The 70455-nt window shown below is 48.2% G+C and overlaps 3 protein-coding genes and 1 non-coding gene across 7 annotated transcripts in view; 2 read left to right on the top strand and 2 right to left on the bottom strand.

The window, feature by feature from the left end:
- Positions 1-15855: 15855 nt before the first annotated feature.
- Positions 15856-23854, bottom strand: scml4 (Scm polycomb group protein like 4). 2 transcript variants are annotated; one of them, XM_028967977.1, is made up of 8 exons: positions 23756-23854; positions 22421-22641; positions 19029-19158; positions 18451-18651; positions 18155-18364; positions 17866-18072; positions 17486-17631; positions 15856-17292 (listed from the first exon to the last, which is right to left on the bottom strand). In XM_028967977.1, exons 2-8 carry the CDS (start codon positions 22634-22636, stop codon positions 17167-17169), a joined length of 1236 nt encoding a protein of 411 aa, XP_028823810.1. In that variant the 5' UTR covers positions 22637-22641; positions 23756-23854; the 3' UTR covers positions 15856-17166. The 2 variants fall into 2 exon arrangements, with proteins under 2 accessions (XP_028823810.1, XP_028823811.1); XM_028967978.1 differs by having other exon boundaries at positions 17866-18069.
- Positions 23855-33384: 9530 nt separating this feature from the next.
- On the bottom strand, positions 33385-39713 carry LOC114781533 (translocation protein SEC63 homolog). 2 transcript variants are annotated; one of them, XM_028967967.1, is made up of 20 exons: positions 39501-39713; positions 38916-39015; positions 38028-38142; positions 37817-37929; positions 37671-37732; positions 37534-37592; positions 37397-37447; positions 37095-37203; positions 36880-36974; positions 36616-36751; positions 36424-36516; positions 36183-36328; positions 35941-36088; positions 35786-35868; positions 35578-35649; positions 35339-35506; positions 35103-35258; positions 34805-35005; positions 34621-34725; positions 33385-34523 (listed from the first exon to the last, which is right to left on the bottom strand). In XM_028967967.1, exons 1-20 carry the CDS (start codon positions 39622-39624, stop codon positions 34389-34391), a joined length of 2271 nt encoding a protein of 756 aa, XP_028823800.1. In that variant the 5' UTR covers positions 39625-39713; the 3' UTR covers positions 33385-34388. The 2 variants fall into 2 exon arrangements, with proteins under 2 accessions (XP_028823800.1, XP_028823801.1); XM_028967968.1 differs by having other exon boundaries at positions 35339-35503.
- A 4884-nt stretch (positions 39714-44597) lies between these two features.
- The window catches only part of LOC114781535 (uronyl 2-sulfotransferase-like), a 25965-nt gene continuing 107 nt past the window's right edge, over positions 44598-70455 (top strand). Inside the window, exons 1-8 of one of the 2 annotated variants that reach the window (XM_028967972.1) lie at positions 44598-44956; positions 63668-63711; positions 64718-64873; positions 65933-66012; positions 66107-66254; positions 68728-68825; positions 68903-69060; positions 69137-70455. The exon at positions 69137-70455 is cut by the window's right edge and continues 107 nt beyond it. In XM_028967972.1, the coding sequence (XP_028823805.1) occupies positions 44746-44956; positions 63668-63711; positions 64718-64873; positions 65933-66012; positions 66107-66254; positions 68728-68825; positions 68903-69060; positions 69137-69399 (1158 nt within the window). In that variant the 5' untranslated portion in view covers positions 44598-44745 and the 3' untranslated portion in view covers positions 69400-70455. Of the gene's footprint in view, positions 44957-63667; positions 63712-64717; positions 64874-65932; positions 66013-66100; positions 66255-68727; positions 68826-68902; positions 69061-69136 lie in introns of both variants that reach the window. The other variant, XM_028967971.1, reaches the window with a different exon arrangement.
- On the top strand, positions 57387-57550 carry LOC114781557 (U1 spliceosomal RNA). The gene has a single exon (XR_003747703.1). It is a non-coding gene; the product is annotated as a U1 spliceosomal RNA (small nuclear RNA).

Here is a 70455-nt window from a genome sequence, read left to right as displayed (position 1 = left end):
CTTGCAGTGTTCTGTGTTCTGCGCTTTACGGTGTTGTAAACAGTGAGTACCTGCAGTGTTCTGTGTTTTACGGCGTTGTAAACAGTGAATATCTGCAATGTTCTGTGTTCTGCGTTTAACAGTGTTGTAAACAGTGAGTTCTGTGTTTTACGGCGTTGTAAACAGTGAGTACTTGCAGTGTTCTGTGTTCTGCGCTTTATGGTGTTGTAAACAGTGAGTACCTGCAGCATTCTGCAGTTTTCGGCGTTGTAAGCAGTGAGTACCTGCAGCGTTCTACGTTCTGCGGTTTACGGCATTGTAAACAGTGAGTATCTGCAGTGTTCTGCAGTTTCCGGTGTTGTAAACAGTGAGTATCTGCAGTGTTGTGCGTCCTACAGCATTGTAAACGGTGAGTACATGCAGCGTTCTATGTTCTGCTTTTAACGGTGTTGTAAACAGTGAGTACCTGCAGGGTTCTGCGCTTTACGGTGTTGTAAATAGTGAGTACCTGCAGCGTTCTGTGTTCTGTGCTTTACAGCATTGTAAACAGTGAGTACCTGCAGCGTTCTGCAGTTTCTGGCGTTGTAAACAGTGAGTACCTGCAGCGTTCTGCGTTTTACAGCATTGTAAACAGTGAGTACCTGCAGTGTTCTACGTTCTGCATTTTACGGTGTTGTAAACAGTAAGTATCTGTAGAGTTCTACGTTCTGCATTTTCCAGTGTTGTAAACAGTGAGTACCTGCAGTGTTCTGTGTTCTGCGCTTTATGGTGTTGTAAACAGTGAGTTCCTGCAGCGTTCTATGTTCTGTATTTTACGGTGTTGTAAACAGTGAGTACCTGCAGTGTTCTACGTTCTGTGTTTTACGGTGATGTAAACAGTGAGTACCTGCAGCGTTCTGCGTTTTACGCCGTTGTAAAGGATGAGTACCTGCAGTGTTCTGCGTTTTACGGCATTGTAAACAGTGAGTACCTGCAGTGTTCTGTGTTCTGCGCTTTATGGTGTTGTAAACAGTGAGTTCCTGCAGCGTTCTATGTTCTGTATTTTACGGTGTTGTAAACAGTGAGTACCTGCAGTGTTCTACGTTCTGTGTTTTACGGTGTTGTAAACAGTGAGTACCTGCAGCGTTCTACGTTCTGTGTTTTACGGTGTTGTAAACAGTGAGTACCTGCAGCGTTCTGCGTTTTACGCCATTATAAAGGATGAGTACCTGCAGCGTTCTGCGTTTTACGGCATTGTAAACAGTGAGTACCTGCAGTGTTCTGTGTTCTGCATTTTACAGTGTTGTAAACAGTGAGTACCTGCAGTGTTCTGTGTTCTGCATTTTACGGTGTTGTAAACAGTGAGTATCTGCAGTGTTGTGCATTTTACAGCATTGTAAACGGTGAGTACCTGCAGCGTTCTGCAGTTTCCGGCCTTGTAAACAGTGAGTACCTGCAGCGTTCTACGTTCTGCGTTTTACGGTGTTGTAAACAGTGAGTTCCTGCAGTGTTCTACGTTCTGCGTTTTACGGCGTTGTAAACAGTGAGTTCCTGCAGTGTTCTACGTTCTGTATTTTACGGTGTTTAAACAGTAAGTATCTGTAGAGTTCTACGTTCTGCGTTTTCCAGTGTTGTAAACAGTGAGTTCCTGCAGCGTTCTGCAGTTTCCGGCGTTGTAAACAGTGAGTACCTGCAGCGTTCTGCGTTTTACGACATTGTAAACAGTGAGTTCCTGCAGCGTTCTGCGTTTTCCAGTGTTGTAAACAGTGAGTTCCTGCAGCGTTCTGCAGTTTCCGGCGTTGTAAACAGTGAGTACCTGTAGCGTTCTGTGTTCTACGCTTTATGGTGTTGTAAACAGTGAGTACCTGCAGCGTTCTGCGGCGTTGTAAACGGTGAGTACCTGCAGCGTTCTGCGTTTTCCAGTGTTGTAAACAGTGAGTTCCTGCAGCGTTCTGCAGTTTCCGGCGTTGTAAACAGTGAGTACCTGCAGCGTTCTGCGTTTTACGACATTGTAAACAGTGAGTTCCTGCAGCGTTCTGCGTTTTCCAGTGTTGTAAACAGTGAGTTCCTGCAGTGTTCTGCAGTTTCCGGCGTTGTAAACAGTGAGTACCTGTAGCGTTCTGTGTTCTATGCTTTATGGTGTTGTAAACAGTGAGTACCTGCAGCGTTCTGCGGCGTTGTAAACGGTGAGTACCTGCAGCGTTCTGTGTTTTCCAGTGTTGTAAACAGTGAGTTCCTGCAGCGTTCTGCAGTTTCCGGCGTTGTAAACAGTGAGTACCTGTAGCGTTCTGTGTTCTACGCTTTATGGTGTTGTAAACGGTGAGTACCTGCAGCGTTCTACGTTCTGCGTTTTACGGTGTTGTAAACAGTGAGTTCCTGCAGTGTTCTACGTTCTGTGTTTTACGGCGTTGTAAACAGTGAGTTCCTGCAGTGTTCTACGTTCTGTATTTTACGGTGTTGTAAACAGTAAGTATCTGTAGAGTTCTACGTTCTGCGTTTTCCAGTGTTGTAAACAGTGAGTTCCTGCAGCGTTCTGCAGTTTCCGGCGTTGTAAACAGTGAGTACCTGCAGCGTTCTGCGTTTTACGACATTGTAAACAGTGAGTTCCTGCAGCGTTCTGCGTTTTCCAGTGTTGTAAACAGTGAGTTCCTGCAGTGTTCTGCAGTTTCCGCCGTTGTAAACAGTGAGTACCTGTAGCGTTCTGTGTTCTACGCTTTATGGTGTTGTAAACAGTGAGTACCTGCAGCGTTCTGCGGCGTTGTAAACGGTGAGTACCTGCAGCGTTCTGCGTTTTCCAGTGTTGTAAACAGTGAGTTCCTGCAGCGTTCTGCAGTTTCTGGCGTTGTAAACAGTGAGTACCTGTAGCGTTCTGTGTTCTACCCTTTATGGTGTTGTAAACGGTGAGTACCTGCAGTGTTCTACGTTCTGCGTTTTACGGCGTTGTAAACAGTGAGTTCCTGCAGTGTTCTACGTTCTGTATTTTACGGTGTTGTAAACAGTAAGTATCTGTAGAGTTCTACGTTCTGCGTTTTCCAGTGTTGTAACCAGTGAGTTCCTGCAGCGTTCTGCAGTTTCCGGCGTTGTAAACAGTGAGTACCTGCAGCGTTCTGCGTTTTACGACATTGTAAACAGTGAGTTCCTGCAGCGTTCTGCATTTTCCAGTGTTGTAAACAGTGAGTTCCTGCAGCATTCTGCAGTTTCCGGCGTTGTAAACAGTGAGTACCTGTAGCGTTCTGTGTTCTACGCTTTATGATGTTGTAAACAGTGAGTACCTGCAGCGTTCTGCGGCGTTGTAAACGGTGAGTACCTGCAGCGTTCTGCGTTTTCCAGTGTTGTAAACAGTGAGTTCCTGCAGCGTTCTGCAGTTTCCGGCGTTGTAAACAGTGAGTACCTGCAGCGTTCTGCGTTTTACGACATTGTAAACAGTGAGTTCCTGCAGCGTTCTGCGTTTTCCAGTGTTGTAAACAGTGAGTTCCTGCAGCGTTCTGCAGTTTCCGGCGTTGTAAACAGTGAGTACATGTAGCGTTCTGTGTTCTACGACATTGTAAACAGTGAGTTCCTGCAGCGTTCTGCGTTTTCCAGTGTTGTAAACAGTGAGTTCCTGCAGCGTTCTGCAGTTTCCGGCGTTGTAAACAGTGAGTACCTGTAGCGTTCTGTGTTCTACGCTTTATGGTGTTGTAAACGGTGAGTACCTGCAGCGTTCTGCGGCGTTGTAAACGGTGAGTACCTGCAGCGTTCTGTGTTTTCCAGTGTTGTAAACAGTGAGTTCCTGCAGCGTTCTGCAGTTTCCGGCGTTGTAAACAGTGAGTACCTGTAGCGTTCTGTGTTCTACGCTTTATGGTGTTGTAAACGGTGAGTACCTGCAGCGTTCTACGTTCTGCGTTTTACGGTGTTGTAAACAATGAGTTCCTGCAGTGTTCTACGTTCTGCGTTTTACGGCGTTGTAAACAGTGAGTTCCTGCAGTGTTCTACGTTCTGTATTTTACGGTGTTGTAAACAGTAAGTATCTGTAGAGTTCTACGTTCTGCGTTTTCCAGTGTTGTAAACAGTGAGTTCCTGCAGCGTTCTGTGTTCTACGCTTTATGGTGTTGTAAACAGTGAGTACCTGCAGCGTTCTGCGGCGTTGTAAACGGTGAGTACCTGCAGCGTTCTGCGTTTTCCAGTGTTGTAAACAGTGAGTTCCTGCAGCGTTCTGCTGTTTCCGGCGTTGTAAACAGTGAGTACCTGTAGCGTTCTTTGTTCTACCTTTTATGGTGTTGTAAACGGTGAGTACCTGCAGCGTTCTACGTTCTGCGTTTTACGGTGTTGTAAACAATGAGTTCCTGCAGTGTTCTACGTTCTGCGTTTTACGGCGTTGTAAACAGTGAGTTCCTGCAGTGTTCTACGTTCTGTATTTTACGGTGTTGTAAACAGTAAGTATCTGTAGAGTTCTACGTTCTGCGTTTTCCAGTGTTGTAAACAGTGAGTTCCTGCAGCGTTCTGTGTTCTACGCTTTATGGTGTTGTAAACAGTGAGTACCTGCAGCGTTCTGCGGCGTTGTAAACGGTGAGTACCTGCAGCGTTCTGCGTTTTCCAGTGTTGTAAACAGTGAGTTCCTGCAGCGTTCTGCTGTTTCCGGCGTTGTAAACAGTGAGTACCTGTAGCGTTCTTTGTTCTACCTTTTATGGTGTTGTAAACGGTGAGTACCTGCAGCGTTCTACGTTCTGCGTTTTACGGTGTTGTAAACAATGAGTTCCTGCAGTGTTCTACGTTCTGCGTTTTACGGCGTTGTAAACAGTGAGTTCCTGCAGTGTTCTACGTTCTGTATTTTACGGTGTTGTAAACAGTAAGTATCTGTAGAGTTCTACGTTCTGCGTTTTCCAGTGTTGTAAACAGTGAGTTCCTGCAGCGTTCTGCAGTTTCCGGCGTTGTAAACAGTGAGTACCTGCAGCGTTCTGCGTTTTACGACATTGTAAACAGTGAGTTCCTGCAGCGTTCTGCGTTTTCCAGTGTTGTAAACAGTGAGTTCCTGCAGCGTTCTGCAGTTTCCGGCGTTGTAAACAGTGAGTTCCTGCAGCGTTCTGCAGTTTCCGGCGTTGTAAACAGTGAGTACCTGCAGCGTTCTGCGTTTTACGACATTGTAAACAGTGAGTTCCTGCAGCGTTCTGCGTTTTCCAGTGTTGTAAACAGTGAGTTCCTGCAGCGTTCTGCAGTTTCCGGCGTTGTAAACAGTGAGTACCTGTAGCGTTCTGTGTTCTACGCTTTATGATGTTGTAAACAGTGAGTACCTGCAGCGTTCTGCGTTTTACGACATTGTAAACAGTGAGTACCTGCAGCGTTCTGCGTTTTACGACATTGTAAACAGTGAGTTCCTGCAGCGTTCTGCGTTTTCCAGTGTTGTAAACAGTGAGTTCCTGCAGCGTTCTGCAGTTTCCGGCGTTGTAAACAGTGAGTACCTGTAGCGTTCTGTGTTCTACGCTTTATGGTGTTGTAAACGGTGAGTACCTGCAGCGTTCTACGTTTTACGACATTGTAAACAGTGAGTTCCTGCAGCGTTCTGCGTTTTCCAGTGTTGTAAACAGTGAGTTCCTGCAGCGTTCTGCAGTTTCCGGCGTTGTAAACAGTGAGTACCTGCAGCGTTCTGCGTTTTACGACATTGTAAACAGTGAGTTCCTGCAGCGTTCTGCGTTTTACGACATTGTAAACAGTGAGTTCCTGCAGCGTTCTGCGTTTTCCAGTGTTGTAAACGGTGAGTTCCTGCAGCGTTCTGCAGTTTCCAGCGTTGTAAACAGTGAGTTCCTGCAGCGTTCTACGTTTTCCAGTGTTGTAAACAGTGAGTTCCTGCAGCGTTCTGCAGTTTCCGGCGTTGTAAACAGTGAGTACCTGTAGCGTTCTGTGTTCTACGCTTTATGGTGTTGTAAACAGTGAGTACCTGCAGCGTTCTGCGTTTTCCAGTGTTGTAAACAGTGAGTTCCTGCAGCGTTCTGCAGTTTCCGGCGTTGTAAACAGTGAGTACCTGTAGCGTTCTGTGTTCTACGCTTTATGGTGTTGTAAACAGTGAGTACCTGCAGCGTTCTGCGTTTTGCGGCGTTGTAAACAGTGAGTTCCTGCAGCGTTCTACGTTTTGCGGCGTTGTAAACAGTGAGTACCTGTAGCGTTCTGTGTTCTACGCTTTATGGTGTTGTAAACAGTGAGTACCTGCAGCGTTCTGCGTTTTGCGGCGTTGTAAACAGTGAGTTCCTGCAGCGTTCTATGTTCTGCATTTTATGGTGTTGTAAACAGTGAGTTCCTGCAGCGTTCTGCGGCGTTGTAAACGGTGACTTCCTGCAGCGTTCTACGTTTTGCGGCGTTGTAAACGGTGAGTAAACATGTTCCTCGTGGAGAAGAGGAAGCCATCACTTCTCCTAACGTCTGTGCGGTGAGTTCGTGTCTCAGGGCTGTAAACACACTCGCACACCAACACACGTTAAAACCGCATTATGAAAAATACATGAGCAACAGGCGAGATGAGCGCGTATCTGCAGCTCGTCTCTCTCTCCAAGGCCACCTGCAGCGTGCTTCAGCGGTGAAGGCGGCCAATTCAGAACCTAGAACTCTATAAAAGATTCATTCTCGTATAAACACGCAGCAGCAGCAGCAGCAGCAGCATCAGTCTTTAAACGCCTGTATAAATGTTGGAGAAGTAAGACCATCACTGTAATGGCTCTGTGTGTGTGTGTGTGTGTGTGTCGTCTGTATGCTTGCATGCATTTGTGCATTGTGATTAAGTGTGTGTTGCTGCCCGGTGGTCTCTAAACATATGCACAGAGACGTGGAGCAGCACTGAAGTACACTTCTGCGCCTTCATTTAAGAAGATAACATCTCACTCTTCCCCTGCAGACGGGAGAAGAAAAGCCCTCCTGCTAAAAGCACATTAAGAAGCTCTGTTTGCGTGTTTGTGATTAGTGCTGTTAGAATTGACGAGACGCGTGTTAGATGTTAGACGCTCATTTCAATCCATCAAGTGTTCTGTCCTTCAGACCCAAACCAAACTTCAGCAGCAGCCCAAGAGCACAATTTCCTTCACCCGTTTCTTTATGTCACTTCTGCCCTAATTAATTAGCCGCTCATTTTCTGGCCGGGCGCTTTGAGGAACTGCAGGAACCCCCCTCCTGTTCTCTCACTAAGGCTTTTATTCTCCAGCAGTTGTGGAGATCAGAAAACCGCGTACTGCAATAAAACATGACACACACGGAGACAGATGAGGATCCTGAGATGACCAGGCAGCGTATAGATCCATCATGTTGCACTGGTACATTTACAGCATTTACCAGACGCCCCCTTATCCAGAGTGACTTACAATCAGTAGTTACAGGGACAGTCCCCCCCTGGAGACACTCAGGGTTAAGTGTCTTGCTCAGGGACCCGATGGTAGTAAGTGGGGTTTGAACCTGGGTCTTCTGGTTCATAGTCGAGTGTGTTACCCGCTATGCTACCACCACCCCACCCACTGTTTTGCTGAATGGTAGGTGGTTTGTAAGGAATAATGGAGGTGCGAGTAGAGTGACTGCATTTACATTTACATTTACATTTACGGCATTTGGCAGACGGCCGTATCCAGAGCGACTTACAACGTGCTTTCAAGTTACCATCGATGAAGAGATCAATTCCGGTTCACTAGGACCCCAACTATGAATACATCTATTTAATTCACTCTGTTGTAGATTCTGTACACAAAGTTTGACAAGAAAATTACAATTTAATCTAAATATTCTTTAAAGAGGAAGGTCTTGAGCTGTCGTTTGAAGGTGCTCAGTGACTGAGCTGTTCTGACCTCGAGGGGAAGTTCATTCCACCACCGAGGGGCCAAGACGGAGAAGAGTCTAGATGAATGTTTTCCTTTTACCTTCAGAGATGGAGGGACCAGGCGAGCAGTACTGGAGGCTCGGAGTATACCAGGTGCAGTGCGAGGTGTAATAAGGGCTGTGAGGTAGGATGGTGCTACTCCATGTTTGGCTTTGTAGGCCAGCATCAGTATTTTGAACCTGATGCGTGCAGCTACTGGGAGCCAGTGAAGGGAACGTAGCAGAGGGGTGGTATGGGAGAATTTGGGAAGGATACAAAGGAATGAAGACGAGAAGGTGCTTGGATTCGTTTGAAGTTGAGTATGAAATTGCTGGACGTGAACAGGAGGGTGAAGAGATGTAGAAGAAGGGAAGTAAGTGATGGGTGACTGAAACAGGGAATGAAGGTGGGTGAGTAGCGTGCCAGCTTTGTGTAGATGTTGGTCCAGTTTACACAGCATCTCACTGTCTGTAAAAGTTAATGGTTGGCGATGGGATGTAGGTGAGGGCAAACCATGTGACTTTGTCACGGCCTGGGTCCTGGTCCCACGTGCTCTACTGTGGTGTAGCTGAAGGAGGTGGCTGAAAAATCATTGTACGAAGGCTGTTGGCAATGGGAGGAGTATCAGACGCTCGGGCAGAAGAATGGTCAAGTGATTGGTCAGCAGCATCAGGGGCCACAACGGGAACAGGCAAGGTTAATAAACAGAAACTAGTCAGAGGCAGTCTGTTGGCATGAGGCATACGGGCGGCAAAAGCCTTGAATGTAAATGTAAATGTAATCCTGGTTTCAACGGCTTGTAACAAGGAAGATGTCCACTGAAACATGTTCAGGCATGGAGCATTGACTGCGCGTAGGACCTACTATAAGAGACCTGCATGAAAAGATTGGAGATGTGATTCAAATCCCCCCCGTTTGATGGTTTGCCCACAGAATTCAGGCCTTATTAACACCCTGGCCTTGGACTGCACCATTCTTCACAGCAGCGGCCATTATTATTATAAAGCACTTGAGGTGTTGCCATGTTCTTCTATGAGTAATTACTCTTCAGAGAAAGTGAAGTGATGGTCATTGTGAAACACTGCAGCACAGCACACGGTGCCACAGTGAAACGTGTCCTCTGTATTTAACCATCGCCGTTGGTGAGCAGTGGGCACCATGACAGGCGCCTGGGGAGCAGCGTGTGGGGACGGGACCTTCATCAAGGGGACACCTCAGTGGCACCTTGGGGGATCAGGATTCGAACCGGCAACCTTCAGATTATGGGGCCACTTCCTTAACCACTAGGCCACAACATTGACCCCCAAAAAAAGACCCTTGAGACTGGGTGTGGTGAATACACACAGGCCAACTAGATGTTTCCACAGGGATGTAATCAAAAGCTACACATCCTAGCAGGGGTTCACTGTTCCTGCTGCAACCTGTGAGCCGTCCCAATCACTGCTGTGTGTGTGTGTGTGTGTGTGTGTGTGTGTGTGTGAGGACCTTCTGTCTCTCTGAAGTAATCATAGCAAGTGTGTTTTTTTTTTCTTATCAGACAAAAAAATTGGTGTTTGCACCATTTCTCTCCAACTCTGACACAAAGCAATGGGAATGTGTGTGTGTGTGTGTGTGTGTGTGTGTGTGTGTAATCAAATGGACCAGTGTTGTCCCCATAAGCACAGTCTGTGTGTGTTATGAAAAAGCAGAAGTGGTATTTCTTTAGAGAAAAGCACTTGTCGTGATTAATAAAATAAAGTCCAATCTCAGGACCGCGGACCCGCCGAGCGGAGCGGTATTGACCGTCGGGAGTAATTATTGTACTGATGCTTACTAAATGTGGTCTGAATCATGAAATCGATGAAATACGAAAAGCCCTAAAAACGTGGAACATGGTGTACTTTGTTCTGCAGGTTCTGTTCTGGTTTCCACAGGTGAATTTTTCATGTTTTTTTTTGAAGGTTGTTCACTCTGCCGCATTCAGATATTGTCTCTTCAGCTCCGGTTCTTCCATCAGTGTTGCCTTGGTCCATGATGAACCCAGTGTGGTGTGAAGCCTGTCAGAAGATCAACAGGAAAACAGGACAATGGACAACATGGGACAAACGATTAATTCCTCTTGCATTCCGAATCACGAATGATTCATATTCTGTGCTGCATTCACAGAAAAGAACATGGAAAAATGATCATCAATCCTCCGAGAAGATCCCCTTTAGTCTTCCTGTAACTCATTGTAACTTTCGGCTCATCAGACAGATTCTGGACTGTGCTTGGTCGGAGAAATGAGAGGATCTATTAGAACTTTACGGTTCTCCTTAATCCAGAAAAGCTGAATTAACATTTTATTATTAACATTTTCCTGAAGGATCTTGATAACTTTCATGTTGCAGCTGTATTTTGACATTTTGACAGCTGTCCTGTCCAGAGTTCAGGCACATTTTTCTGTTGTTGAAACAAAGGTCCTCAGATGATGTCATGGACGGTTTTGTGTTTTGTCACGTCTGCATCTCCTGGATCTGCTGTTTGATTTCAGGCCGTTGTGCTGCATTTGATTTGGAAAATGAAATGCAGACCTGAGATGCTGGGCAGGAGACCACAGAGGCAGCTGCACCACAGGCTACGGCAGAACAGCAGATAAAAAGAGAACAAGACAGACAGGGTTCCCCCGCGGGTTCCCGCCTCCGTGAGTGAGAGACAACATCATGTTTTAATAACCAACATCATGTCAGTAGAAGGTGCTGTAATCAGGAGGTGAGAGAGACGGGGCTGAAGACCAAGTTCTGATAAAAACTTGGCCAAGTTCTGATAAGAAAAAAGGCGAATTGCTGTCTGACAGTGGTGGAGAAGTTGGGGTCCTCAGGGGTCTCTGGCAGGGAACATCAGTAGGAACATGACTGACAGTTCCTGGAGGTACCAACAGGACCAGCTCTGTAGCTGCTCTGGGTAAAAGGGTCCAAGGTCAAGTCCTCAGTGAAGGCGAGATGCATCATCTACAGGACTCAGACTGCAGCACAGTTCTGCTCTTTCAACTGGTTTGTTTCCCAGGGGGTCAGGATGGTGACAGGAGATGCTGACCAATCAGAACACAGCACCTGTCCCACTCAAACATTCTCTTCTCTTCTTTTTTTGGACGTTCTGGTCACTCAAGCGCTATGTAAAATTCATCAATGACCTGCATAACTGTCTACGCAGTCACCTCTGCATCCTCTACAGAACCTCTACAGAACCATAGTAAGTTCTTCGTGATTTGTGGTGATGGACGGTCAGAGTCGTCTAGATGTTGTCAGGTTTATTCCTAGTACAGTGCAGGCTGTAAAGCTGCTCTTCATATGTGGGAGGTGATGGTCCATCCAGAAATATACATACCTACCCCAGGAAAGAATAAAACTTGCTTTGCAATGTATTTCTGTGTTTCCAGCTTTTTCCCTGTTTCTTGTGGTTCTGGATCCACTTCTTCACCAGATCTTTTTTTTATTAGAACTTCCATTATTTTCTGGTGCTGATCGTCTGTATCAGTTCGGTTTCCTTTGTATTTCTTGTAACTATCATAGTTTAGATATTATTCTCACTGGGAGACAATTCAGCTGCTGAGAGAACAGCAGATTGTCCACGTGTCCACCATGACGTTGTGGGCTGTGGGACACATGGGACAATGGCAGAACTGACAAGGTTGCTCGATCAACACAAGCCCCCACTTCACAGCAACTGAGGCCTGGCGTCAAGAACCCAGGCTAAATTCCAGACTCTCGGTTCCTCTCAAGGTTCCTTCCATTGTTTGATCAGGGACTGTCTCCTCGTCTCTGCCACCTTTGGCTGTGTCCTAGCGGCCTTGAGAACTGTTCTAATGGGAGTACATTTGGAAAAGAAAAAAAAGATCAATTAAAGCTCTCATCTCCAACTCTGATCACTGTAACGTGGAAACGCTGTCCTGCGGGGACGGAATGGCTTCTGAAATATGATGCGTTTAATCCACAACTTCAGGCAACGGAGCCGTGAGCCTAATAAGCTGTGTGTGTGTGTGTGTGTGTGTGTGTGTGTGTGTGCAGTCGGCCATTTTTCTCTGTCGTAATAATCTCCAGAACGGCTGAATATCATTTGCAGTTTAACACCGAGGGCAACAGGAAGGCCTGAATTAAAATGTCCTAAACACACCAACAGCGGTGTGTTATGGTCCAGCCACGTTCTGGAGGTGTGAGGTGCTGCAGGAGAGATAACAACACAGCCAGGAATAGAGAGCGGGAGGGAAAATTAGAGACACACACCAAGCGGGAAATAAATGACGGCGCTGCTGTCCGGCAGGATTGGTACCTGCAGCGCTTTCTCCTGCTCGTTGTAAACGTCTCTGGACAGCAGTTCTATTAGCGCTCAGACATAAATTATTCCCACGGAGAAAAAAAGCGTCATTTGCTTCGGCGAGAAGCTGCAACATTATCGGCGTCTAGCCGCCATCTCCAGCCCTTTCACGCCCCATAAACACTCGCCCGTCTCCAACTTTATTAACACACACACCTGTAGACAATATCACCACAGACTCATGTGGGCTACATGGAGGACATGGAGACCATAATGGAGGCTGGTTGAAGCACAAATCAGAGCTGTCAGCATGAACACAGGAACTCTGAGAACTTCTCTTGGAGACTGTCCCCGTTATCTGAGTTAAGGTGGTTAGGAGAAGACAGTAGTGCTGCCTTGAAGAGCTCATGTGTGACTTGACTTTGACAATTTTCAGATAGAATGTAAAAATAGTCCAAAAAAGAGCCATAGAGCCAGGAGTAGATGAAGAAAATGTGAAGTGAAGTTTTTACATGTGGAGGTCAATGTGGAGGGTTCCTGGTTCCTGTGTGTTCTAGAGCTCCAGAGCCAGACCAGTAGACCGTTTGAACTCTTTGTTATCCAGCTCTGTGGGAATCCAGATGCGTCTCTGAGTTCAGACTCCCACACACACCTTTACATCCCTGACACTCTGGAGATCATTTTCCAAGATGATTCGTTCTCTTTGAGTCACATGCTCTGCAGGCAGGAATCGGTCCCCTGCGACTGGCACTCAGATGTCAGGCACTGAACGTTCTCCTCTCACATGGAAAAGAGCTACTGTTCGCAGCAGTGCGATGCCTGCCTGCCAAGGAATGAGGCTGTCCTTCCATCACCTTGTCAAACTCCTAACCCCAACCAAGGACCTGGGCAGGAGGTCATGTCTGAGAAGATCCTCATATGTTCCTGGGCAGACCTTCAGGACTGATGTTTCCACAATGAGTTTGTGGGAAGATGAACCATCATTGTTATGGTTGACCATCATGGTTTGGAGAAGACACATTCCTTGGTCTGTTACACTGCAGCTCTCACTACAATATATTACTGAACAATATACCCACTAAGGAAGGTTGCTGGTTCAAATCCCGAAGGGGGCCACTGAGGTCCCCTTGATGAAGGTCTCGTCCACTCGCTGCTCCCCGGGTGCTTGTCATGGCTGCTCACTCGAGGATGGGTTAAATGCAGAGGACACATTTCACTGTGTGTCACCATGTGCTTTGCTGTGGTGTCACATGTGACAACTAATCACTTTCACTAGTGAAGATGGACCAGGATGTAGTAAGATGGTCTTACAGATCAGTGCTTTCACTGTCCCACCAGGTTGGCTGCTATACCATTTGAAAAGATGAATATTGCTCTGTCCCCTAGGCAGCTTTGGGACATTCAACATCTTCAGATCATCATGAGTCACGCAGTCATCTGTCACATCATCATGTTAGACTATGGTGGGAGGTAGACGCATCAATGGTTGGGTAGAGGTCAGGTTCTCAACGGTCGGATCAGGGGTTGAGGCCTTCATGAAAGGGATCACAGTGGATCCAGTGGTTTTGGTCAGAGATTCCACACACACACATGGTGTGGAGATTTCACTCAGCCTTTCATCATTCTCTCCATCCTACTTCTTTTATGACGAAAACACTAATAACACATGAGACGTGATCCAGAGAAGGGGGTTACAGGGGACATTTATCACCATTCAAGTACTGAAAAGCACAAGCAGAGAACATAAAAAACACAAACTAATAATGACACTTCCTGCTGTGTGTGGTGATTTCTCAAGGATTTGACTGGATGTCCTCAGTCCTGTTGTCTTCCATAAGTCCACACACACATGACACACTGTCCACACTGACACCGGGATAGAGGTCCCAGAGAATAACACAGGTTTTAAGGAACATCATGATGATGTTCAGCACATGAGGAAATGGCTTAACCCTTCACCCTTCATCTCCAGTCAGAAGAGCGTTCAATGACCTATCAGTCATGATGATGACAACGCAGTAACACTGCAGAAGACGGTGATGATGAACACTCGTTCATGGTTCTTGTGTGACCTCATCCAGCCCTCAACATCATGAAGCATTTTGTTTACAGCAGCATAGAGGGAATTTCAGACGAGGTTTCTAATTAATCAAGCTGCCAGTAATGAGCTCCAGACCACCATCTATTTAATATGGTTTTTGGTATTTAATATGGCTTTTTGGTATTTAATATGGCTTTTTGGTATTTTATATTGTTTTTAAGGTTGTACGTCCCAGAATCAGGAGCGTGGTCTGATGTTCATGTGATGACTGGGAGCTGAGTGGATGCATCACCCCGGTCATCACTGGAATAGTCACACATGAGGTCATCCTTCTCCTCCCAACATCAATCTGTCCAAAATGTTGGACGTTTTCAGGCAGGTTCTCCTTGTGAGTTTTCCAATTTCCTCCCACCGTCCAAAGGTGTGTGTGTGTTTGACCATCACTGAAAGCTCATGGTCACACACTGAGGGTCATGTCTTCATGGACTTGCAGCAGTGTGTCCATCATGCATAGAACCACCACACGGACAGCATCAGACACTGGTGGATTAATCATGTTGGAGAACTGACCACCAAGGGTTGGGCCATCATAAATCAGATGGGGTTTCACCAGATCCCTGTAGAGACCCAGTGTCCAGCCATGGGCTCCACCAGACATGACCCTGGTCTGGAGGACATTTAGTCTTTCAAATTGATGTTGGAAGCAGAAAATTAGGCAAACTGCTAATGATGATGACAAGATCTGTGAAGCATCACACACGCGCACACGGATGAAGAACTGGGAACTGTGATGTCAGAGCGCCACCTACAGGAAGCTCAGTGTGGTCGGCGCAGCGGCTGTGCAATAAATCATCATCCTCTGCTCTTTTGTGAAAGGTCACCGTTTGGTTTAGAAGAACGAAGCCGCTGCCCTCATTATGTCAGCAGACAGTCCGAACACAGTTCGCTCGTATAATGAATGTACTTCGCCGTCGGCTCACATCTGACCTAATTCCACTTCCTGCAGAACATGACTGCTGGATGAAAAGCTTCTGGGGATTAAAGCTCAGCTGAGTTGGAGAGCAGCTTTAATGTTCCACCTCTGTTGGAAGCTGGCGGGACATTTTATATTATGCAGGTATGATTACTGCATAATCACAAATTCAGAGTCCCCGCCCACCGCATAATCAGTTATTATTTAAAAAAAAGAATCATCTTTATTCTCAAATAACGTTATACAGTAAAGAAATAATAATGCTATTATTATTCAATAATAACAAATACGTCCTCTCACATAAACTTTCAAGCTGTTTTACTTATTGTTTAAAAAGTAATGAATATTATTAATATATTAAAATGCATTATAAGATGCTGGATTCCTCTTGATCTGCATCTTATTCTTACCCACGATCTGCTGAAACTATTAAAGTTGGTCATGATAGTTGACTGTGGAGCACTGGAAGAAGGTGTCCTGATCTGATAAAGCACGTTTTCTTCTGGATGACCAGGTGTGATCTTCTTCTGGGAAAACTTGGGTCCTGCACTCACCCCTTCATGGAGACAGTATTCCCCGATGGTGATGTCCTCTTTCATCACACACTGCAAAAACGGTTCATCGCTGGACAGATCACCCCTTCCCAACGTTCCCAGGGTCAAAGGGTCCGTCAAATCCCACTGAGATATTCTGCTTGTGATTTTGGGCTAAATAAGTAATCAACGGGGAACCTACAGCATAACAGGTTTTAATGTTTTAATGCACTAGATAAAACAGCACCGCTGCAAGGTGAATAAATCAGCCATCTTTAATTGTGATGGTTTAATTAGACTCTGCATATAAGTCACAAACAGACACACAAGCCTGTATCTGTCGATTACAACACTGATGCCAAGTAAAGGTAATAAAATCAAAAACCTTTCAAAAACCACACGTTTAGCACCAACAGTAATGGGACCTTCAATGCTTTTTCTGACTCTTGACACGGAACGGTCATAAAAAGTAGCATTCGTACGCCATATGTACAAAAATCCATAATATAAAAAAAACATGGACGCATATGCAATACGTAGACACAATAAAAGTGATAGGGCGCCACCCAGCTCACCGAGAATATAGAATATGAAATATCAAATATTGAACATGGGATACGGAACGTGAAGAAGTGCCCGCAGTGTGAGGCGGCAGGTCACACACACCTCACCGATTTGTACTGGCCGGACCCAGAGCGAGAGAGAGAAAAGTGCTGTTCCCCGGGGAACCGAGGATGCTGATGCTGTGTAGAGAGATAAGCGATGCCCCCTAGTGGAGGCAGTGTGATGATCTCTAATAATCAACACTGCCATCAGTACCAGCTCTGCTGATCTCAGATCAGAACAGGTCACATGACGATGCTCAGGTGAGGTGGCCAAATAAATAAATATATACCAATAAATAAATACATTTGTCATAAGCAGGTTCTACCCAGCCATTCATCCACAGAGAAGTTAAGCAGAATACGTTCTGCATCTGTTCTGATGCTGGCATTTCCACGCATTCTGCCAGTGTTGCCAGATCTGTTCTCCTCTTTGCCTCCTTGGAAAGAATTTAAAAAGGCCTCTTACATTTTAAATAAAAATGTCCCACCAACTATAGATTATCACTGTATGACGTCCAGCCTGTCGCAGCCTGTTAACAAGCACAAGATTTTGCACCAACCTGGCAACACATGTGTATTACCTGTGGTTCAGAATTCATACAGAAATACATGTTACAGGTACAGCACCGGTGATCCTGTGTGTGTGTGTGTTTCTGCTGGTTTATGAGGTATTTGTGTGACTGAATTTACTTGACCATGTGATTGTCAGTACAGTACAGTATTGAAGTGACTTTTGATGTGTGTGTGTGGATGGTCAGATATCTGCAGCATTGTGGGAGGGTGTAGCACCTCATAATGACCAGAAGGAGGCAGTAACAAAATGTAGCTGTAGCCAGGCAACCAGTCACAGCAAAAATGCTAAATAGGCCACATTCTGTAAACTTCCAACTATAACAATCACAAAGAATTCCCCGAAATTCTGCTGTCTGTGCACGGGTGTGTGAGTGTGTGTGTGTGTGTGTGTGTGTGTGTGGGAACAGTTAGAACTTGTTCTGCTTCAGCTTGTCAATGTGGTAACAGAGCTTCAGAGCTGGACCCAACTTCAGCCCCAGATACTTCATGATCATGTCACTCTTCAGGAGGAGGAGAGCATCACCATCGATCTCCTACACACACACACACAGACACACACACACACACACATCAAGATAAATTAGGATTATTGACCACAGAGGTTCATCTGTGATTATGATTATAGAGTTATTATCAATATCCGCTCATAATTACAGTTCGCTCATAATGTATTTCCGCCACATTACAGACGACCTTTCACCCCGGAGTGCTTGAGTTGAGTCTCACATGTTTTCTGAAGAGCTCAACGTGCGGGCCCAGCGCGTGGGGGTCCGCGTCTTTGATGAACCACACCACCTCCTCCACCGTCCAGCTGGAGGGGTCTTTGCTGGGCGGCGGCTTGGCGTCTGACGTCTCCGGAACCGGGCTGTAGGCTGTGGGTTGCAGCAGGGAGAATATTATCCTATATTATTTTAATATTATCGGAATATTCCTGAGAAAAGCAGTAATGCGGGGAATGTGAAGTGAAAGTGGAGGGATTGTGCGACACCGCAGCACAGCACACGGTGACTCGGTGAAACGTGTCCACCCTTGGTGAGCAGTGTGTGGGGACGGTATGAACCCGACCCTTGTCTGTTCCCTTATTTTAGGGATATTTTTGCACTCACCACTTCTGTTGCCTTCTGGAAAGCTGCTGGGACTGGACGCCTGTCGGCACACCCCCCCAGGGTAGGCGGGGCCAGACCGGAACCCATATCCCTGCTTGGATGGGTACGGTGATGTCATCGCTCCGAAGGTGCACTCGTTGGAGTCGACGGAGTAGCGCTTTGACTCCATGGCGTCGCTGTGGTACTCGTCTCCCACGGTGTCTACTGCTGTGGAGTAAAAGACGAGTAAAACTCAGAGCACGGTCGGGTGTGGTGGAACAGGTCGTGATCAGCGAGGAGAGCAGCGTACATGGTTTGGGCTGCCCGTCGGACGGCTTGTCTGTGTGGAACGAGGATGACGAGGATGAAGAAGAGAAGGAGGAGGACGGGGTGATGGGCTGGTCGCTGAACAGGTTCTCACACAGCAGACTTCTGCAGAGCTTCTTCAGGAACCGCAGGACGTAGCCCACGCTGTTCACCACGGGCAGACTCAGGAGGTGCTGTTTACCGTCAAAGGTAGCTGCACGCACACACACCAGCGTGAGGGAGATGACAGCAGGTACCTATGGTTGGTGTGTGTGTGTGTGTGTGTACATGCATGCGTACCTGAGATCTTCTCACCACCGTAGCCCTGGGTCAGCAGAGTGAAGACGGTTTTCTGGTGGTAGGCGCAGTCGATGCAGCCCTGTACAGCCTGCTGCAGCACCACGGAGGGCCGCGCCGGACCCAGGTGATCAGGCAGCTGCATCACCTTCTGTCTGTCCAGGTTAGGGCCTGTATTCACCTGCTTATTCACATAGATACACACTGGAGACACACACACACACACACACTGTATCAGCTGTTGTCATGGTCCAAACAACAGGCTAAAAATAAAACACCTACAAGCACACACACAGAGTGACACAGCTGTCAAATGGGTTAAACACACTTCTTCACGCTCCAGTTCTTCCACTCGTCTGAAACAGCAACGTTCATCCAGTCATCCACACTGGAGTTAACAATTCAACCTGATCTCAGATCAGGGTCATTTAGGGACATTTAGGTTTATTTAGGGTCTCAGTGTGATACAAAGTCCAGGTGTTGAACACGTTTCTATATCTCAGCCAAGATCTGAGAAACAATAAACTGCAGGAAGTGACCAGTGGAGAAGAAGAACATAGAGTGGTTTGTCTGTGTGTTACCTGTAAGAACCTGTGGCGTAGCTGAATGGGGTATCGTAGCAGCATCCTGGGGGATGGAGCTCATGTCCGGCTCGGGTGTGCTGCTAGGGGGGGAGATAGCTAAAGGGGTCATCACCATCCGAGGCTTGAGCTGCAAAAAAAACACACAAACACACACAATATATATTATATGGTACTGGGGACCAGGCCGTATCGCGAGTAAAAGCGTACATTACTTATATTTGCCGTACGGTATCGCGAGTAAAAGCGTACATTACTTTAGGGCTGAAACTAATGATTATTTTAATAATCGATTAGTCTGTCGATTATTTTTTTTTATTAATCGTAGAATCGGATAAAAAAACAAAAACAAAAAAACAAAACAAGAAAAGCATTCATTTCCAACCCTTTCCAACAGAACCAAATTCTTTAGAAAGTGCACAAACATGTTGCTCCTTGAGCTGTTATAATAATAATAAATATAATAATAATAAAATAAAAATGGACTAACACAAAAAACATACACATGTATGCTTTACATCTACCAAATATAGACTTTTTTTTTTAAATAAAGTGCCACCTGAGCTGCCAGAACGATAAATAATTTATAAAAAAATAAAGAACAATACAAATCAGAAAATTTAACAGGATTTGTTTGAATGTCAGAATGTTCTCTACACTACACTGCAGATGCACACTCACAAACTCTCACACTGACACACACACACACACACACTGCAAAAAATGCTTTTCTAACTTAGTAGTTTTTTCCTGATTTCAGTCCAAATCTCTAAAAAATCTTAAATCAAGATACATTTACTAGACACATGAAATAGCGTAAGAAATGATGTCTAATTTTCTGATAAAACATCTCAAAATTAAGTGATTGTTTGTTTAAAACAAGCAAAATGATCTGCCAATGGGGTAAGAAAACTAATCTTAATGAGATATAATCTCAAACAGACGTTTTAAGCATCACTTAATTTTCTCATGCCATTTTTCTTGTCTAGTAATCTTGATTTAAGATTTTTTAGATATTTGGACTGGAAACGAGACAAAATTACTAGGTAAGAAAAGCTTTTTTTGCAGTGTAGCTATACATGACAACAGATTGAAAAATGAATGGTCCAAAAAAGGCTAGTGAATAAAAACATGTCTTTAGTCTTTTAATGCAAAGTAACTATAGCACCCCTGCTTTACAACTGTTATTAACGCGCTAACGCTAACTTGTCATGCTCGTCAAGATGGATGCCGGGTCAACATTTACATTTACAGCATTTATCAGATGCCCTTATCCAGAGCGACAATCAGTACAGGGACAGTCTCCCCTGGAGCAACTTAGGGTTAAGTGTCTTGCTCAGGGACACAATAGGCGAGTCGTCCACATGGAGACGCAGAGAACAGTCCGAACGCTGTTTCATCCCCCCTCCACACCTGTAGGTGGCGCTGTAAGTCCCCGTCTAGTTCTCCACCAGCACCAGTAACATTACGTTCCTCACTTCAAAACGGAACAAAAGTAGGATTCTGTAGTGACTTCCCCTGCTGCTGAACTCCCTTCCTCCTCATCAAACACTCCAACATGTTTGTGTTTCAGGTGCAGGATCATTGCCGTGGTGCTCCCGTGCCGTGCCATGTCGCTTTTGCATATTTTCGCGCAGATTTCTCTGCCTCCGCCATGTATCTGTCCTCTACCTCCGCTCGTTTTTTGTTTTTTTTTTTGCTCCGCGCTGTCTATGAGGCGCCAAAATCAGCTAGCGTCTGACCGAGTGTGTTCACTCCATTCCGCGCTCAAATTAAGTTTTTTTTTTAATAATCAAACGTCTCCGCGTCGCGCGACATAACGAATCGATTAGGAAATTCGTTGCCAACTATTTTAGTAATCGATTTTTATCGATTCAAACGATTCGTTGTTGCAGCCCTACATTACTTATACTTGCCGTACGGTATCGTGAGTAAAAGCGTACATTACTTATACTTGCTGTATGGTATTGTGAGCAAAAGTGTACATTATTTATCGTGTCAAAACATACATTATTTATACAAGCCGTATGTGTATCGTGAGTATACTTGCCATACGGTATCATGAGTAAAAGTGTACATAACTAATACTCACTGTACGGTATCATGAGTAAAAGCTTACATTACTTATACTTGCTGTACGGTATCGTGAGTAAAAGCGTACATTACTTATACTTGCTGTATGGTATTGTGAGCAAAAGTGTACATTATTTATCGTGTCAAAACATACATTATTTATACAAGCCGTATGTGTATCGTGAGTATACTTGCCATACGGTATCATGAGTAAAAGTGTACATAACTAATACTCACTGTACGGTATCATGAGTAAAAGCTTACATTACTTATACTTGCTGTACGGTATCGTGAATAAAAGTGTACATTACTTATACTTGCTGTACGGTATCGCGAGTAAAAGCGTACATTACTTATACTTGCTGTACGGTATCGCGAGTAAAAGCGTACATTACTTATACTTGCCATACAGTATCGCGAGTAAAAGCGTACATTACTTATACTTGCCGTACGGTATCACGAGTAAAAAGGTACATTACTTATACTTGCCATACAGTATCACGAGTAAAAGCGTACATTACTTATACTTGCTGTATGGTATTGTGAGTAAAAGTGTACATTACTTATCGTGTCAAAACGTACATTATTTATACAAGCCGTATGTGTATCGTGAGTATACTTGCCATACGGTATCGTGAGTAAAAGTGTACATAACTAATACTCACTGTACGGTATCATGAGTAAAAGCTTACATTACTTATACTTGCCGTACGGTATCACGAGTAAAAGCGTAAAACTGTACATTATTTATACAAGGCGTATGTGTATCGTGAGTATACTAGCCATAAGGTATTGTGAGTAAAAGTGTACATTATAAGATAAGATCAACCTTTATCAGTCCCACAAGTACTACAAGTTCTACAAGTACAATCGTATGTATTGTGTATTATACTGTTTTGCATGTGTATAGTGCAAACTGGATAAATGTGATGTTGTTCTGCTGTGGTTCTAGGGTTCTGTTTCTAAACGACAATAGAGCTCTGAACTTCTCCCACTCCAGACTGCCACACATCAGAAAGTGAAAGAGAATTGATTGTCATTGTGAAGCACAGCACACGGTGTCACGGTAAAACCTGCCACCCTCTTATCACGAGTCCGCTTCCTTACCTGCTAGGCCACCACTGGCCCAGTTAGTACCAGGGTTTTACTATTTACACTGTGTGTGTATGTGCGTGTGTGTGTGTGTGTGTGTGTGTGAGATGTGTCTATTTGTTATCAGCTGCAGTACCGGAGCTGTGCCAGAAACAACTTACATCAGCAAGATCAGAACCCCCCCCCCCCACACACACACACACACACACACACGTATATTGACTGACCTTGAATCCAGGTTTTCTCCCCCTTTTCTTGGGGATTTTGATAGGTGGGAGGGGCTCCGGGTAACGGTTCTGAAACTCCAGCTTCCTGATTGGAGGACGGCCCCTCTTGCGACCCGGAACTTTTCCGTGAGGGGGTGGGAGAAAGGCGGGGCTTATAGCTCCAGGCGACTGCATCTCTCCACTGCCCGACTGAATTGATGCTGTTGGAATACTCATCAGACCTGAGAGAGGAGGGGCGGGTCAATTTAGGGTCAATAAACCAGACAGGAAGAAAAGCGCAAGTTACATATCATCCTACATATGAGTACACACACACACACACACACACACACAAAGTGAAGTGATTGTCACATGTGATGCACAGCACCACATGGCAGATCGGGATTCGAACCGGCAACCTTCTGATTACGGGGGCCGCTTCCTTAACCGCTAGGGCCACCACTGCACACACTCACACTCATGATGATGAGACTCATAGAAGCTTTTAAAAACAGGCTGGTACCCTAAATGATGGGATGCTGCTGAGTGCTGCGGAAGGTTTAAATCCATTAAACCGCCATGAAAACCAATTCAGCTAGTGTGTGTGTGTGTGTGTGTGTGTGTGTGTGTGTGTGTATGTGAGAGAGAGAGAGAGAGAGAGAGAGAGAGAGCAGCAAATAACTTGTATAGCAAAAGCTGCAAAAAACAACAGCAAGGTCACAGAAGATATGAGGAAGGAGAGAACTGATAAAAATACAACTGTGTGTGTGTGTGTGTGTGTGTGTGTGTGTGTGTGTGTGTGTGTGTGAGATCCTCTGATCTGCACCCCACCCCCAACGTCTCCCCTCCCCCTCCGGCTGCAGTGGCGGCTCTCATCCACCCCTCATCCATCCATCCTCCTTCTCTCCCTCATCTCACCCTGCATCTCCTCTTTTACACACACACAAACACACACAAACACACACACACACACACACAACTCTGCTTCCTCCCTCTTGACTGTGGCTCAATTTTCCAGCTCAGTTTAGCTGCAGAAGCAGAATTAAAATCCTGAGTTTGCGCACGCGCACAAAACACACACACACACACACACGCGCGCGCGCACACAACACATACACAACACACACACACATACCCAAATTCCTGCCCCCGATCGCTCAGACGATTACACATACACCAGACCTGCGGCTAAAATAACATGCCAGCTTTACATGTACCTTTAGTGTGTGTGTGTGAGAGAGAGAGAGAGAGAGCATCGCGTGACGCGCTCCGTCGCTTTTCCCCTCAAAAAATAATCACGCAAAACGCAAAGCGCGCACACAGCGACCTGACTGAACACACGCAGCTGCATCCTACCGAACACCGCGCTCGGTTCCGGTCCGCTCGCCCTCCGCGGTTCCTCCGGTAATCCGCTCGAGACTCCGCTTCCGCGCCCCCGAAACCCGGCAGCGGTCCGACTGCGCGCGCGCGCGCACGAGAAGGCGGTCCCGCTCCGTCGTCATGACTACGGGCTTCCTCATATCAGACCGCGCAGGTTACAGTGTAACTGATCTCGTCCTGGGACCACATCCGGGTGGTCGCTTTACGCCCGGCTACGCCCGGCTACGTCTGTTTATACACGGCGACGCCCGGCTACGCCCTGCTACGCCCGGCTACGTCTGTCTATACCCGGCTACGCCCGGCAACGCCCTGCTACGCCCTACGTCTGTTACTGCCCGGCGACGCCCGGCTACGTCTGTCTATACCCGGCGACGCCCGGCTACGTCTGTCTATACCCGGCGACGCCCTGCGACGCCCGGCTACGTCTGTTAATGCCGGCGACGCCCGGCTACGTCTGTCTATAACCCGGCGCACGCCCGGCCTACGCCCTGCGACGCCGGCTACGTCTGTTAATACCCGGCGACGCCCCGGCTACGCCCTGCGACGCCCGGCTACGTCTGTTAATGCCCGGCGACGCCCGGCTACGTCCTGTCTATACCCGGCGACACGCCCGGCTACGCCCTGCGACGCCCGGCTACGTCTGTTAATACCCGGCGACGCCGGCTACGCCCTGCGACGCCCCGGCTACGTCTGTTAATACCCGGCGACGCCCGGCTACGCCCTGCTACGTCTGTTAATGCACGGCGACGCCCGGCTACGCCCTGCTACGTCTGTCTATACCCGGCGACGCCCTGCGACGCCCGGCTACGTCTGTTAATGCCCTGCTACGCCCGGCTACGTCTGTCTATACCCGGCTACGCCCGGCTACGTCTGTTTTATACACGGCGACGCCCGGCTTACGTCTGTCTATACCCGGCGACGCCGGCTACGTCTGTCTATACCCCGGCTACGCCCTGCGACGCCCGGCTACGTCTGTCTATACGTCTGTTAATGCCCTGCGGCGGCCGGCTACGTCTGTCTATACCCGGCTACGCCCGGCTACGTCTGTCTATACCCGGCGACGCCCTGCGACGCCCGGCTACGTCTGTTAATGCCCGGCGACGCCCGGCTACGTCTGTTAATACCCGGCGACGCCCGGCTACGCCCTGCGACGCCCGGCTACGTCTGTTAATGCCCGGCGACGCCCGGCTACGTCTGTCTATACCCGGCGACGCCCGGCTACGCCCTGCGACGCCCGGCTACGTCTGTTAATACCCGGCGACGCCCGGCTACGCCCTGCGACGCCCGGCTACGTCTGTTAATACCCGGCGACGCCCGGCTACGCCCTGCTACGTCTGTTAATGCACGGCGACGCCCGGCTACGCCCTGCTACGTCTGTCTATACCCGGCGACGCCCTGCGACGCCCGGCTACGTCTGTTAATGCCCTGCTACGCCCGGCTACGTCTGTCTATACCCGGCTACGCCCGGCTACGTCTGTTTATACACGGCGACGCCCGGCTACGTCTGTCTATACCCGGCGACGCCCGGCTACGTCTGTCTATACCCGGCTACGCCCTGCGACGCCCGGCTACGTCTGTCTATACGTCTGTTAATGCCCTGCGACGGCCGGCTACGTCTGTCTATACCCGGCTACGCCCGGCTACGTCTGTTTATACACGGCGACGCCCGGCTACGTCTGTCTATACCCGGCGACGCCCGGCTACATCTGTCTATACCCGGCTACGTCCTGCGACGCCCGGCTACATCTGTCTATACCTGGCTACGTCCTGCGACGCCCGGCTACGTCTGTCTATACCCGGCGACGCCCTGCGACGCCCGGCTACATCTGTCTATACCCGGCTACGTCCTGCGACGCCCGGCTACATCTGTCTATACCCGGCTACGTCCTGCGACGCCCGGCTACGTCTGTCTATACCCGGCGACGCCCTGCGACGCCCGGCTACGTCTGTCTATACCCGGCTACGTCCTGCGACGCCCGGCTACGTCTGTCTATACTCGGCTACGTCCTGCGACGCCCGGCTACGTCTGTCTATACTCGGCTACGTCCTGCGACGCCCGGCTACGTCTGTCTATACCCGGCGACGCCCGGCTACGTCTGTCTATACCCGGCTACGTCCTGCGACGCCCGGCTACGTCTGTCTATACGTCTGTTAATGCCCTGCGACGCCCGGCTACGTCTGTCTATACCCGGCGACGCCCTGCGACGCCTGGCTACGTCTGTCTATACCCGGCGACGCCCTGCGACGCCCGGCTACGTCTGTTAATACCCGGAGACGCCCTGCGACGCCCGGCTACGTCTGTCTATACCCGGCTACGCCCGGCTACGTCTGTTTATACACGGCGACGCCCGGCTACGCCCTGCTACGCCCGGCTACGTCCGGCTACACCCTGCTACGTCTGTTAATGCACGCCGACGCCCGGCTACATCTGTCTATACCCGGCGACGCCCGGCTACATCTGTCTATACCCGGCTACGCCCTGCGACACCCTGCTACGTCTGTCTATACCCGGCGACGCCCGGCTACATCTGTCTATACCCGGCTACGCCCTTCGACGCCCGGCTACGTCTGTCTATACCCGGCGACGCCCGGCTACGTCTGTCTATACCCGGCTACGCCCTGCGACGCCCGGCTACATCTGTCTATACCCGGCTACGCCCTGCGACGCCCGGCTACATCTGTCTATACCCGGCTACGCCCTGCGACGCCCGGCTACGTCTGTCTATACCCGGCGACGCCCGGCTACGTCTGTTAATGCCCGGCTACGCCCTGCGACGCCCGGCTACGTCTGTTAATGCACGGCGACGCCCGGCTACGTCTGTGTATACCCGGCGACGCCCGGCTACGTCTGTTAATACGCGGCGACGCCCGGCTACGTCTGTTAATGCACGGCGACGCCCGGCTACATCTGTTAATGCACGGTGACGCCCTGCTACGTCTGTTAAAGCATGGCGACGCCCGGCTACGTCTGTTAATGCACGGCGACGCCCGGCTACGTCTGTTAATGCACGGCGACGCCCGGCTACATCTGTTAATGCACGGCGATGCCCTGCGACGCCCTGCTACGTCTGTTAATACCCGGAGACGCCCTGCTACGCCCGGCTACGTCTGTCTATACCCGGCTACGCCCGGCTACGTCTGTTTATACACGGCGACGCCCGGCTACGTCTGTCTATACCCCGGCGACGCCCGGCTACGTCTGTTTATACACGGCGACGCCCGGCTACGTCTGTCTATACCCGGCTACGCCCGGCTACGTCTGTTTATACACGGCGACGCCCGGCTACGTCTGTCTATACCCGGCGACGCCCGGCTACGTCTGTCTATACCCGGCTACGCCCTGCGACGCCCGGCTACGTCTGTCTATACGTCTGTTAATGCCCTGCTACGCCCGGCTACGTCTGTCTATACCCGGCTACGCCCGGCTACGTCTGTTTATACACGGCGACGCCCGGCTACGTCTGTCTATACCCGGCTACGCCCGGCTACGTCTGTTTATACACGGCGACGCCCGGCTACGTCTGTCTATACCCGGCGACGCCCCGGCTACGTCTGTCTATACCCGGCTACGCCCTGCGACGCCCGGCTACGTCTGTCTATACGTCTGTTAATGCCTTGCGACGGCCGGCTACGTCTGTCTATACCCGGCTACGCCCGGCTACGTCTGTTTATACACGGCGACGCCCGGCTACGTCTGTCTATACCCGGCGACGCCCGGCTACATCTGTCTATACCCGGCTACGTCCTGCGACGGCCGGCTACGTCTGTCTATACCCGGCGACGCCCGGCTACATCTGTCTATACCCGGCTACGTCCTGCGACGCCCGGCTACATCTGTCTATACCCGGCTACGTCCTGCGACGCCCGGCTGCGTCTGTCTATACCCGGCTACGTCCTGCGACGCCCGGCTACGTCTGTCTATACCCGGCTACGTCCTGCGACGCCCGGCTACGTCTGTCTATACCCGGCTACGTCCTGCGACGCCCGGCTACGTCTGTCTATACCCGGCGACGCCCTGCGACGCCCGGCTACGTCTGTCTATACGTCTGTTAATGCCCTGCGACGCCCGGCTACATCTGTCTATACCCGGCTACGTCCTGCGACGCCCTGCGACGTCTGTCTATACCTGGCGACGCCCGGCTACGTCTGTCTATACCCGGCTACGCCCTGCGACGCCCGGCTACATCTGTCTATACCCGGCTACGCCCTGCGACGCCCGGCTACGTCTGTCTATACCCGGCGACGCCCGGCTACGTCTGTTAATGCCCGGCTACGCCCTGCGACGCCCGGCTACGTCTGTTAATGCACGGCGACGCCCGGCTACGTCTGTGTATACCCGGCGACGCCCGGCTACGTCTGTTAATACGCGGCGACGCCCGGCTACGCCCTGCGACGCCCGGCTACGTCTGTTAATGCACGGCGACGCCCGGCTACATCTGTTAATGCACGGTGACGCCCTGCTACGTCTGTTAATGCACGGCGACGCCCCGCTACGTCTGTTAATGCACGGCGACGCCCGGCTACGTCTGTTAATGCACGGCGACGCCCGGCTACATCTGTTAATGCACGGCGATGCCCTGCGACGCCCGGCTACGTCTGTTAACGCACGGCGACGCCCGGCTACGTCTGTCTATACGTCTGTTAATGCCCTGCGACGGCCGGCTACGTCTGTCTATACCCGGCTACGCCCGGCTACGTCTGTTTATACACGGCGACGCCCGGCTACGTCTGTCTATACCCGGCGACGCCCGGCTACATCTGTCTATACCCGGCTACGTCCTGCGACGCCCGGCTACGTCTGTCTATACCCGGCGACGCCCTGCGACGCCCGGCTACATCTGTCTATACCCGGCGACGCCCGGCTACATCTGTCTATACCCGGCTACGTCCTGCGACGCCCGGCTACGTCTGTCTATACCCGGCGACGCCCTGCGACGCCCGGCTACATCTGTCTATACCCGGCTACGTCCTGCGACGCCCGGCTACGTCTGTCTATACCCGGCGACGCCCTGCGACGCCCGGCTACGTCTGTCTATACGTCTGTTAATACCCTGCGACGCCCGGCTACATCTGTCTATACCCGGCTACGTCCTGCGACGCCCGGCTACGTCTGTCTATACCTGGCGACGCCCTGCGACGCCCGGCTACGTCTGTCTATACCCGGCTACGTCCTGCGACGCCCGGCTACGTCTGTCTATACTCGGCTACGTCCTGCGACGCCCGGCTACGTCTGTCTATACCCGGCGACGCCCTGCGACGCCCGGCTACGTCTGTCTATACCCGGCTACGTCCTGCGACGCCCGGCTACGTCTGTCTATACGTCTGTTAATGCCCTGCGACGCCCGGCTACGTCTGTCTATACCCGGCGACGCCCTGCGACGCCTGGCTACGTCTGTCTATACCCGGCGACGCCCTGCGACGCCCGGCTACGTCTGTTAATACCCGGAGACGCCCTGCGACGCCCGGCTACGTCTGTCTATACCCGGCTACGCCCGGCTACGTCTGTTTATACACGGCGACGCCCGGCTGTAGGGTGGTAGTAGCCTAGTGGGTAACACACTCGCCTATGAACCAGAAGACCCGGGTTCAAATCCCACTTACTACCATTGTGTCCCTGAGCAAGACACTTAACCCTAAGTTGCTCCAGGGAGACTGTCCCTGTAATACTGATTGTAAGTCGCTCTGGATAAGGGCGTCTGATAAATGCTGTAAATGTAAATGTAAATGCTACGCCCTGCTACGCCCTGCTACGCCCGGCTACGTCCGGCTACACCCTGCTACGTCTGTTAATGCACGGCGACGCCCGGCTACATCTGTCTATACCCGGCGACGCCCGGCTACATCTGTCTATACCCGGCTACGCCCTGCGACACCCTGCTACGTCTGTCTATACCCGGCGACGCCCGGCTACATCTGTCTATACCCGGCTACGCCCTTCGACGCCCGGCTACGTCTGTCTATACCCGGCGACGCCCTGCGACGCCCGGCTACGTCTGTCTATACGTCTGTTAATGCCCTGCGACGCCCGGCTACATCTGTCTATACCCGGCTACGTCCTGCGACGCCCTGCGACGTCTGTCTATACCTGGCGACGCCCGGCTACGTCTGTCTATACCCGGCTACGCCCTGCGACGCCCGGCTACATCTGTCTATACCCGGCTACGCCCTGCGACGCCCGGCTACGTCTGTCTATACCCGGCGACGCCCGGCTACGTCTGTTAATGCCCGGCTACGCCCTGCGACGCCCGGCTACGTCTGTTAATGCACGGCGACGCCCGGCTACGTCTGTGTATACCCGGCGACGCCCGGCTACGTCTGTTAATACGCGGCGACGCCCGGCTACGCCCTGCGACGCCCGGCTACGTCTGTTAATGCACGGCGACGCCCGGCTACATCTGTTAATGCACGGTGACGCCCTGCTACGTCTGTTAATGCACGGCGACGCCCCCGCTAAGTCTGTTAATGCACGGCGACGCCCGGCTACGTCTGTTAATGCACGGCGACGCCCGGCTACATCTGTTAATGCACGGCGATGCCCTGCGACGCCCGGCTACGTCTGTTAACGCACGGCGACGCCCGGCTACGTCTGTCTATACGTCTGTTAATGCCCTGCGACGGCCGGCTACGTCTGTCTATACCCGGCTACGCCCGGCTACGTCTGTTTATACACGGCGACGCCCGGCTACGTCTGTCTATACCCGGCGACGCCCGGCTACATCTGTCTATACCCGGCTACGTCCTGCGACGCCCGGCTACGTCTGTCTATACCCGGCGACGCCCTGCGACGCCCGGCTACATCTGTCTATACCCGGCGACGCCCGGCTACATCTGTCTATACCCGGCTACGTCCTGCGACGCCCGGCTACGTCTGTCTATACCCGGCGACGCCCTGCGACGCCCGGCTACATCTGTCTATACCCGGCTACGTCCTGCGACGCCCGGCTACGTCTGTCTATACCCGGCGACGCCCTGCGACGCCCGGCTACGTCTGTCTATACGTCTGTTAATACCCTGCGACGCCCGGCTACATCTGTCTATACCCGGCTACGTCCTGCGACGCCCGGCTACGTCTGTCTATACCTGGCGACGCCCTGCGACGCCCGGCTACGTCTGTCTATACCCGGCTACGTCCTGCGACGCCCGGCTACGTCTGTCTATACTCGGCTACGTCCTGCGACGCCCCGGCTACGTCTGTCTATACCCGGCGACGCCCTGCGACGCCCGGCTACGTCTGTCTATACCCGGCTACGTCCTGCGACGCCCGGCTACGTCTGTCTATACGTCTGTTAATGCCCTGCGACGCCCGGCTACGTCTGTCTATACCCGGCGACGCCCTGCGACGCCTGGCTACGTCTGTCTATACCCGGCGACGCCCTGCGACGCCCGGCTACGTCTGTTAATACCCGGAGACGCCCTGCGACGCCCGGCTACGTCTGTCTATACCCGGCTACGCCCGGCTACGTCTGTTTATACACGGCGACGCCCGGCTGTAGGGTGGTAGTAGCCTAGTGGGTAACACACTCGCCTATGAACCAGAAGACCCGGGTTCAAATCCCACTTACTACCATTGTGTCCCTGAGCAAGACACTTAACCCTAAGTTGCTCCAGGGAGACTGTCCCTGTAATACTGATTGTAAGTCGCTCTGGATAAGGGCGTCTGATAAATGCTGTAAATGTAAATGTAAATGCTACGCCCTGCTACGCCCTGCTACGCCCGGCTACGTCCGGCTACACCCTGCTACGTCTGTTAATGCACGGCGACGCCCGGCTACATCTGTCTATACCCGGCGACGCCCGGCTACATCTGTCTATACCCGGCTACGCCCTGCGACACCCTGCTACGTCTGTCTATACCCGGCGACGCCCGGCTACATCTGTCTATACCCGGCTACGCCCTTCGACGCCCGGCTACGTCTGTCTATACCCGGCGACGCCCTGCGACGTCTGTCTATACCTGGCGACGCCCGGCTACGTCTGTCTATACCCGGCTACGCCCTGCGACGCCCGGCTACATCTGTCTATACCCGGCTACGCCCTGCGACGCCCGGCTACGTCTGTCTATACCCGGCGACGCCCGGCTACGTCTGTTAATGCCCGGCTACGCCCTGCGACGCCCGGCTACGTCTGTTAATGCACGGCGACGCCCGGCTACGTCTGTGTATACCCGGCGACGCCCAGCTACGTCTGTTAATACGCGGCGACGCCCGGCTACGCCCTGCGACGCCCGGCTACGTCTGTTAATGCACGGCGACGCCCGGCTACATCTGTTAATGCACGGTGACGCCCTGCTACGTCTGTTAATGCACGGCGACGCCCGGCTACGTCTGTTAATGCACGGCGACGCCCGGCTACGTCTGTTAATGCACGGCGACGCCCGGCTACATCTGTTAATGCACGGCAATGCCCTGCGACGCCCGGCTACGTCTGTTAACGCACGCCGACGCCCGGCTACGTCTGTCTATAGTCCTTCTGACTTCAGAGATATATTAAAATGGACATAGAAGTGTTGGACCTGCAGACAAGAGGAACTCTTGGAGTTTGATGGAGCTCCTCCACCATTGTGGAGTCTCCCTGCAAGACACGCTCCTCAACTATCGGTAAACAGGCCACATGGACACACGTGGCAGGAATCTGCAGGTGGATTCCATGTTAAAAGGGAGAAAGACGGACGGGTGAAGCCCCGCCCCCACGCTGATGTAGAAAGAAGCCTGTTCTGGTGAAACCACCCCGGTCTGCAGGGTCTCTGTCTTTATATTTCTGAACTTTTGTTTTGGCTTTGACAGGCCCTACAGTTGGCACCCCCAACACTGGACCGTTCTGCACACAAGGACCCTCTTCCAGGGTAGAGTGAGCCTGCAAGTGGTGTCAGTGCAGGGTTGGGGATGATTTGTCCAATAAGATAAAAAAAGACCTACAGTTGTAGAGGTGGAGAAGTCAGTATCGTACCACCGATACTGAAATATGTGGTTATAGTGGTATATTGGTGCTACTGTGGCCCGGTACCCTAACTAGGACAGCCTAACTAAGGAGAATTTAACTTTGTCTGTGTCTAACAGGGGGACTCTGTGATAACGTGGACTTAATAATTGACGCTGTGTCTGGGACTTTAACAGAAGTTACGAGAAAACAGATAGGTTTTGAGATTGGATTTAAACACTGAGACTGTGTCTGAGTCCCGGACACTGACAGGCAAGCTGTTCCACAACTGCGGAGCTCTATAGGAGAAGGATCTGCTCCCAGCCGCACCCATTGATCGAAGGGGGCGTAGCGGTCCGTAAAGAACCAAATGTTCACTCAGGTACTGCGGGGCGAGACCATTTAGAGGTCAAAAGTAGGATTTTATAGTCAATCCTAAATTTGATGGGTAACCAGTGCAGTGATTGTAAGACTGGGGTGATGTGGTCAAATTTCCTGGTTCTAGTTAGAACTCTGGCTGCGGCGTTCTGAACTGAAGGCGTTGACTTTTTGCATTGAGATCATATTTCCAAGGTGAAAGAATGGCATCCTAGTGTCATCATCTACATGCGAATCGATCGCGAGGCCCCCATAACGTGGCTATGAAGTGTGGATTTCGCTCGAACTGAGAGGGTACGAGAAGGCTGGCGGTGATTTTAAAAAGTTATTTTATTTGAAATGATTTAAATACAAATAATATTTATATATATTTATCCATTTACAATGACAGGTTTCTTCTGTAAACAAATGAGACAGACAGACAGGGTTTTTACTCCTGGGCATCAGGATTCTGCTCCGGCTTCCGCACTCAACAATTGCGAGAAGATGCTACAGTCTTCTCCAGATATGACGAGCAGAACATAAAAAATAACGTGAATCCGTGTACGCGTGTGTGCGCGTGTGTGCAGCATGCCACCGGATTAGAATCCTTTACCTACAATATAGAATAAAACAAAAGAAAAAAAAAATAATCTAAAAATTATATATAGTTTTACTACCAAAAAAGGAAAAATTCCAAAAGAGCTAGAAAAAGGACAGAGTTGTGTTGGAACGGAGGGGGTCCTGGACCACGGACCAGGATGAGCTTCAGACCCGGTCCTCGTCACTCTAGCGTGGCGGCAGGCCGCGTTTACACACACACAACAACGCCTTCTGAACGACTCCCACAGACCTCCCGCCATAACCGTAAGGCATCAGAACTGATGAGACGCACAATCTGGAATGTCAACAGAAGCAAATCATGACCACAATATTTCATATTAATAACCTACAGCACTGAACTGCCAATCGGTGAGGAACTAAGCGAGACATCCTGCCTTCCCGTCCAATCAGAGATCTAAAGCCTGGACTCACCAGTCAACTCCATGTTGTGGTTCATCCAACACACACACACACACACTCTCTGGACGTACAAACAGGTCACTGCTGACCACTCACTTCTCTATGGTTGCTGTAGTAGAAAAAGAGGAAGATGAAGGACACAACCCAAACACAGGGGTGAGAGGTCACGCTGATGAGGGCAGCTGGTTGATTTATTTGTTTGAGTCTCTGCCCTCCACTTTCTGTGTGTGTGTGTGGACATACAATAATTAGTCAGGAGAACTTCACCGAGTGAATACAGTCTGCGTTGTAGTGTGTGTGTGTGTGTGTGTTTTTAATCATTGTCCTCCTCTTCCTCCTCGCTCTCCTCAATGCCGTCGCTGTCGTCAGGCTCCTCCTCCTCCTCGGTGTCGGGGATGTCCCACTGAGGATGGTTGTCCAGCATGGCCTTCGCCTCGTGAACCTCCAGCTGCAGGAACACAGAAGAATGACCTCTGACCCCAGAACAGCAGAAGAGCAGCAGCGTAGCACGGCATCAGGGGTCAGGGGTCGTGTGGTGGCCTCACCTTGAGCGGCTTGATCTGATCCAGGCCCATGTAAGAGTCGGAGCGCAGCACCACAGAGTACTGATAATTCCCGGTTTTGGACGGAGCTGGAAACTTCAGCTCCACCTGAGAACCGACACACACACGTTACCATGACGACGACGACAACCACGGGCGGGGCGCGGCGGGACGGGGCCACGCTCACCTCCTCAGTGTCTCGGAGCGTGCAGACGTGGTAAGGCATGGATACGAGGGTCTGGTCTCGGCGGTCCGTGATGTACAGCCACCACCACTCCTGCTTCTCCTCGGGGAAGTAGAGGCTGTAGACGGGGTGCGTGACCTTCGACTTGGTCTCCAGCAGGGCGCGCTCTCGACGCTGGATGCTCTGCTGCAGGGCCTTCCACTCCTACCACGCACACGCACACACACACACACACACACACACACGGATTAGTGCGGTCAAACACACGCTCTGCGGTCAGCTGCACGGCCGCGCCACAAACCTGCTCATCATCTCCGCCCATCTGGTCCATCTCGGCGTCGCTCTGCTTGTCGCTCTCCTCCTCCCTCTCGCTGGGCGTGTCCTTGTTTCCTTCGCCCTCGTCAGACTCGCTTCCTTTATCCGACGCCTCCTCGTCCTCCTCCTTCACGGCGACGTCCTGAGGACAAAAACTTGGTCTTCACAGCAGCTCTGCAGCAGCGGTTCGTTTAGCTGGAAAGCTCTGTGATTGGACCTTACGTTTCCTGCTACGTTGCCATTGGCCTGTTTGGGCTTGTCGCCCTTGGCTTGTTGCTGGGGGAGGGGCTTCTTCTTGGTCAGCTTCTTCTTTTTGGCCTTGGCCGCTTTCTTCGTCACTTTACTTTTGTTCTGCCAGCCTTTGACTTTGTTCTTACCGGCGTCTGCCTGCTGAGGAAAAGAGAAGCAGCGTGAAACAAGGTCTGAGACGAGGTTCCACTTCCTGTTCGACGGGGACGTACCGACTCCTCAGCAGCAGCAGCAGCAGCGTCCTCTGGCAGCGCCGGGGCCACCTGCTCCTTCTCAAACACCTCCTGCAGACACGGGGACACAAGATCACGCTTCTTACACAGCTTTGCAGAAGAAGTTCCAACTCTGAAGTTGGACATGTGGGGACGTTGCAGCCATTTTTAATGGCTGCAACTTTCTCTCCGACTGGTAAACACTTACACACATCTTCTTCCTCGTCAGGGTGACAGTGACGGTGACAATCGAGCCGGCTGTGATGTTACTGCTGTCTTCATCGTCCAGGACTGGAAACAAACGTGCACGTCAGCTACGCTCCACACCCATTAAAACCTCTGATGAGGACGACCAAAACCCACCTTGGAGTTTTGTTTCCATGGTGATGTGAGGAAGGCTGCTCAGCACGCCCATGACTTCGTCATACTTTTCCTCACCGAGAAAGCGGAGCATGTTCCTGCGGTCCGAGTCCTTCAGACTCACCAGGTCCTGCAGAGTCCGGACCTTATACTGAAGAGGAGGAGACGGGGACAGAGACAGAGAAGTGGAGTTGAGGAGGCGTTCCTCACACTTCCAGCCCCCACAGTGCTGAAACCCTGCAGACCTTCTTGGAGATGCAGTAGCGCAAGTGCTCCTCCTCAAAGTGTGGCAGCTGCAGCAGGGGGGACTTGGCCTCCTGAAGACCCTGGACGCTCATCTGAGAGAGCTTCATGCAGTTCTCTATGGAGACCAGGCGAGGAGCGTGGAAACCTACACACGAGAGAGGACGGCAGGAAATTATGGGAACAAACCGCAAGGTGCAGCTGTGGTGCAGGTTTAGTCACATGTGTGTGTGTGTGTTTTACCTCCTCTACTGTTAGCCATCATGGTCAACTGACAGCCCACGTTGATCATCTCCTGAAGAAGCGCAGGACACTTCCTCACCACAAACCTCTGGTCTGGATCACGAACGAGCACACACACAGTAAACGTGAGATCTTTTCGGTTCTCCGCAGACAAATATTACTGAAGTATGTGTGCACGGCGTCTACACGAACCTTCTTCTAGGTCCTCAGACACGTCCATGCGGGCCAGCTGAGCCAGCAGCAGAACTCTGGCCTTCAGGCTGTAGGGGTAACAGAATGGAGGTTCCTTCTTCTTCACGTTAATGATGCTGCCCAGCTCCCGGATCAGCTGTGGCACGTGTACACACACACACACACACACACACACACACACACACACGTATACAAATATAAACATACTGGGAAGGAAAAGAGGGTTCTCCACCTATTCTACTGAATGTTCTCAGGCAGGAGTACCTGAGGAACCTCAACGTTGTCTGTAGGTCTGATGATTGCCTCTTTGTTGCTGCGAGGATCAAACTCAAATGCTGCTGTGAGAACCATCCCCAGCCCTGCAGAAAAGGGGCGTGTGCACACACACACACACACACACACACACACACACACACACACGATCAACACGCGATCACAGTCGGACCAAGACGACAGCGTGAGGTGTGGAGGAAACTCACTCTTCATGTTCATGTTGGGCGTCTTGTACATGAAGTGCATGAAGAGCTGCGTCGTGTTGATGAGGATCTGATCTCCACTGTAGCGTATGGAGCGGTACCACCAGGTCCCCTGCGCACACGCACGCACGCACACACACACACACACACACACACACACACACACACAGCTTAATATAACGAGTTCCCAGGGTTCCGTTCTACTCGCTAGAGGATCATAACAGGTTTACATCCAAGTACTCAAGAACCTGTGGCCATCGTTAGAAGCTAGTGGAGAAGACTTGTGTTGAACATCGTGAACTTACCACCACAACAGGAAGAATGACCATGAAAGCCAAGCCATAGACCAGCAGAACCTGCAGCAGAAACATACACAGTTTTCAGACCAGGTACAGCTCTGCACCAGGGGAGGAGATGGAACAACGAGAGGCTTCCTCCTTACCAGCATGGAGTTCTTCTGGTCCACGATCCAGCCTGGAAGAGCGATCCCGAACCTCGTAGCTGGGGAGGGATCACAAGAGTGAGAAGGATGGACAGTCAGGTCACAAAGATGAAAGGTTCTCCAGAACCTCTCCTTACCTCCTGGACCATCAGGGTTCCCGTAGTTCTCCCAGATCTGCCGGGCATCTTCATCAGTCAAACTGGTGTGGGAGGGATTTAGAACAGAGAGGTCAGCATGAACCACGATGACAAGGTCAATCTTCTGGGGCGGGTTTGGTTCTTACGCTTTGTAAGCTTTTGTAATCCTCATGAACATGGCCTCATCTCCACCTTTGTCAGGATGGAACTTCAGAGACAGAACTCTGAACTGCTTCTTAATTTCTGCCACAGACGCACTCTGCATGGACAACCAAACAGATAAGGCAGATGCTGAAACGTGCAGCAGACGTTGGTGAGGAGATGAACGTGTGTGTGTGTGTGTGTGGTGAAGGTTACCTGGTCCAGGTTCAGGACCTCCCATGGGTTGTACTCCTGGTATTCTCGATCTAATGTAGACACTTTATACGCCAGGAAGATGAAGAGAGCCCAGCCCAACAGCAGAGCGGCTTTTCTGCAGAGAAACGGACATGCGTTCCAGACCACCAGGAACACACGGTGGAACTCTGAGGAACCCTCGCCCACACACACCACCAGTCTGCTGATACTGTGGCTATCAGATGTACACCAAATTCTGCAGGCAGCAGTAGCCTAGAGGGTAACCCACTCGCCTATGAACCAGAAGACCCAGGTTCAAACCCCACTTACTACCATTGTGTCCCTGAGCAGGACACTTAACCCTGAGTGTCTCCAGGGGGGGACTGTCCCTGTAACTACTGACTGTAAGTCGCTCTGGATAAGGACGTCTGGTAAATGCTGTAAATGTAAATGTAGGTCCACGTCATATGACGGCGTGATGGGTCTGGACAGCAGAAGACTGGAGTCATGAGCTCAACTTGCCATTTTCTACCAAAAAACCCTAAACTGCCACGTGAAGAACAGTGTGAACCCCAAGCAGATCCTGGTCCGCGTCCACGGATCAGAGTGCAACAGATTTCTGCTCGAGGAAATGAGGACATGGACAAGGACTTCACTGTAAAGACATTTCAAGTCCCTGTCGGTAATTACAGGGACAGTCCCCCCCTGGAGACACTCAGGGTTAAGTGTCTTGCTCAGGGACACGATGGTAGTAAGTGGGGTTTGAACCTGGGACTCCAGGTTACTACCAGCCTAAATACCCAGATACTCCAAGCAGAGGGAAACAGAGAGAGGAAGCATTTTTGGTGTTTTTGGGGTTAACCTCCGTGCTCCGTGTGAGTGTGTAGGTGTCAGTGTGTGCGGACGTACTTTAACGTCGGGACGACGCTCTGCTGCGACTTCATCAGCCGGAGACGATACCAGAGGCAGCGGCCGTGAACGCGGCGCAGAGACTTCAGCCGGAGTTGCTCTGTACAGGAAACACAGACATCCGTTTAAACACCCGGACCTGCGGACACCGGGGTGCGGGGACAAAGTGCAACTACACACACTGACACATCACCACAACACACTGACAGTACACAACAGACTCTCACATCATGCCGACACCTACACACCACACACACACACACACACAGTACACAATCTGTGTAGCCACATCTGGCAGCTCCGCATTCGCCTTCAGTCGGACGAATAAAACGGCGGCAAGTTCTACTCCAGACAGGGTGGAAGAGAGGATGGAGGAACGGACAGACGGAGCAGGGGGAGCATTTTCAGTATAAAAGTTGACTAGTTGGATCCTAAAGGCATCTCTGGCAGCGTTATTCGCCTGCAGCGTACAGGAGATGGTTATATGGTCTGATCCGGACCTCGTCTGCTGGCCTACTTCTCCAGCCCGGTACCTGGTCAGGTAGGACCACCGAGCCGGGCCTCAGGGAGCCTGCCGGGCCTTACCCGCATTCTGGTCCCGGGGCCAGAGGTAGTATGTGGCGGGGATGACGATGAGTCCCACGAAGGACGTGAGGAAGTAGAAGAAGGTGTTGCCGCTGTCGTCGTACTGGAACTGCTGGCCGGCCATGGCGGCGCTTCTCCCCGCGGGCTCGGTCCTCCTCGCAGCGACGCGGCTAAAGCTAACTCCGCTAGCAGCGGCGACGTGTTGTACGCATGCGCACTTCACACCGTCTTCCTCGCTGGCGCGGTTCCCGAAGGCCGCACAGCATCCGGACGCGGTGCTGCCCCCTGCAGGACGCCCCTTGAAAGGCCAATACTCATTTACATTTAAATTTACATTTTCATTTACGGCATTTGGCAGACGCCCTTATCCAGAGCGACTTACAACGTGCTTTCAAGTTACCATGGATGAAAAGATCAATTCCGGTTCACTAGGACCCCAACTATGAATACAATCTTTTTATTCACTCTGTTGTAGATTCTGTACACAAGTTCGACAATAAGAAAGTTACAAGTTCATCTAAATATTCTCTAAAGAGGAAGGTCTTGAGCTGTTGTGTAAAAGTGTGGGAGAACTTGGGAAGGTTGAAGATCAGTCGTGCTGCTGCATTTTGTATGAGTTGTAGAGGTCGGATGGTCCATAGTGGTAGACCAGCTAGAAGGGAGTTACAGTAGTCCAGTTGTGAGATTACTAAGGACTGAACCAATAGTTGGGTGGCCTGTGTTGGTAGATAAGGGCGGATTCGTCTGATATTGTAGAGAAGGAGTCTACATGAGCGGGAAAGGTTGCTGATGTGAGTCTCTATAGGTGTTATATATGGGGCAGTGGTGGCCTTGCGGCCCCATAATCAGAGGGTCGCCGGTTCGAATCCCGATCCGTCAAGGTGCCACTGAGCAAAGCACACTGCTCCCCGGGCGCCACTGTTCACTCAGGGTGATGGGTTAAATGCAGAGGACAAATTTCACTGTGTGCACCGTGTGCTGTACTGCCGTGTATCACATGTGACAATCACTACACTTTTATTACTTTATTTTATTTATTATATAGGTGCTCTATACTGATTTCTCAGCAGGTGTTGTACCGAACTCCCTGACCCTAGATGGCGCTGTGGGCGAAAGACGGTACCTGGTCCGGCACAAATGTGCAGGTTCAAATCCACCTCTGAACTCAAAAGATTAGTTCTATAGAATATCTAAAGATTCACGTCATAATAAGTATGTTAATGTCAGTAGGTCATTCTAAACTGCACATTTCAGGAAACACTGACATAAAATATAATATAAAATACAGAATAACGGTAAAATAGAATACTACACGATAATTGTCAGCTGAGTTAATTGATAATCGCGTTGGACTTGATTATATTCTAGATGTGTTGCTGCCGATAAACAGGCTTAGCAGGAGCTCTCTGGGCGCGTTTATAAAATTGAGTTATTAAATACAAGTTACCTGAAACTCTCAATAATCAATTAATTCAGCTAACAAGTATGTTTGGTACAATTATGGTACAAGTCTTCATAATTCTATTAAATGATTTTTAATGAGAATTCTGATGTTTTGCCATTATAAGAAATACAAAAATAATAAAACAAATCATTCAAATCTGAAACTGTAGGTGACGATGACTTTCGGGCTGGTGCATATCGAAATCCGTGTCCCAGGCACCTTTAGAAATTTGTGGGAGGGCCTCAGAGACCTCGGTGGGGCGGGTGGAGGGGTGAATAAGGTGACAGATGTACAGAGGGTGAAAAGGTGAGGCAAGGTTCACAGGACATCTCAGTGTTGGACCCTGGCAGTACGGAGGCAAGGTTCACAGGACATCCCAGTGTTGGACCCTGGCGGTCGGGAGGCAAGGTTCACAGGACATCTCAGTGTTGGACCCTGCTTCCAACCATGTTTTAGCGGACTTGCAGGACGACATCAAGGATGAGACGGTGAATCATGAATGGGGTGAGCCATTGGAGGATTGGTTTTATTGTTGATGTCCTGGTGACACAGACTGTTGGGAAATGCTTGGCCGGACACCATCGAGTCAGGGGTGGATCTGGATCTGATGCATCATGGTCTGGCACGTCGATTACGCCTTTCCTGCTTTTTATCGCGGGAAAGAAGGATGATGTCATGCATCAACAACACAGCCATGAAGTGTTCTTCATCTGATATGCATAAATCCTCCGAAGCAACTGTTGTACCTTTCTTGGTTGGCACACCTCGTTCTTGCTGAGTCTGAAGAGTCTGGCCATGGACCCTGCAGAGGTGTCGGCCGTGGTGGATTGGCCCCCAGCTGCAGGTTGAGGTCTTCATGAGGTTCATCTGGAATTAGAGCCGGGCGCCACCTGCACTGGACGCGCAAGACCCAAGATGCATCTGACAAGCTCACCACGGAGTCAGTTCCCACCGATCCTCATCCGCAACTTTCTTTTTGGGTCGGGGTGATTGTATCCCATGCGGTTTTGGCCGCGGTGCTGCCACTCGAGGAATCGCGCCTCTGGCTTGAGGCTTCAGGCCAGCCTGTTGTTCGTTCTCAATGTGCACTTCAGGATACGTCAAGCCATTCAGGACTTTGTCTGATGGCACCTCTATGGTCTTATGATCTGTGACCCCAGAGGCACTGCTTTCTAATTTTTGGCTAGATGGAAGCACCAGTTGTTCTGTTTCCGCACGGTTTTGTGGTTTTACTATGAAATCAACTACATTCTGAGCGTACTTTTCATTCCTTCCTCTTGTTGGTAATAGTACACACAGTTTACCCACTTGACAGTAACTTGATTTGATTTGTTTTTTTGCTGTTAAACCAGTAAGATGCTGGTTTTATTTTTCATTTCTGACAGGCAGAGCATGACTTTACTCCTGTTATCTGACAGTTCTTTTCAATGGCCAAGATTCTTCTACTTCGTATTCATCATAGTGGAAGATCTCACTTTTTGTATTGATTTTATGCAATCTTTTATCTATCTTCGCCGCTGGGGGACATTAAACAGACTTTCCAGTTTCATTGAATTAGTTTGTAAAATTCATCCTTAATGGTAATCTACCTATATATATACATATATAAATACTATTAACTTTCATTTATAAGTGTGGAAGAATTCTTTTTCATTATCCAGGTGAAGTCAATAAAGAACTTTACTAAAGAAACACTGAGGTATTCACCAATGGACACAAGAGAGTGACCAGTCGCAGCAGGACACGGGGAGCCCTGCCCCTTCTGCCCCCTGGAATACCCTTTCACACGCTTCCCCGTTAACACACGTGACAGAGGACACAACAGAGTTCATGCTCGAGTATGTGTCTCAAGTCTGTGGGTGACAATGTCAAGTCAGGTCTCAAGCCATAATTCCCTGTGATTGACTGGACATCATGGCGCCCCCCAGTGGCAGATGGGTTTACTCACCCCCCTCTCAAATGCCGGAGATTTTTGACATTTCCCTATTCTTTTTGTCCACTACTCACACGATCATCTGGACTTTACTGTTTTTATTCCAACAAACCAGGTGAGACAAAGGTCCTTTTCGTACGTTTCGTAATTCGAGTGTAAGAACAGACACCAACTTGTTGGATGAATGACGAGCCAGGATCACAACACAGCGGGAAATAAAGAGAGCGGCGTGCTCTGATGTTCACCGAGACCTTCAGCTACAGACTCCGTCCATACACCAAGGAGACTGGACATCTATCGGGGACGAGTGTGTGCATTTACGGTGGCGTGGAGATGCTGGCTGAGCTTTCAGCCATTGTTTCTACAGTTATTTCTACAGTTTCTACCTTGAAAACCTCGCTGCACTGGCTACCTGCAAAACTTTGCATAGCCTCTGTCTCCTGCTGCTTCTGTCTGTTCTCTCCGAGATACTGAATCAAGCACACAGACCACCTGCAGAGTCCAGCGAAGAGACCAGCAGATAAATCCTGGTTCCTGACAACTGCTAAACGAGGACTCAGCATGAAACGAACCAGAGGGTCACCACAGCCACCACCACCGTTACAACTACAGCTTCAGGGATCTTCAAGTGGACCAGTAACACCATAACGGACACGTAATCTAGACCATGACACTGGACTAAAACCAACTCTGCCCTGTCCAGGACCTCCAAACATGGACAGATGCTCTATGTTGCACTGTGGACTTCTCCACCTGTACAACTGTAGGACTTTTTCTTTACTGTGCTTTACTTTATTTTACCCAAAGCGACTTACAAGAGGACGACACCAGCAATTCTCAGAGAGATTTTGAGTTTACAAAAACTAAGAGCCCTGATAAGGCCTAACTTGTCAGAAAAAGAACATGCAGGGAATTGTTAAGTGCTAGACAAAGAAAATATATATTTTTATTTATTTTGTGCAGTGTGTGTGCATGTGTGCGTGTGTAAGTGTTAGATTTGTCTCAAATACTTTTTGAATAAGTGGGTTTTCAACTCTTATTGGATAAATGAGCACGAACCTGCACCGACACCATTTGCAGGTTCATTCTACCCTGGAAGGACGTCCCTCTCTATCCCTCCTTCCCAACGTTTCTTCCATCCTTTTTTCTTTCTCTTCTAGAGAAAGTTTTTGTGGAGTTTTTCCTTGTCTGAAGAAGGGTCAAGTGTTGGGGTGTCAACTGTAGGGTCTGTCAAAGCCCATTGAGACGTACTGTATGTGATTATGGGCTTTATGAGAAATAACTGTTGTTGTTGTATTAACATACAAAGCTAAGCATAGTGACTTGCTAACAGACTACTGTTCTATACAGAGGGCTCTTATTATTATGTTCTTTTTTAATTACTTATTTACAACTAATTATTTATATTGGTGTGGAGTCCTTTGCATTTAACCAATCATCATAAATGAGAAATTCTTGTTGGTGTTTGGAGTGATTCTCAAGATGGGAAGAATTGAGATAGAATTTTAAAGATGAATATTCTTCATATTCTTCTTCCACAGCTGAGTGAAGCATGTATGGACATGTGCCCTTCATGCAGTTGATGTTGAGTTGATGTGCTTTTAGACGAGACGCTGCGCTTCCACTCGTGGCCGCCAGGTGCCGCAGTTGAGGAGGCGCCGCGGAACGCGTCTGAACTTTTTCCTCCACCCTCAGTAACCCGACACCGTCACGACCCCAAATAAAGCGGAGACGGAGCCCGGGCTCCCCACTCCTGCCGCCAAGCAGGCCCGGTTCCGCTTCTGGACGTCCGGCGAACTGCGACCGGAGGAGTAAATGAGTTCGACGCGGAGAGAGTGCGGTTCTCTGCGGCTCCATGCGAGGGAACCATGAAGGACCACGGCAGCAAGCACACGCAGAACCACGTCCGGGAGAGGAACTGCAGGAGAGGCGACGCGGTCTGGGCGCTCTGGCTGAGGTTCTCCCTCCGTGACTATGGGTTCTGCATGGGAACCCTGTTCCTCTTCTGCCTGGGCTCTCTGGTCTACCAGCTGAACGGAGGACCACCGAAAGTTCTGCTGGACATCAGGCAGTACCTGGGTAAGAAGCGCGCAGGGTTCTTCTGGTGCTTCTTGGATGGAGGACCGCAAGACTCGTGAAAAGTTTCGCATTATCACGCAGGGTTGGTCGAGCATCCAGAAGCGACCAATCAGCACGGAGCTCCAACTCGGACACTTTTAATTGGTCGCCAGGCGGCAGCGATATATCGGCGATCAGTATCGAGTTATCGTTCTTAATAAAGAGTAGAAGAGGTAGTAGAAGAGTAGAAGAGGGGGATGAAAGTGGAGGATAGTTCTTAATAGAGAGTAGAAGAGGGGGATGAAAGTGGAGGATAGTTCTTAATAGAGAGTAGAAGAGGGGGATGAAAGTGGAGGATAGTTCTTAATAGAGAGTAGAAGAGCTAGTAGAAGAGTAGAAGAGGAGGATGAAAGTGGATGATAGTTCTTAATAGAGAGGAGAAGAGGTAGTAGAAGAGTAGAAGAGGGGGATGAAAGTGGATGATAGTTCTTAACAGAGAGTAGAAGAGGAGAAGAGGACCATGAAAGTGGATGATAGTTCTTAATAGAGAGTAGAAGAGCTAGTAGAAGAGGAGGATGAAAGTGGATGATAGTTCTTAATAGAGAGTAGAAGAGCTAGTAGAAGAGTAGAAGAGGAGGATGAAAGTGGATGATAGTTCTTAATAGAGAGGAGAAGAGGTAGTAGAAGAGTAGAAGAGGGGGATGAAAGTGGATGATAGTTCTTAACAGAGAGGAGAAGAGGAGAAGAGGACCATGAAAGTGGATGATAGTTCTTAATAGAGAGTAGAAGAGCTAGTAGAAGAGTAGAAGAGGGGGATGAAAGTGGAGGATAGTTCTTAATAGAGAGTAGAAGAGGAGGATGAAAGTGGAGGATAGTTCTTAATAGAGAGGAGAAGAGGTAGTAGAAGAGGAGAAGAGGGGGATGAAAGGGGATGATAGTTCTTAATAGAGAGTAGAAGAGGGGGATGAAAGTGGATGATAGTTCTTAATAGAGAGTAGAAGAGCTAGTAGAAGAGTAGAAGAGGGGGATGAAAGTGGATGATAGTTCTTAATAGAGAGTAGAAGAGGAGGATGAAAGTGGATGATAGTTCTTAATAGAGAGTAGAAGAGGAGGATGAAAGTGGAGGATAGTTCTTAATAGAGAGGAGAAGAGGTAGTAGAAGAGGAGAAGAGGGGGATGAAAGGGGATGATAGTTCTTAATAGAGAGTAGAAGAGGTAGTGGAAGAGTAGAAGAGGGGGATGAAAGTGGATGATAGTTCTTAATAGAGAGTAGAAGAGCTAGTAGAAGAGTAGAAGAGGAGGATGAAAGTGGAGGATAGTTCTTAATAGAGAGGAGAAGAGGGGGATGAAAGTGGATGATAGTTCTTAATAGAGAGTAGAAGAGCTAGTAGAAGAGTAGAAGAGGAGGATGAAAGTGGAGGATAGTTCTTAATAGAGAGGAGAAGAGGAGGATGAAAGTGGATTATAGTTCTTAATAGAGAGTAGAAGAGCTAGTAGAAGAGGAGAAGAGGGGGATGAAAGTGGATGATAGTTCTTAATAGAGAGTAGAAGAGCTAGTAGAAGAGTAGAAGAGGAGGATGAAAGTGGAGGATAGTTCTTAATAGAGAGGAGAAGAGGAGGATGAAAGTGGATTATAGTTCTTAATAGAGAGGAGAAGAGGAGAAGAGGGGGATGAAAGTGGATTATAGTTCTTAATAGAGAGTAGAAGAGCTAGTAGAAGAGGAGAAGAGGGGGATGAAAGTGGATGATAGTTCTTAATAGAGAGGAGAAGAGGTAGTAGAAGAGGAGATGATAGTTCTTAATAGAGTAGAAAAGGTAGGAGAAGAGGAGGATGAAAGTGGTGTGTTCGATCAGTATTGAGGGAGAACTTTTTTGTGAGGTCTGGACACATCTGACGTCTGGATTCATTTTAAAGCTGCAGTCCAGCTCCATCGACTGAACTAAACCTTCTATAGCCATTCTCGAATCTGCTGAAATTGTGAGGAGATGAAGGTGATGGTGTCTTGGTTGAGATTTTGATGGTCCACTCTAGTCCTCAGATCTTCAGTCTGGTTCTCAGTGTTGTTGTTTTGATGTCATCTGGTGAAATAGAGAGTAGATGGAGATGATGATGATGATGATGATGATGATGGTGGTGTCTTGGTTGAGATTTTGATGGTCCACTCTAGTCCTCAGATCTTCAGTCTGGTTCTCAGTGTTGTTGTTTTGATGTCATCTGGTGAAATAGAGAGTAGATGGAGATGATGATGATGATGATGGTGGTGTCCTGGTTGAGATTTTGATGGTCCACTCTAGTCCTCAGATCTTCAGTCTGGTTCTCAGTGTTGTGAAATCGAGAGTAGATGGAGATGATGTCAGTATTGTCGGGTGAAATGGTTTCTGTTTCTGGGATTTTAATGAATGAAATAAAGAGTCCTGTGAGAATCATGGAATATGTCTCTGAATGTTCTCAAGACGTTCTTATTCCTGTTGGAGGAAAACACAAATATCACTTTCACAAAATGTTCTGTTCTCTGAATTTAAATAGGATTTTAAAATGACGTGTAGAGTTCGAAATGTCGTGTGAAAGCGCAGTTTCTGGTTAAATCCGTGGTGCCTGGACGTCGGATGTGGGGGGTCAACCTGCAGTTCTCGTGTTTGTGTTGGAAGAAGTTACTATAGCTCTCTCTCTCTCTGTTTCTCTCTCTCTCGCACTCTCTCTCGCTCTCTCTCGCACTCTCTCTCGCTCTCTCTCTCTGTTTCTCTCTCTCGCTTTCTCTCTCTCTCTGTCGCATGGTTTTATGGGAGTCTTTGTGATGTTTGAATATTTACCTTCAAGCGGCGGTGCTACTTTTGGCTGCTCTTGCTCTGCGTGTGTGATTGTGTGTGTGTGTGATTGTGCGTGTGTGATTGTGTGTGTGTGTGTGATTGTGTGTGTGTGTGTGATTGTGCGTGTGTGATTGTGTGTGCACATGTGTGATTGTGTGTGTGTGTGATTGTGTGTGTGTGTGCCCGCTCTGGTTGTTGGGCAGGAATTACGTTGTAGATGATCTGACCCAGTTTCACACACAGTTTATGCATTTAGGATGTTTAAAGGATTCTCACACACACACACACTTATTCCGAATAAACAGACAATGATTGTTCTGGGTTCTATTCTTACACCTCGGAACAGTTTTGTCTCCATGTTTGTCTCCATGTTTGTCTCCATGGGATGGATTGCAGGTTATCGTCATATTTCTCTTGTAGAGAAACCGAACAACTCAGTCAGATGTTCCTCATAACTGCTGCAAACCTCTCACTCGTTTTCGGGTGGATAACGTTGATGTCGCCGAGACTCTTTACACAAAATTCTAAATGACTTTCAGGGTAGAAGTGACTTAAAATTGAAAATATTAAAATGTTACACGCTCGCACACACACAGACTCACACACACTCATGTAAGTGTGATGTTTGGCGTGCTCTTCTCTCACCATAGCGAGGATTTCACTGATTTCTGTCCACGAAAACACACATGATTTTCATTTTTCATATTTATGTCTGACGGTTCTTCTTGTTCCAGTCAGGTCTCAGTTTTAACTGTATTGTCTCCATGTTTTGTCTCCATGTTTGTCTCCATGGGTCGCGGGATGGATTGCAGATTATCGTCATATTTGTCTTCTAGAGAAACCGAACAACTCAGTCAGATGTTCCTCATAACTGCTGCATGTGAGGTCTCCAGAACCGGGTTCCAGCGCATCCAGCAGGAAGCCTGGTGGTCGGAAGTTCCAGGTGGAACTTCCCCTCTGACCCCACACGTGACCTGTTCATTTTGATTAAATATTTAATTTCTGATCCACATTTAGCAGCAGCTGGTCATGTGACCGTACCGAGCTGCAACGTCAGAATCTCTCAGCCAATCAGAAGTGGCGTATGTACAACGGTACAAAATGGATCAGACGCCACTTTATTCTGGATATGTTGTCAGGTTTATAATCAAAGTTTTGGGAGGATTTGGACTTTTGGGCTTAATTTTAATGTAACTACAAAAATAGACATATTCACAATATGTCCAAATAATTGTGACTATTGTGTCCAGCCTGTGCTGGATCTGTTGATCAGTCCTGGTGGTTCTTCGTTTGTATGGGATCTCAGTGTTTCGCTGTAGAAGATATGCAGAAGATGCAGGATGATGCATTGTCATGTTGTGCCCTAAGGAAACAGGTTCTAAGAAGAACCGTAAGCGGAATATTTCTTACTGGACTGGGTTCCAGAAGGTGCTGACAGGTCTGTGTGTGGAGTCGCTGCCTGGAGCAGGTGTGGTATTTCACACCTGGCCGTCACCTGCCAGAACCGGGACCAGACCAGTCCCAGTGGAGCCTCTGCTCTTCCACGCCACACTTATTCATTTTACTGCCCCGATGGCCGCTATCTTGTCCTGACACACTGGCCTGGAGAACATTGTTCTGTCATTTCTCTTGAAGGCCTGTTCTCCATTTCCCGCCGCAGCCGGTTTTACTTCCATTCCATCTGCGCAGAGAGCACCACGTCTAAAATAAGCGACTTAAATACACAGTATTTACCCTGTACCCGCAGGGTTGCCAGATTGGGAGGGGTCAGACTCGGGAAGAAATGACCCCTCAGCAGCTTCGCTTTTCTTTTTCTTTGTATTAATATATTTATTGATCATTCACAACAACATTATGGCACCGGCACAATGAGAAACAATATATACAAAACAACAAATCAATAATTAATATAACAGTAATAAAGCTGATGGGTTGACACAGAAGAGAGAACCAGAGAAGGTTATGAGCTGTGCTTTTCTAATTCTGTTAAAGTGTCCCTGTATGTCCCACATCTCTGTCACTTACATTTACACCATTTACCAGACACCCTTATCCAGAGCCCATTACAGTGACAGGGACCGTCCCCCCCTGCTCAGAGACACGATGGTAGTAAGTGGGGTTCGAACCTGGGACTTTGTTCTGATTTGTTCTCTGACTCTGATCTCTTTAGCCATCATTCCACCTTATTACTTAGCTCACAGGACACAAGGTCATGTGACCATCTACTGCTGAATGACATTGTTGTATCAGTTACTTTATAAGTAATGGGTGTTAGTATCCTAGCGGGTAACTCACTTGCCTATGAACCAGAAGACCCCACACAAACCCCACTTACTACCATCGTGTCCCTGAGCAAGACACTTAACCCTGAGTGTCTCCAGGGGGGGACTGTCCCTGTAACTACTGATTGTAAGTCGCTCTGGATAAGGGCGTCTGGTAAATGCTGTAAATGTAAATGTTAGTAATGTTTCTAAGCAAAAAAAAAATCAAGGACAGAGGTCAGACTGTTAGTTTTAAATTGTGGTTAAACTCAATGATGTTGTTAAAGGTGTGTGTGCGTGTGTGTGTGTGTGCTCTTGTTTCCTACTGTGCTGGAATATCGAACTGAAGACATTTCATGTCCCCATGATGGATGTCTGCAGTAAAATGTTTTTATTTCCTCTCATAATTCCATCATGATGTCTGAGTTGTGGTCTGGTGGGAATTTAGTAGGAAGCAGAAATCCAACTCAAACCTAAAATAGTGTGTGTGTGTGTGTGTGTGTGTGTACACTGTTTGCACATTTTCACTTCCTGCACCAAACACCACACACACACACACACACACACATATGCAACATACCACAAATGCACATTTCCTGTGAAGACTGCATATTGTTGTTATACCTACATTGTGTGTGTGTGTGTGCGTGTTGCTGCCAGCATTAACACACTAGATCTTTGTCTTTGATGGACGCTGTAAATGTGCTACTTTCATTATTGTCTGTGAAACAGCCCTGTCTTCACTCTGTTGTGTAGTAGGTTCATTTTCATATTGGCCCAGTTGCTTTGAGATACACTTATGGGGCTAAAAAAGTTTTATCTTATCTTATTTTACAAAATGTAGTGTGTGTGTTTCCGTTTTAATGCATAGTGCATATTGCTGTAAATGTCTGGCATGTATGTTTAAATATAATACCGTCTTCTGTGGTGTGTGTGTGTGTGTGTGTGTGTGGGTTTCAGTCTGTCATTGAGTTCATAGGGTGGGTCTCGTCTTTCTACTGCCTGCGTAGGAAATACAACCACATGTATAAATACACACACACACACTTCACATCTCTCTCTCTGGTTCCCCCAGTGAACATTTGAGGAACTCTTCTTTGAGTGAAGCAATCCTGTGGTGGATGGATGGGTGGTTAGGTAGGTAGATGGCTAGGTGGGCAGGTGGATGGATGGATGGGTGGGCGGGTAGATGGATGAGATGGACGGGTGGTTAGGTAGGTAGATGGCTAGGTGGGCAGGTGGATGGATGGATGGGTGGGCGGATTGGTGGATGGCTAGGCGAGTGGGTGGGCGGGTGGATGGATTGATGTGTGTGGGTGGGTAGATGGATGGATGGATGTGTGTGCGTGGGTAGATGGATGGATGGATGGGTGGTTAGGTAGGTAGATGGCTAGGTGAGCAGGTGGATGGATGGATGGGTGGGCGGATTGGTGGATGGCTAGGCGAGTGGGTGGGCGGGTGGATGGATGGATGGGTGGGCGGGTAGATGGATGAGATGGACGGGCGGTTAGGTAGGTAGATGGCAAGGCAGGTGGGTGAGCGGATGAATTGATGAGTGTGGGCGGGTGGATGGAAGGGTAGGCGGGTGGATGGATTGATGTGTGTGGGTGTGTAGATGGCTAGGTGGTCAGGTGAATGGATGATGGATGGATGGATGGGTGGGCGGGTAGATGGATGAGATGGATGGGTGGTTAGGTAGGTAGATGGCAAGGCAGGTGGGTGAGCGGATGAATTGATGAGTGTGGGCGGGTGGATGGATGGATGGATGGATGGATGGGTGGGTGGATGGATGGATGGGTGGGCAGGTAGATGGATGAGATGGATGGGTGGTTAGGTAGGTAGATAGCAAGGCAGGTGGGTGAGCGGATGAATTGATGAGTGTGGGCGGGTGGATGGATGGATGGATGGATGGATGGATGGATGGATGGATGGGTGGATGGATGGATGGATGGGTGGATGGGTGGGTTTCACGTGTTCCTCGGTTCAGCGTCCTTCTGCAGCGTCTCTGTAGAATCCTTGCTGCGTGGCTGTAGACGTCACGTGACCCCGGAGTTTATATTCGTGGCACGTCGCCCTCCTCCAGCCATCTGGAAACAGGAAACACGCCTCCTTTCAGGAAGAGAGGATTGTGGATGTGATGGATGGAGGGGAGCAGGTAGCGCTTCTGTGGGACAGAGAGGAGTCGCCAACTCTGTGAACCACGTCACACAGAGAGAGAGAGAGAATCTTCTCCTCTTCTCTGTTCTGTAATCATAGTCACTGCTTCCTGTAGCTGTACTGTGTGTTTAGACCTGAATGATGATCTATCTTCTAAAAAATGACTTTGTGTCACTGCTCTAGCGCTCACTCTCCGTCTGTACTTCCATAAAGCGACCACGTATTTACTCGTCTTCTTTCTTCTGTTCACGGTTAAAGACGGACTGCGTGTGTGTGTGTGTTTGGGTGGGGTATGATGGGTATTTATACTCAGCCCCGCCCCACCCAAATGACGGGGTTAATGGTGTAATTAGATGCGACACGGGTGGGATTTTAATTCAAAAACGATATTGCATTTCTCCCCCACCCCAAAAAAACATGACGAAGCTTTTCAATGTTCCAACGTGAACAAGTTGCCTCAAGCATCTGCTGCATCCTTGTTCTTTGGCAAATACTGTGTGTGTGTGTGTGTGTGTGTGTGTGTGTGTGTGTGGGTGTGTGTGTTCATTCCAAGCATTCCTGTCCACAGTTGACCACATACACACCACGTTCTCCATGCAGGGACATTTACTGCGTGTGTTTCCCGCTGGCTGTATCTGCGCTTCCTGTGCGGCTCCTGGCTTCTCCAGCCTGCATCCATGTAAACATCTGTGTTGCTCCTTATTTCCTCCACGTCCCCCATCCGCCGGGGTCCGTCCAGTCCTCGCCGCCATTAGGGTCTCATCAGGAGAAAATACGGAATTGAACCCCCTTTTTTAATATATGGGCTCACTTTGCTGTTCAAGATGATCGGAACATCTGCATCTGGGATCGTAAAAGTAGTCAAAGTAGGTGTGGTCCACACCTCCAAGCCTCCAGGTTACGCTAACACAGGTCGTTCACTTACTTTTCCCAATAGCAATAGGAGTTCTTTAAAATGGTTCTCAATAAAGACATGATCATATTTTTAAAAATAATTTTTCTGCCAAATTAGTACAGGAAACGGTGGAATTTAAAAGGGTCGACACATGACACATTTCTAGGTCTGCACTGGTTGTTTGGTTCTAGTAGGACTCCGGTCTGCAGCAGATCTTTTAGAGAAAGGAAATGGGGCATTATGGGTAAAGGAGCTGATGTTGTGAGATTGTCAGAATAAAGTTCCATTGCATATTGAAGTTACTGGAAAATAGTGAATAACTGAGTGGTTCTAATGTAGATGTAGGTTCCACGCTGCTAGAGTGGGTTCTCCAGTTTGGCGCCCTGGACGTAAACATGCTAGAAAATGACAGGGAAAGAGGTGAGGTTCCAGGTAACTGTAGCCCTTCAGAACGTTCTCCTCTGCTTGACCTCTCGTTGCGGTTCCTCAGGGAGCTCTGCTAACCTGCACTTCATGTTCTGGTGGAGGTGATGATGGGAACCACCTTGGAACATCCCTGCCAGTTACAGTCGACAGTGAAAAGTTCAGATGTGGCTGAAGTGGATTTGTGATGAAGTTGTTGTGTTGTGACATGCTATGGCCACCTGTGTGGTGTGGAGGATGCGTGTTGAACCCTCAGGAGAAGGTCTGGTGTCTTTAACTGCTCTATTTGAGGTTTTGATGGAGCTTTGAGGCCTGTGGTGTGATCTCCTGAAGGTCTTCAGTGTCCCAACACCTCCTGTAGATCATTTGCAGGCAGCAGTGTATTATCACGGCAGCTCAGATTTAACACACACACACACACACACACACACAGCATTTACGGTGAAGGTTGTGTATATTATAGGTCTGTATTTTGTCTGTTACTATAGGAACCACCAGTGTCATAGATGTTTCGTATGGAGACATTCTTTATACGTGTGTGTGTGTGTGTGTGTGTGTGTGTGTTCACATGCTCTTTTGTTAATTGCTCTAATAAACGTCCCTGTTGCTGTGTACCTCCATTATGGTGGGTTTTCTCTTTCTTCTGATCACAGTGGGTGTCTGCAGTGTGTGTGTGTGTGTGTGTGTGTGTGTGTGTGTGTCCAGTGGTACTGAGTGCAGTTAGAGCCACATATGGAGTACATATGCACTCAACATTTTATTTGGATCTGTGTGTGTGTGTGAGAGGTCATGAATGTTCTAAGTGGCAGAACTGATGTCACTGGTTTTCCTGCCTTTGTGTGTGTGTAGGGGGTGTAGGAATCTAGTAAACTTTGAGGTTTTCACTTTGGCGTGTGTGTGTGTGTGATAAAGGCCTGAACCCTGAACGAACTGCTGATTCTCCGCTGGGGTCCGGTTCTCTTCATTGTTTTAATAATATTAATGAAGCCGGTTAAGAGGAACAGTCATCCGTTATAAAGATCTATTACCTGTTCTTTCATAGAAATAAAAAGGGACAAAAACATGATAAATCTGTCCTCTGTATCCTTCCGTGTGTGTGTGTGTGTGTGTGTGTACCAGTAAGGTGAAATTGTGCTTGTTTCTGTAATAATGAGCTTTATTATCAGTAATAATAACTAATAAAAATCATTCTACACAACTAATATAATTATTCTACTGCAGCGCCACATGAATATTCATTAATATAATTATGATGATGCACCTACCAGTGGAGCCAAGTTCAGCCCCGACCAGCACCGCTGTAGAGCTGCTACTAACAATTTATTTTAATTGATTTTTTTAAAATAAATAAACAAATAAATGCATTTATTTCCTACCTTTATTCAAAAACAGAAGTAAAATCTTTAGAAAACACACAAATGTGTTGCTCTTTGAGCTGATATAGTAATAAAATAAAAATGGACTAACACCAAAAACATGCACATGTATGCTTTTTTTTTTTTTTTTTAAATAAAGGGCCGTTTTTTTTATGGATTTTTATCGATTTAATCGTTGCGTTGTTGCAGCCCTACACCGCTGTCCTGTCCAGCTGTACTATTACACTGCTCTCTGTACGTGTGTGTATGTGTACACATGTGTGTGCGCATGTGTGTGGCAAACCTGCTGAATTACAGGCAGGGTGGGGACCCCCATCACCCCCTGTAATTAGTGCACATTGTATAGCTGAGGAGGGTGAAGCTGCAGACCACGCCCATATACAGAATATTACCTCAAGCTCAGGAGCAGGTTCCTGCTGCCTAGAAGTGGCATGAGGTCAAAGGTCACAGATGTGAAGGGACCTGCGGCGCCTGGAGTGAGTGTGAAGACGACATCGGTGACCTTTTCATATTTATGTTGTACTGAGGAAGTCTGTGGCCTTGTGATGTTCATGTCAGGAGTCTTTAGAACATATCAAATATTACCCACGTTAGCGCAGTAAGTGTGTGTTCCGTAAATAAACGCAGCCGCTGGCCGAGTTCACCACATTCATATATATGTATTTATATACACGCCCACAGAGGTTTTACAGGCAGGTGCAGACGCTCCAATATCTTTACACACACACACACACACACACTTTCACTTCAGCCGCACCAGAAGATGAAAGCCCTGGTGCCCTGAGCTGTGCTCCACCCCAGATGATGATCACGACGATGATGATATTTATCATGCGTCACGAATACAACATATTTGGCCCTGATGGGCGGAGTCATAGTGAGGGTCGGGGTTTATATTGGGCTCCTCCCCACTGCCTTGTCCCGTGTTGACCTCTGAACTCGCAGCGTTCGTGATGCTCAGCATCATTGCGGCCGGTGGCTGATTATATGCCGCAGCGCTCAGGAATTCTTACAGCATTACTCCAGACTGCCGCACAACTTTCTGGAAAGCGACCGGCTGTCTGACCCCTGACCCCAGGTGGTCCACTGCTCTGCACAGTAGAAACTGGTAATGCACTCTTTACAACAATCACTTAAATAAAAATAATTGGTAAATATCCACCTCTGGTGTAGAAATGTGTCATGGCGGGAGCTTTTATAAAAGTTTTGAAGTCAAACTTGGTTCAGTTTGACCTTGTCACTCACACACATGCACACACATCACATGGTTATATTTGGACACTTCTGTCTGGTCACAGCTGCAGTCACCAATTTTCTGTACGGAAAATGATTGTTGTGCACGGAAAGTATATATTTGTCAAATTCCAGAAACGCACATTATCATTCCTAAAGCAGAGCCAAGAAGGGAAGGAAAATTCTGAAGTGGACAAAACTGTAAGATGGTTGAGAAGAGTCTGAGAAATTGTTTCTGGATGAAGCTGAGCTGGAAGGTTGTCGGGACGTTGTCAAAAGATGCCGGTGGAGATGCTGAGCGATCTTTAATTCTGTGTGGTAGTGGTGGAGGTAGTAGCCTAGTGGGTACCACACTTGCCTATAATCCAGAAGACCTGGTTAGTTGTGTTGGTTGGTTGAATAAAACATGATATATTCAATAAACATTTAATAATCCGTGTTTTAGTTTTCACTTCAGTAGCGACAGTTTTATGCTCCACGTTTAATAATCCACGTTTTTCACATCAGTAGCGACTGTTTACGCTCCACGTTTGATAATCCGTGTTTTTCGCGTCAGTAGCAACTGTTTTATACTCCACGTTTAATAATCTGCATTTTTCACATCAGTAGCGACTGTTTTACGCTCCACGTTTGATAATCCGTGTTTTTCGCGTCAGTAGCGACTGTTTTACGCTCCACGTTTGATAATCTGTGTTTTTCACATCAGTAGCGACTGTTTTACGCTCCACGTTTGATAATCCGTGTTTTTCGCGTCAGTAGCGACTGTTTTACGCTCCACGTTTAATAATCTGCATTTTTCACATCAGTAGCGACTGTTTTACGCTCCACGTTTGATAATCCGTGTTTTTCGCGTCAGTAGCGACTGTTTTATACTCCACGTTTAATAATCTGCATTTTTCACATCAGTAGCGACTGTTTTACGCTCCACGTTTGATAATCCGTGTTTTTCGCGTCAGTAGCGACTGTTTTACGCTCCACGTTTAATAATCTGCATTTTTCACATCAGTAGCGACTGTTTTACGCTCCACGTTTGATAATCCGTGTTTTTCACGTCAGTAGTGACTGTTCTTAATCTCCACATTTAATAATCCGTGTTTTTCGCGTCAGTAGTAACTGTTTTTAATATCCATGTTTAATAATCCATGTTTTAGTTTTCACTTCAGTAGCGACTGTTTTACACTCCACGTTTGATAATCTGTGTTTTTCGCGTCAGTAACGACTGTTTTACGCTCCACGTTTAATTAATAATCTGTGTTTTTCGCGTCAGTAGCGACTGTTTTTAATATCCACGTTTGATAATACTTACCTGGCAGGGGAGATACCGTGATCAAGAAGGCGGTTCACCCAGGGCGAGGCTCAGCCATTGCACTTCGGCTGTGCTGACCCCTGCGAATTCCCCAAATGTGGGAATCTCGACTGCATAATTTCTGGTAGTGGGGGACTGCGTTCCCGCTCTCCCCTGATTTTTTTTTTTTTTTTTTTTTCAGGGGCAGTGGTGGCCTAGCGGTTACGGAAGTGACCCCGTAATCAGAAGGTTGCCGGTTCGAATCCCGATCCGCCAAGGTGCCACTGAGGTGCCACTGAGCAAAGCACCGTCCCCACACACTGCTCCCCGAGCGCTGGTCATGGCTGCCCACTGCTCACTCAGGGTGATGGGTTAAATGCAGAGGACAAATTTCACTGTGTGCACCGTGTGCTGTGCTGCTGTGTATCACATGTGACAATCGCTTCACTTTTTTTTTTTTTTAATCTGTGTTTTTCTCATCAGTAGTGACTGTTTTATGCTCCATGTTTAATAATCCGCGTTTTTCACATCAGTAGCGACTGTTTTTAATATCCACGTTTGATAATCTGTGTTTTTCTCATCAGTAATGACTGTTTTATGCTCCATGTTTAATAATCCGCGTTTTTCACATCAGTAGTGACTGTTTTATGCTCCATGTTTAATAATCCGCGTTTTTCACATCAGTAGTGACTGTTTTTAATCTCCTTGTTTAATCATCCGTGTTTTTCGCGTCGGTAGTGACTGTTTTATGCTCCACGCTTAATAATCTGTGTTTTTCGCGTCAGTAGCGACTGTTTTTAATCTCCACGTTTAATCATCCGTGTTTTTTCGCGTCAGTGACTGTTTTACGCTCCACGTTTAATAATCCGTGTTTTTCGCGTCAGTAAAGACTGTTTTATGATCTACGTTTAATAATCCGTGTTTTTTCGCGTCAGTAGCAACTGTTTTAGTCTCCACGTTTAATAATCCGTGTTTTTCGCGTCAATAGCGACTGTTTTATACTCCACGTTTAATAACTCGCATTTTTCTCATCGGTAGCGACTGTTTTACGCTCCACATTTAATAATCCATGTTTTTCGCATCAGTAGTGACTGTTTTATGATCCACGTTTAATAATCTGTGTTTTTCGCGTCAGTAGCGACTGTTTTTAATATCCACGTTTGATAATCTGTGTTTTTCTCATCAGTAATGACTGTTTTATGCTCCATGTTTAATAATCCGCGTTTTTCACATCAGTAGTGACTGTTTTATGCTCCATGTTTAATAATCCGCGTTTTTCACATCAGTAGTGACTGTTTTACGCTCCACGTTTAATCATTTGTGTTTTTCACGTCAGTAGCGACTGTTTTTAATCTCCTTGTTTAATCATCCGTGTTTTTCGCGTCGGTAGTGACTGTTTTATGCTCCACGCTTAATAATCTGTGTTTTTCGCGTCAGTAGCGACTGTTTTTAATCTCCACGTTTAATCATCCGTGTTTTTTCGCGTCAGTGACTGTTTTACGCTCCACGTTTAATAATCCGTGTTTTTCGTGTCAGTAAAGACTGTTTTATGATCTACGTTTAATAATCCGTGTTTTTTCGCGTCAGTAGCAACTGTTTTAGTCTCCACGTTTAATAATCCGTGTTTTTCGCGTCAATAGCGACTGTTTTATACTCCACGTTTAATAACTCGCATTTTTCTCATCGGTAGCGACTGTTTTACGCTCCACATTTAATAATCCATGTTTTTCGCATCAGTAGTGACTGTTTTATGATCCACGTTTAATAATCCGTGTTTTTCGCGTCAGTAGTGACTGTTTTATGCTCTACGTTTAATAATTTGTGTTTTTCGCATCAGTAGCGACTGTTTTACGCTCCACGTTTAATAATCTGTGTTTTTCGCGTCAGTAGCGACTGTTTTAATCTCCACGTTTAATAATTTGTGTTTTTCGCGTCAGTAGCGACTGTTTTACGCTCCACGTTTGATAATCCGTGTTTTTCACGTCAGTAGTGACTGTTCTTAATCTCCACATTTAATAATCCGTGTTTTTTTCACGTCAGTAGTAACTGTTTTTAATATCCATGTTTAATAATCCATGTTTTAGTTTTCACTTCAGTAGCGACTGTTTTACACTCCACGTTTGATAATCTGTGTTTTTCGCGTCAGTAACGACTGTTTTACGCTCCACGTTTAATTAATAATCTGTGTTTTTCGCGTCAGTAGCGACTGTTTTTAATATCCACGTTTGATAATCTGTGTTTTTCTCATCAGTAGTGACTGTTTTATGCTCCATGTTTAATAATCCGCGTTTTTCACATCAGTAGTGACTGTTTTACGCTCCACGTTTAATAATTTGTGTTTTTCGTGTCAGTAGTGACTGTTTTAATCTCCACGTTTAATAATTTGTGTTTTTCGCGTCAGTAGCGACTGTTTTTAATCTCCTTGTTTAATCATCCGTGTTTTTCGCGTTGGTAGCGACTGTTTTAATCTCCACGTTTAATAATTTGTGTTTTTCGTGTCAGTAGTGACTGTTTTAATCTCCACGTTTAATAATTTGTGTTTTTCGTGTCAGTAGAGACTGTTTTAATCTCCACGTTTAATAATTTGTGTTTTTCGCGTCAGTAGCGACTGTTTTTAATCTCCTTGTTTAATCATCCGTGTTTTTCGCGTTGGTAGCGACTGTTTTAATCTCCGCGTTTAATAATTTGTGTTTTTCGTGTCAGTAGAGAATGTTTTATGCTCCACGTTTAATCATTTGTGTTTTCGCTAACAATAATGTGTGAAACGTTTGTATTGATGAATGGTGGGATCCATGAAACCACACTTACTATCATCGTGTCCCTGAGCAGGACACTTAACCCTGATCTACGTTTAATTAACCCTATGATCTACGTTTAATAATCCGTGTTTTTTCGCGTCAGTAGCAACTGTTTTAGTCTCCACGTTTAATAATCCGTGTTTTTCGCGTCAATAGCGACTGTTTTATACTCCACGTTTAATAACTCGCATTTTTCTCATCGGTAGCGACTGTTTTACGCTCCACATTTAATAATCCATGTTTTTCGCATCAGTAGTGACTGTTTTATGATCCACGTTTAATAATCCGTGTTTTTCGCGTCAGTAGTGACTGTTTTATGCTCTACGTTTAATAATTTGTGTTTTTCGCATCAGTAGCGACTGTTTTACGCTCCACGTTTAATAATCTGTGTTTTTCGCGTCAGTAGCGACTGTTTTACGCTCCACGTTTGATAATCCGTGTTTTTCACGTCAGTAGTGACTGTTCTTAATCTCCACATTTAATAATCCGTGTTTTTTTCACGTCAGTAGTAACTGTTTTTAATATCCATGTTTAATAATCCATGTTTTAGTTTTCACTTCAGTAGCGACTGTTTTACACTCCACGTTTGATAATCTGTGTTTTTCGCTACGTCAGTAGCGACTGTTTTTAATATCCACGTTTGATAATCTGTGTTTTTCTCATCAGTAGTGACTGTTTTATGCTCCATGTTTAATAATCCGCGTTTTTCACATCAGTAGTGACTGTTTTACGCTCCACGTTTAATAATTTGTGTTTTTCACGTCAGTAGCGACTGTTTTTAATCTCCTTGTTTAATCATCCGTGTTTTTCGCGTCGGTAGTGACTGTTTTATGCTCCACGCTTAATAATCTGTGTTTTTCGCGTCAGTAGTGACTGTTTTTAATCTCCTTGTTTAATCATCCGTGTTTTTTCGCGTCAGTAGCAACTGTTTTACGCTCCACATTTAATAATCCGTGTTTTTCGCGTCAGTGACTGTTTTACGTTCCACATTTAATAATCCGTGTTTTTCGCGTCAGTGACTGTTTTACGCTCCACGTTTAATAATCCGTGTTTTTCGCGTCAGTAAAGACTGTTTTATGATCTACGTTTAATAATCCATGTTTTTTCGCGTCAGTAGCAACTGTTTTAGTCTCCACGTTTAATAATCCGTGTTTTTCGCGTCAATAGCGACTGTTTTATACTCCACGTTTAATAACTCGCTTTTTTCTCATCGGTAGCGACTGTTTTACGCTCCACATTTAATAATCCATGTTTTTCGCATCAGTAGTGACTGTTTTATGATCCACGTTTAATAATCCGTGTTTTTCGCGTCAGTAGTGACTGTTTTATGCTCTACGTTTAATAATTTGTGTTTTTCGCATCAGTAGCGACTGTTTTACGCTCCACGTTTAATAATCTGTGTTTTTCGCGTCAGTAGCGACTGTTTTAATCTCCACGTTTAATAATTTGTGTTTTTCGCGTCAGTAGCGACTGTTTTACGCTCCACGTTTGATAATCCGTGTTTTTCACGTCAGTAGTGACTGTTCTTAATCTCCACATTTAATAATCCGTGTTTTTTTCACGTCAGTAGTAACTGTTTTTAATATCCATGTTTAATAATCCATGTTTTAGTTTTCACTTCAGTAGCGACTGTTTTACACTCCACGTTTGATAATCTGTGTTTTTCGCGTCAGTAACGACTGTTTTACGCTCCACGTTTAATTAATAATCTGTGTTTTTCGCATCAGTAGCGACTGTTTTTAATATCCACGTTTGATAATCTGTGTTTTTCTCATCAGTAGTGACTGTTTTATGCTCCATGTTTAATAATCCGCGTTTTTCACATCAGTAGTGACTGTTTTACGCTCCACGTTTAATAATTTGTGTTTTTCGTGTCAGTAGTGACTGTTTTAATCTCCACGTTTAATAATTTGTGTTTTTCGCGTCAGTAGCGACTGTTTTTAATCTCCTTGTTTAATCATCCGTGTTTTTCGCGTTGGTAGCGACTGTTTTAATCTCCACGTTTAATAATTTGTGTTTTTCGTGTCAGTAGAGACTGTTTTAATCTCCACGTTTAATAATTTGTGTTTTTCGTGTCAGTAGAGACTGTTTTAATCTCCACGTTTAATAATTTGTGTTTTTCGTGTCAGTAGAGACTGTTTTAATCTCCACGTTTAATAATTTGTGTTTTTCGCGTCAGTAGCGACTGTTTTTAATCTCCTTGTTTAATCATCCGTGTTTTTCGCGTTGGTAGCGACTGTTTTAATCTCCGCGTTTAATAATTTGTGTTTTTCGTGTCAGTAGAGAATGTTTTATGCTCCACGTTTAATCATTTGTGTTTTCGCTAACAATAATGTGTGAAACGTTTGTATTGATGAATGGTGGGATCCATGAAACCACACTTACTATCATCGTGTCCCTGAGCAGGACACTTAACCCTGATCTACGTTTAATTAACCCTATGATCTACGTTTAATAATCCGTGTTTTTTCGCGTCAGTAGCAACTGTTTTAGTCTCCACGTTTAATAATCCGTGTTTTTCGCGTCAATAGCGACTGTTTTATACTCCACGTTTAATAACTCGCATTTTTCTCATCGGTAGCGACTGTTTTACGCTCCACATTTAATAATCCATGTTTTTCGCGTCAGTAGCGACTGTTTTTAATCTCCTTGTTTAATCATCCGTGTTTTTCGCGTTGGTAGCGACTGTTTTAATCTCCACGTTTAATAATTTGTGTTTTTCGTGTCAGTAGAGAATGTTTTATGCTCCACGTTTAATCATTTGTGTTTTCGCTAACAATAATGTGTGAAACGTTTGTATTGATGAATGGTGGGATCCATGAAACCACACTTACTATCATCGTGTCCCTGAGCAGGACACTTAACCCTGAGTGTCTCCAGGGGCGGACTGTCCCTGTCACTACTGACTGTAAGATGCTCTGGATGAGGGTGTCTGGTAAATTCCGTTAATATAAATGTAGGTCACAGGTACTGATCGAAGAGAGAAGGTCCTCAGTTGGGCGGAGTGGTTACTGGCTCTCTGGCTCATGGGTAATCAGTGCAGATGATGATAGTTTTTGGTGGAATGGGAAGTGGTCAGGGGTGAAATGAGGTCAAACGGGATGTTTCCTGGAGTGGTGGTTTGTGAAGGTGTTAATTCAGAGGGTGTTTGTGTGTGTGGACGGAGAGCAGAACTCCACCCCGCTGCTCTGATTGTTCATTCATCTAATGGGCCTTGTGATTCTTAATCCTGTTCAACACACACTACACACAGTTCGCACCCACAGATGATCAGTAGTGCTGTGTGTGTGTGGAGCTGGTGTTGAGTGTGTAGCTGTAACTCATGTTTTTTTGGGTGTGGGTTGGTTGTCTCTGTCCATTTTTCAGCTTCTAGTTCTTACTGACAGCTGAGAAAGGGCCTTGGCATCAGTGACTGGTCTTTATTAAAGCCATTTTAATATCAGCTCTGAATGCAGATCTTTCCAGGTCTGACCCAGTGTCTGTTGTCTGTTCTCAGGTCAGTCCACTTTTGCAGATGACCACGGACCCCAGACACCTCAGGTAAGATCATCAGCAGCTTTTCATCTTTTCCTTTGTCTGTTTGTAGTTGTGTGTGTGTGTGTGTGTCCATCAGATTACACTGAGGCTCTGTGTGTGTGTGTGTGTGTGTGTGTGTGTGTACAGCTGCTCTTTCATTCAATTTCATTTATATTCACTTTTTCTCTGGCTCTCACAGAGCAATAAAATTATTCACATTTTATTTCTAACAATTAAATAATTAGAGACATTTAAGACCCAACCACACACACACACACACACACACACACACACACACAGTAACATTATAGACATAATGCTTCACACATCACAGACACACACATTCCCCTTTACTGCCGACAACAAAAAGAAGAACGTTCTGCACATTACAGGAACTACACACAGACGGGTCTTTGTCTCTGTCTGTGGCTCGCGATCAAAGTCGTGTCCCTGATCTGCTCCACATCAGTTTATCTTACAAACACTCCACGTCTTTCTTTCTGTCCCCCTTTCATCCTTCTGACCAACACACCCCTCCACAGAGCGACCTCACGCGACCTCGCTTCTGGTGACCTCAGTGGACGCATCTCATCACTGCAGGAACCACAAGCCGGAGCTGAACCAGCAAATCAAAGACAACACATACACACAGCCGGGCCGCCTCTGAGGGCAGCAGGAAACTCGGCATTTAAAATCAGCCAGCCAATCACACAACAGGAAAGTCCATCAGGACAGGATGGCGAGAGGAAGTGACCTCGCTCGTTCTGTAGTTACTGAGAAAGCTGACTTTAGAACATCATTTACATTCATTTACATTTCCAGCGTCCTCATCCAGAGTAGTGACAGGGACAGTCCCCCCTGGAGTCCTGCTCAGGGACACGATGGTAGTAAGCCCAGCCCAGACTATTCCTCCAATAGGAATATGACATGAAGGAGGACATGAAAGTGGACGTGAAGAACCGGGTTCCTTCCTCATGAAAGCAGAACGCGGCATGTGGAGGGTGAAAGGTTCCGTCTGTCTGTGTTGCAGGTTCTCCCGTTCCCCAGCCAGGTGGTGTACAACCGTGTGGGGAAGTGTGGGAGCAGGACGGTGGTCCTGCTGCTGAGGGCTCTGGCCGAGAGACACCAGTTCAGCCTGGTATCTTCTGACATCCACAACAAAACCCGACTCACCAAACACGAGCAGGTGTGTGAGAACAGAGAGACACCAGGCGAGGTGTGTGTGTGTGTGTGTGTGTGTGTGTGAGGTGTGTGTGTGTGTAAGAGACTCGGCGTCTGAAGCTGTTTAAGACTCATTATATAAACTCCAGCTGGAGATTAATGACGCGTCTGATGCCTGCAGCTCGTCCTTCACGTCTCAATTTGTTCAGAGCGTCTCTTTATCAGGCTGCTAACGCATTGTGTGTGTGTGTGTGTGTGTGTGTGTGTGAGTGTGTGTGTGATGGGCGATCACCTTTCTGGAAACTTTCACAGCTGTACTGTCAACTAGTTTGACCTCAGGATGTGATCAAGTGGTCCTTGACCCCTGACCTTTGACCAGACACCCATGTGGCCACACTGTGAGTTGCAGGTGTGTAATAAAGACTTGACTGTCAGACGGCAGCGGGACACAAAGACGGCCTGTTCTCCAGCGTTACGTCACCGCAGTAACGCTCCTCACCTTTCACTGCTGCTGCCACTGTGTGTGTGTGTGTGTGTGTGTGTAATTTCAGGTTTTGATTTGTGCACTTGTTCTTGTGTGTGTATGTGTGTGTACGTGTGTGTACGTACATGTGTGAGTACGTGTGTGTAAATGTGTGTGTATGTGTGTGTGTACGTGTGTGTAAATGTGTGTGTATATGTGTGTGTGTACATACATGTGTGTGTACGTGTGAGTGTGTATATGTGTGTGTGTGTACGTGTGTGTATGTGTGTGTGTACGTATACGTGTGTAAATGTGTGTGTGTGGTTGACCACTGACTAACGCCCCAACCACAGTTTGTAGCAGTTTTGTAGTTTGTGCCTGAAACAGCAGCCCAGACAGAGCAGGGCTAACTGGAACCTTCTGGAAGTTGGATTTTCTGTGTGTGTGTGTGTGTGTGTGTGTGTGTGTGTGTGTGTGTGTGTGTGTGTGTGTGTGCGCTGAACTCCATGTGGATTTCATTTGACTTCATCACTGTAATAACGAGATCTTGTTATTTTTCAGATCATAGTAGGAAAACATTGTCCTGTGTGTGTGTGTGTGTGTGTGTGTGTGTGTGTGTAGGTCGACCTGATGAGGAATATCAGCAGCATACCGCAGCCGTACCTCTACACCCGGCATGTCCACTTCCTCAACTTCTCACGGTCAGTGTGTGTGTGTGTGTGTGTGTGTGTGTATGATCCCTGATGTTGAGTAGTGTGTCGAGGTCGTGACCCTGTGACCCTGCGGCAGGTTCAGGTTGGAGCAGCCCGTCTACATCAACATCATCAGAGACCCCATCACCCGCTTCCTGTCCAACTACTTCTTCCGCCGCTTCGGGGACTTCAGGGGGGAACAGAACCACCTGATCCGGACGCCGGGGATGAAGGACGACGAGCGATACCTGGTGGGTGTGGCACCACCACCCGTTACATCCCCTACATACATTCTGATGGTGTGATTGTCATTGTGATACACCGCAGCACAGCACACGGTGCCACGGTGAGCAGTGGGCACCATGACCGGCGCCCGGGGAGCACTGTACCCTCAGTGGCAGCTTGGCGGGTCGGGATTCCAACCGGAGACCTTCTGATTACGGGGCCGCTTCCTTACCAGCCAGTCCACCACTGTCCCCGCAAGGCCACCACTGACCCTGCAAGGCCACCACTGTCCCCGCAAGGCCACCACTGTCCCCGCAAGGCCACCATTGTCCCCGCAAGGCCACCACTGTCCCCGCAAGGCCACCACTGTCCCCGCAAGGCCACCACTGTCCCCGCAAGGCCACCATTGTCCCCGCAAGGCCACCACTGACCCCGCAAGGCCACCACTGTCCCCGCAAGGCCACCACTGACCCCGCAAGGCCACCACTGTCCCCGCAAGGCCACCACTGACCCCGCAAGGCCACCACTGTCCCCGCAAGGCCACCACCGCCTTGTGTGCTCAGTGGCTTTGTGTTGTATTGGAATACATTTGAGAGTTCTGATCAAATCCAGCAATTTCTCTGGATATTTGTGATCTGACACACACGCACACACACACACGCACACACACACACACACACACACACAGCATGATTACAGTCAGACAGTCAGTTACAGTCATGTCGTGAAGAGTGTTTAAACATGTGGTTTTCATGGTGTGTGTGTGTGAGTGTTCTGATTCAGAGAATAATGAAAGAGACGGGTTCTGCACTGACTGAGTGACTGTGTGTGTGTGTGTGTGTGTGTGTTTAGGATGCTAAATGGTCACTTTGTATCTGTCAGCACACTCGGTGGTGTGTGTGTGTATAATCCTCTGCTTCTCCGGGGAACTGAAAGTCGCTGTTATTTCCTTTTCCCGCCCTGCCGCCCTCGTCTCACATCTGACTTTTACACTTTAACTCGTTACTTCAGCGCGGAACTGAACATCTCGGTTCCGCGGTAATTCTGATTCGTACGAGAAGACTTGTATCGTCATGTGGTCAGGGATGGCTGACTCCGCCCACCTGGCACTTCACTGGCCGCCAGGTCGAAGCCGCCGATTTAAAGACATTCAGTTCAGTTACATCAGTCTCCTGACGCACAGCGCCACCTACTGCCACCCGTGGGATACGTCTGTTTTGCTGCTTGGAAGTCCAGCTGGATTGTTCTGCTTCTGTAAATGAAATGTTCATGTTTGGTTGGTTCTGTTTTCGTCGCTCTTGTTTCTGGGTTCTAGGTCACGTCCTGTTTGTCCCTCTCGCCGTTCGGCTCGCCGTGATGAGTGTGTGTGGATCTAAAACAGTAAATACACGTAACACAGCGCGGTATACGGTAATAAGAAAAACACGTTTTTTCATGTAAACTCATTTTATGATCATATTTGATGCATTTACATTTACAGCATTTACCAGACACGCTTATCCAGAGCTTAGTAGTTACAGGGACAGTCCCCCCCCGGAGACACTCAAGGTTAAGTGTCCTGCTCAGGGACAGGATGGTAGTAAGTGGGGTTTGAACCTGGGACTTCTGGTTTATAGACGAGTGTGTTACCCGCTAGGCCACTACCACCCTGTAGTTACAGGGACAGTCTCCCCCCGGAGACACTCAGGGTTAAGTGTCCTGCTCAGGGACAGGATGGTAGTAAGTGGGGTTTGAACCTGGGACTTCTGGTTTATAGACGAGTGTGTTACCCGCTAGGCCACTACCACCCTGTAGTTACAGGGACAGTCTCCCCCCGGAGACACTCAGGGTTAAGTGTCCTGCTCAGGGACAGGATGGTAGTAAGTGGGGTTTGAACCTGGGACTTCTGGTTTATAGACGAGTGTGTTACCCGCTAGGCCACTACCACCCTGTAGTTACAGGGACAGTCTCCCCCCGGAGACACTCAGGGTTAAGTGTCCTGCTCAGGGACACAATGGTAGTAAGTGGGGTTTGAACCTGGGTCTTCTGGTTCACAGGCGAGTGTGTTACCCGCTAGGCCACTACCACCCCTACATGTATTTTTTATGTATTTTTACATTATATAATGTATATATTAAATCTATGTATTAAATACATACGTTTTTTCTCTAAATGAGAACATCTGCGTTTTTCCGCTCGGCTTTTCCACGCGGGTTCACCGCTTTTCCCCTGTGTGATTTATCACCCACACACACACACACACACACACCATCAGTGTGTGTTTTTCCACCTCTCTGTGAGCGCCGCTCTGTGCCACGCCCACCGTGGGGGCCGAGGAACTCCGTTACAACCGAGATCATGTTCTGTACGAAGAACCTCCGAACTCACACATTATAAGAACTTTCTAGATCACCAGAACCTGCATAATGATGATATTTTACTTTTCATCTTCTTGGTCGTGACTTCCTGTGTGAGTGATGCCCCCTAGTGGTGAATAACAAGCTTTCTCTGTGTCTGCAGGACATCAACGTGTGCATCCTGGAAAATTACCCAGAATGCTCGAACCCGCGCCTCTTCTACATCGTTCCGTATTTCTGCGGGCAGCACCCGCAGTGCAGGTACGTCTCCCCGTTCTCGCCAGAACCCGCCTGCTGTCGCGCCGTCTGCTGACACGCCGTTCTCTTCCGTTCCGCAGAGAGCCGGGGCCCTGGGCTCTGGAACGGGCCAAGCAGAACGTCGTGGAGAACTTCCTGTTGGTGGGAGTCCTGGAGGAGCTGGAGGACGTTCTGCTCCTGCTGGAGCGACTGCTACCTCATTACTTCTCCGACGTGCTGAGCATCTACAAGAGTCCAGGTAGGAACGTTCTCCGCTCTGACTTGACCCCCGCGCTGCGCTGCTCCGCTCCATGTTCCGTGTGTTCTGCGCCCAGCCTTCTGGAGGATGGGGAACCTGACGGGCACGGTGAAGAAGCACACGCCCACGCCGGCCGCCCTGCAGGCGCTGTTCCAGCGCATGCGCTTCGAGTACGACTTCTACAACTTCGTCCGGCAGCAGTTCCACCTGCTGAAGAAGAAGATCGGCCTCCGCTCCGCCGCCAAGGAGCTCGCTACCCACAATCCCCTGCTGGACCCGGAGGACGCGGAGCAGGGCGAGGACCTGCAGGGCGAGGACAGCTGGCTGGAGCAGCCGTGAGGGGCGGGGTCAGCATTCCCAGCGTGCATCTGGGAGTGTGTGCTTAGCGACCATTCTGATGCCCGTCTTTTTATCGGGTCGCCGTTTTACGGGGAATCTCCAACTTTATTTAATTCAAGAACCTTTTATTTCAATTAAGGAAGCTGATGATGATGATGATGATGATGATGTGGTCCCCAGTTTAAACTGAGGGCAGGACCCTGGTTCCCAACGTTTCGTCCAGTTCTCCTCACTCTCCGACATAACCCGATGGGAGGGGAACGTTCTCCGCGTTTAAAGCGGCTAGAACATGTGGGTGAACGCGGGGGGTGCGACGGTACCTCGGTTTTTGCCCGAGATGGCTCGGTGGGTCTTTTTAAAAGCTGGAACAGACGTGACAGATCTGATTTACTTCCGTTGAGTAAGGACGCCCGCGCTGAAATATGATCTAGAGCCATCACGGTACCGTAGGTAGAACGTTATTCATCCACCGGGAAGGTTCCTCCAGGAAACTCCAGCATGGGGACTATAGCTCCAGTCGAGCAGCAACAGTGTGAGAGGTGTGAGTGGGTGGAGCCACAACAGTGATTGAACATCTTAACAGGTTCTGGTGCTACCGGGACCTAAGAAGACACCAGCGCCTGGTAAGCTGTAGGCGCCAATTAACCACAAACTGGACCGAACAGTTCGATATTTTACCGAGTACCGTTGCACCCTAGCAAACACATTCACCAGAGGGCGGAGTCAACAACAAACATGGCGTCAGTGGAGGAGGCAACCCGCCTTCAGAACACGCCCACCGGGCGGAGCTGTTCACTCTGTCATGTCGGACTCGGCAGGACAGGGCTGCTGCTAGCGGGGGACCAAACTGTGATTATTAGTCCTTTACGTTTACGGCGTACGTTTACCAGCCCTACTTATTTCACCAAAAAAAGTATTTAGGAAAAGTAGGAATTTCGGAATTGCAGCGGATGCAGTGGCTCCATCCGGCTCCGCTGACGCCATGTTTTCCACTTTGCCCGAGAGCTGTGTGATTGATGGATTTAATATTTCCGTGTATGTGGACGTGTGATTTCT

The sequence above is a fragment of the Denticeps clupeoides genome, unplaced genomic scaffold (assembly GCF_900700375.1).
Source record: "Denticeps clupeoides unplaced genomic scaffold, fDenClu1.1, whole genome shotgun sequence".
Classification (NCBI taxonomy): Eukaryota; Metazoa; Chordata; class Actinopteri; order Clupeiformes; family Denticipitidae; genus Denticeps; species Denticeps clupeoides.
Note: the sequence above shows the minus strand (reverse complement) of the source record. Positions and strands in the feature narration are given on the sequence as shown.

Excerpts from the sequence above, each read along its gene's own strand:
- scml4 (XM_028967977.1), bottom strand. The coding sequence starts at position 22,636 with ATGAGTATTCCAACAGCATCAATTCAGTCGGGCAGTGGAGAGATGCAG. Across the intron at positions 19,159-22,420 it reads GGAGAAAACCTGGATTCAAG|CTCAAGCCTCGGATGGTGAT; the intron begins GTCAGTCAATAT and ends TTTTTTTTGCAG. Across the intron at positions 17,293-17,485 it reads TTGAGCTCTTCAGAAAACAT|GAGATCGATGGTGATGCTCT; the intron begins GTGAGACTCAAC and ends GTGTGTGTGTAG.
- LOC114781533 (XM_028967967.1), bottom strand. The coding sequence starts at position 39,624 with ATGGCCGGCCAGCAGTTCCAGTACGACGACAGCGGCAACACCTTCTTC. Across the intron at positions 37,733-37,816 it reads ATTACAAAAGCTTACAAAGC|TTTGACTGATGAAGATGCCC; the intron begins GTAAGAACCAAA and ends CTCCCACACCAG. Across the intron at positions 36,089-36,182 it reads GCTACTGCATCTCCAAGAAG|TATAAGGTCCGGACTCTGCA; the intron begins GTCTGCAGGGTT and ends CCTCCTCTTCAG.